Below are 56,986 nucleotides of genomic sequence, written 5' to 3'. Positions count from 1 at the left end.
GACGAATTTCTTATTTGGATCATCTATGAAAAAATATTACTCTTTATGCTAAGAATATTACTTTTTAGAGTAGGTCTCATGTGAGACCGTCTCACGGATCTTAATCCGTGAGACGGGTCAACCTTACCCATATTCACAATAAAAAGTAATACTCTTAGCATAAAAAGTAATACTTATTCATGGATGACCCAAATAAGAGATCCGTCTCACAAATATGACCCGTGAGACCGTCACACACAAGTTATTACCTACTTTTTATTGTGAATATCGACATAAATATTACTTTTTATGTTAAGAGTATTATTCTTTATTTTGAATATCAGTAAGATTGACACGTCTCACAGATAAAGATTCGTGACACTGTCTTTTAAAAAATCGATCTCAAAATCAATTTCTCCGAACCTTTTTGTATAATTTTTTAAATATATATTCATATCAAAACACCAGGCATTTGCTTTGGTTTATCGTTAAATCGGTTTGAAATTTCAAAGTTGGAAGGTTGATATTTCAAATTCTGTCACGTTTTTCTTGTAATTAAATGCTCATTAAATGTCCAAGACCTTTTCTTTTTCCAACCTATTTCCTCTAATAAAATAGAATATCATATAGATATATATTTTAATCCTTGCAATTAATTCAACATATTCAATCTCTTGGCTCTTGATATATTCCATGCTCAATCAGTGTTATAAAAGACTTCACTCAGAGTACTCAATATTGTTCGTATTTTTAGTAAATATGAATATGTGTATATATAATATTAATATTTTTAAACACATATCAAAGATAAACCATGTCCACAACTTTTAGATATAACCTACTCTTTGGAAGGATTTGAATGATAAATTTTAAGTGACATGCATATTGGATGTATTATGAAATCAACTATAATTATTATCGACGGTAGAATTTGATATGAATTTGATTTGAAACTACTTCAATTTTGTTTATCCAAACAAATCAAGAAGTTCGAAAAATCAGGAGAACAAAATTAAAGATTCAATAATTTACATATAAGACTCTTTTTGCTCCAGGTTAGGTAGAGTGATTATGGATGATTGTATACGAACAAAAGTTTAGAGAGAAAACTATAACAATTGTGTTGTAATAATGACTGATATGATCCGGATAGATTGGGTGAGTAGGGTCGGGACAATCCATCGGATCTGATAAGAATGATGATTACAATGGTTTATATACACAAGATCTAAGTTAGGAATATAAAATCTAGATAATCTAGTTACTCTAATTTAAATCCCACAAAATCGGGAAATACATTGACTAAGTTATACACACGATCTTCTTTCATTGGGACCAGGCAATGAATGTGGTTCATTCCAAGCTTGCTTACTAGTCTTTGGAAAACAATCCCAATCAATCCTCTGGAGAGTATGTCTGTAAGTTGCTCTTTAGTGGAAATGAAAGGAATGCAAATCCGTCCACTATCCAGCTTTTCTTTTATAAAAGTGTTTGTCCACTTCAAAGTGCTTTGTATGGTCGTGTTGTACCAGATTATGAGCCATATTAATAGCTGATTTTTTGTGACAGTAAAGTTTCATTGGGCCTTTCCATTGAACTTAAGTCTTCTAAAACAATTTCCAGCCACAATAATTCATATACCAAGAGTCATAGCTCTATATTCGGCTTCCGCACTGGCTCTTGCACAACTTCCTGCTTCTTACTTATCCATGTCACGAGATTACCTCCTAGAAAGATACAGTAACATGAGGTAGATCTCATATCGACTATAGATCTTGCATAGTCTGAATCTGTATTTGCTTCAAGAGTCAACTCCCCTTTCCTGAACAAAATTCACTTTCTCGGTGTGCCTTTTCAAGTATCGAAGGATCCAATCATCACCTATCAGTATAATGTCATAGACATAGACTAATAATATGGTCACTCCCCCTGAACTCGAATGTTTTACAAATAGGGTGTGATCACCTTGGCTCTGTTTGTACACTACATCGAGCATCGCCTCAATAAATCTCTCAAACCTAAGCTCTTGGGGATTGTTTCAATCTATATAGAGACTTCCTTGATTTGCATACTTGTACTGTACTTGAGGCAAACCCCAGTCGAAATCCTTTGCATACCAAAGGTCCCTCTCCGGCAAACTCGAAACTGACGTTGGCATTCAAATGATATTCCTGTCGTCTAAAACACTGACAACATAGAAATTACAGAAGTAAACACAATGAAATGTATTCTAAACAACTTTTTCTATGAATGTATCAACCAATATGTAATCAAACTTTGTACTTAAAATAGATCTCCAAATAACCAAATATCGAAACACAAGACTAAGTTTTTGGAAAAAAAGATAATAATCAACAAATTTGCAGGCGATGAAGAAAGAAGACTGTAAGTAAAAATATTGATCTGATTGGCTTCCACTAATGCGGCCTCGAGTCGACTGGCCTCTATCTGGCTACAATACATTCTCTCCTTCATGCATTCTCTCCATCTCATACTTCAATTTCTTTCCAATTCTCTTTTTTTCTCATTATTCTGTTATGGGTTTTCTGAATTGAAATCCATCCCAAAGAAAATAATAATAATGATAATAATAATAATAATAATAGTAGTTTGAAAAAATATAGGATAATGATATTGGGATAAACAATCTAATATGATAATGATAATAATAATATAGTATTTAATTTTATTGATAAATAATAGTTTGTTTGATTTGATTGATTAAATTTGAAATAATATGATAAACTACTGTCTTGTCATTGTAAATATTAAAAAATATTTTTATTAAAGGTAATATTAAAATTTTAATTTAATGGTGTGACTGACATAAGATAAAAAAAATTAATGATTTGATATATGTAAGATAAATAATTAGTATATAGATAAAGAAAAAATATAACAAATTAAACATGAGATATGATAGATAAATTATCAATTGATTAATAATATGTCACTCTAAACGGTTAGAGTATAAAGAACAAAAAAATCGTAAAACGATAAATATAAAAAATTGATAAGGCTACTTCAAAAAAAAAAAAAAAAAAAATTTGATAAGGCAATTTCACCGTACATCCACGATAGCAATCGAAGAAACAGTAACAAATATAGTTTCGAACCATACATGTGTGTGTTTTCCTTTACAAGTTTAAATTACTAATGAATGTGGCTATGTAAAATATGATTTTCGATTAAAATAGGGTCGATTTTGAGGTGTATATGTAATAATATATCATGTTCATTAATTGATCGTCGGGTATGTACTACATATTTTTATTTAGAGTTCAGACATGAGATTAAAGTCATATCCAAAAAATAATCCTCAAACACTGTAACAATTAGTGTAGTATTAAAATAATTTCATGTTAATATTTAAGTTGACCCGCACATTGATGACGATCGAGTCTGGTCTAAAAAGCATATATATTTCTTTAATTTAAGAGGCGTGGAACTACATATTCTCTACGATTTCGTTACAAAGGAATGTCAACCGGATCTTAATTTGGAGTTTCATTGATTAATTTGCTTATAATAATTTTTTATATTCGTTTAGTTTGTTAATTTTTCTAACCTTGTTAGGATTTTGAATATGCCTAACATTTGGTCTTATGTTCTTGTCTGTATCCTTACATATCCTATGCATAAGAAAGTCAATCTGAATCCATCTAATTGTTTTTTCTTCCTTTTTTGCTTGCATAAGATGATAAAAATTGTCGGGCGACTTTCTTTTTTTTTTTTTTTTTTTTTATAGTTATCAATTTTTTATTATGTAAAAGGGTAGACTTTGAATTTTTTATTTATTGATTATAAATTTCTGGGAAACGATGGGTGGTTGTTATTTTATTTTTATTTTATTTTTATTTTTGAGTTATTTTCAATTTGAACAACCGGCGGTCGGGTATAAAAGCACTCAGGTGAAAAATAATATTTGTGGTTTATTTATAAGTATTGTGTTATTGTCCATGTCACATATAATTGAAAGCTAGACGATGTGAGGAGAAACATTATTCAAAAGATGCAATTTTCTTGATATCTCCTGACAATGCAATTTCATACAAAGGTTCTGAATAATAATAATTCCATGCAGATATTTTGGTCGAGAAATTATTATTCATATAATAATTTTCTTTGTGAAAAATGATTAATTATAAATTAGGGGAAAATTAAGGAGCGTCAATTTTTTCTAGACATATTATATATGAGGATCTTAATTTGGCATTCATACAAAATTTTGGCAGCAGAAGCTAATTTTTTTTTGTTCCATTAACTTGTGTACTTTATAGAATTTTAATTTTACAGCACTAGCTTTTAATTTTAGGATATTTTGTATGACAATTGAACCATCAGTCGCTATAATTCAACGTGCACCGAGCAAACATTTAGGCTAATTAACACAACAGCCTGCAAAATATGTTAGCTAGGTAAACCACATTAGAAATTTCCTTGTGCACTCATCTAAGAAGGTGGTGTTAGGAGAAATCAAACACGTGAAAATTGATCAAATGCTCACATACTATACTAATTCGGACATTCCGATAGTGCAATTTTCAGCACCACTTCAACATTTTTTGTGTCGCGTCAGGACTCCAGCGATATAAGATTAGAAGTAGAAAAAAAAAGACCGAGCTCGCAGTCCAAGTAATCAACGATAGAATAGATTTGGATACAAGAGAGAAAAGCATAGTTGGGTTAAAATTTATATTGCATGTGTTTGTATCGTTTTATTTTATTTATTTATTATTCTTATTTGTAGACTTATTATAAAAATGAAAGAATTGTTATTGAGGAGTAATTTAATTTTTTAAATAAATTACATTTCTTTAAGTATTTCAGTGGATAAACCTAAAGATAGGAAACGAGTATATAAATATTAAAAAAAAAACATTTATAAATTTTTTTGGGAGTGGGTGGCTGGCTGGTGCGGGGCTGAGCCGAGGGCTCGGTCTCTGTCCTTGTTTTTAGACTAGGGTTCGAATCTCCTTCCCTTCTTGTACTAAAAAATTCAGAAAAAAAATCACACCAAAACTTGGATATATTATCTCGGGAAATGTCACCGTATGGAAGGTAGTTTTCCACTTAATACCCTGAAAGTTAAGGATCAAATGCATCGAGGGGCCTTTCCTCCATTGAGAACACTCCCTTTCACTTTACTTCAATATTCCAAGTGAATTGAATGTGCTCCAAAATTCCCTGGTGGCGAAGCATTTGAGAGCCTAGCTACGGCCGGCGGCTTATTTTATCAAATACAAATTTAATTTGTTTTCTAAGTATATATATTCCCACGGAATGGATCGAAAACTATTATATATCCAACACGAGCTAATTAAATCAAAAAAATTTCAAAAGTACGACTCTTGACTCAGCCCTACAAACGTGTGCATACATGCATCTATAAATGCAATCATTCCAGTTTAGTTAATATTCACACTTGCAACGGGTTTTGGACTTGTATCTCTCTCCATTTCTCAAAATTCTTTGTTGGAAAAATGGACCGATTCGGCACTCGCTTGCTTCTGGTTTTTCTTGTTTCGACTTGCTTGTTTCATCATTGCTTGGGAGTTAGGAAGCTTTTGAGCAAGGAAGAGGTCTCCAGGGTTATAACATCTGTTGGGGAAAGCTCGGCGCAACCAAAGGATTCCACGAACGATACAATCAATTTTTCCGGTGAAACAGTCTCAATGAATCAAGAAAAGGGTGTTGATATACCTTTAGATCGTCGTAGTTTGGAGTCTGTTCCAAGTCCTGGAGTTGGTCATTGAATAAACTTAGCTAGGATTAGACTACGTACCCTTTTTCCCGACGTTTTAATTTCTCGATGGTTTTGTTTATTTATTTATGATGAATGTATAATACGAGATATATTATAAGAATATGTCTGTTGAATTTGTTTCTTGATCATGAAAGATGAGGAAAAACTTGGATTTTTGGGTTGGTCTTTTATTGATTAATATAATGTTGGAGTTTTTTTGTTCTATATATATTTTTGGATATTTTTTAGGTGGAAAACTATAATTATATTTAATTTATTTGATCACGAATCGCCGAGGGAATCTCAGTTCCTAGATTCCTTATGCACGACTTACGCGACCTTTTCTTTCTCTCTTTTAATTTTTTGCACCAAGCTAGCTTTCCAAAAATAATATTAGAAAAAATTATTATGCTACGTGATCCACGATTACCAATAAATATTATGGAGATTAATTTCTAAAAGCATGAATCTTGTAAAATATTCACGTGTTTGTATATATAACATGCAAAAGATAATGGATAAATGAAAATATAAACGTGTTATTGAAAAAAAATAAACTAACTTTTGGCTTTATATAATTAAGTGAAGGCAAAAACTTGTGTTAGACGGTCTCACGGGTCGTATTTTGTGATACAGATCTTTTATTTGGGTTATCCATGAAAAAATATTATTTTTTATGCTAAGAGTATTACTTTTTATTGTGAATATCGGTAGGGTTGGCCCGTCTCACAAATAAAGATTCGTGAGACCGTCTCACAAAAGACCTACTTTTAAGCGAAAGTATGAAACCAATTGATCAGGTAATTTGATAATTAGAAATCCAGACAATATCGGAATTAAAATCATTTTGTCTTAAAAATCATTCATGCATTGTATGGTTTTGATAGATATATTTGGAAAAGTCGTAAGCTTTATCTCTTTCTAATTTATCATATTGTCTATTTCGAATCAGTTTACCTATTTAATATATCATAAGAATCCATTGTTCAATCAATAAAGTAAAATTTATAAAGAAAACGGACATTAAATATTATATGTATTTGGATGGAAGAATTTGAAGCTGCATTTCAAATGGATAATAATTTAGAAGAACTCACTTGCATACAATGTGATTCACATGTACAAACTCGTGGGAATCTGCTTGGAGTTTCGTTTGATTTCGGTCTAGACACGATTTTTATCCAGTTTAATTTGCAGATTGAAATTTCTGAACACAAATAAACCTGAATTGTTATGTTTTGGTTAATAGTCAAGTTTATTTTCGATTTTGTTTCAGTATATATGGATTTGCGCTCAATATATAATAGGCAACTAACTAACCACATCGGCCATATTCCCTTGCTTCGAGTCTAAAACTAAGGTAGTATTTGGATTCATGAATTTCAAATGTATTTTTGTCATTTTAGACATTTTATACAGTATTTCATGCTAATTAAGATGGACCAAATTCATCCAATAATAATGTCATTTGAAATTCATTTTAATTTGTATAACTTGTATGTAAATAAATAATATATGAAATATTTATGTTCATATAATGAGTTTTTTGTCATATAATCTCCGACTTTATCAACTTTTCCATGTATAATGATTAATATTTTTCAAGAGTCTTCATATATAATACATGGCAAACGCAGGTTAAGTAGATCTATATCATGTGTCGAGTAGATTAATCATGGTTATTAATCAAACGATGATTCATCCACTGAACACATGTGTGAGTGGATTGAGGACACTATGGGTGAAATAAACCTATATATGATACAAGATTCAACAAAACTTTCTGAGTAATGAAACAAGCGGAATCATACTAAAGAAAGAAATATAACATAATCTAACATGTGCTTAATCCGAAAAACAAGAAGAAAAAAAAAGAGTACAAGAATGTACAGTTTCCATTTCCAACACTTGCCAAATATATTAACACTACTTGCGAGAACTCCCCACGTCCCCTGATCTTAAAAGTCACAAAAGGTTCTGACGCGCAGCAAGCCATGTCAATCCCTCTCGAGGAATCATTCGGTACAAATAAAGAATAACGATAGTAACAAACACAAAATCTCCCATGCAATCTTTGGTGGTATGACTTATGAGCATGTGATCGAATCTTACGGCATCGCACCAGGCGTCATTCCATTCATCATAATCAGCAGAGATACACATGGCATTGAAGGATAGTATTTCCGATCTTGAATCCTGGAAACACATTGAAACCCACACGCGGATCAGTTTCAGGAGTGCCATCGGACGAGAAGAAAGCCTCCTCATTTACGCTCTCCATTAGAACTTCCGAAAAACGACACCCCTTTTTCACTTGATAGACAGAAACCTCGGGATCAAAAGATAAGGCCAAGCAATGAAGGAGCCAAACACGTTTCGCCATTTCACTGAACGCAGAGAAGAATGGCGTCTCTGGGATTTCACCCGAACTCACCAGATTCCTCATGTTCAAATGACCAAAAAGAGAAGCTTCCATTTTGGGATGCACGAGTTTCAGGTATTTTGCACGGCAAAAAGATGCAAACACTGATTTAGGCTTCCAAGCTAAATAATCTGCTGTTCTCACAAATTTCATCTCCAAAAACATGTCGAAATTTATGTTGGATCGTTTCTTATGCTCGGAAAAGGACTCGGGAAGGGTAGAGAAGTTGGGGTAATTGAAGCCATCGAACATTTCTCTACATACAAAAGATTCAAATGCAAAGCATTTATGATTCTTTTCCCAAAACGAAACCCCCGGTTCAATAGAGCTAGCTGCAGCATCCAAATCCCAGTTTGCGGATTCCATTTCACTTGCTAGCAACCGCACAAAGGCCCTTATCGATTTTATCGTTTGCCGAGTATAAGCGATGAAATGGCTTGGCCTTAAGCTTGACAACTGATTATTTTCAAGTTCAACGAACTGCCTGCTTGAATTTATTCTCTTCTCTATTGACTTGTTATCCCCATTCGCTTCCACCAATTTCTCTTTCAAAAAGGTGATTTCAGAGTCTTTAAGTTTAATTTGAGAGTCCAATTTCTTACTCGTAATCTCGTACGTTTTCAGAAGACTGTTCTGCTCCTGGATTTCAGACAAAAGTAGACTAGTCTCTAGAGAAGTTTCCTGCAACTGTTTTTTCAAGTATAATTGCTTCAATTCGGACAAATTCTTTAGCTCCAATACGATTATCTGATCAGCAGATTGAATCCCTTCGACATCGTATGGAAACTGAGAAAATTGCAACTGAGCATATGCAGCTTTAAAGGAAGATAAACTGGCAAAAAGCTTCGCAAGAAACGCTTCCTTAACTGCCCTCTTCTGTTGTTCCTCGTCATCATCATCACTATGTAAAGGAACAGACGTATCCTTCTTTGGATTTTTCTTTATCTTTTCATGGGATTTCGGCTTTTGAAATCCATCATCTGATGATACCCCTGCCACAGCTCGAATGTGTAAAATTTTGGCGAAAATGCGTGCCAAACGACCCTTACTCGGGGTGACTGCTGAATGTTTGACCAAATCCATCTGAATCAAGAAAATGAAGACAATGGCAAAATTTGAATTAAGCACGCAATAGCTTTTTAAATAACTCACAGGTGCCATGATGACAAAAAGAAAAAGAAATGTGTGATATAATGATGACCACGTAACCATGCATAATGAGTATTTTCAAATAAAAGGTGAAAGCCACAAACTTTAACTCCTCAACCAAGAACATTGAAGGAAAATGGAATTTCTTTTACCCTCAGGAAATCCCTTGATCACAGGGAAGAGGAAGAAAAAGATGGATAGAAGAATGATGACAAATAAAGAGGTGAAACATGGTCAAACCTTTGAAACGCGATCTCGCAGTATGTTTAAAATTACGGTTGTACATGAGAAGCCGAAAATCAATAAACAAATCCGAAACCAAAAAGTTCAGTTTGATTTGCGATTTGTAGATGCCAATCTGTGCTTTGTGTCAAAAAAGAACCATATACAACTTTTTTCAGTTTAAGCCAAAAGACTGAGCTAAACCTGGACCAAAACTGATTTAAAACAGAATCAAAATTTATATACCATACACATGCAGTAATCTAATTTTTTGAAGAGAGGAAGTCCAATTTGTTTGATAAGGTTTTGTTTTGGACTTCAAATGAATAAAACAATTATTTAAACCAAAAATCAAAGATTTCAGTTTAAAATTATATTTAATTAAAAATAGAATTCGATTAACTGAAACCAAATTGCAGTATTTGGTTTTTCATGCAATATTCTAGTTTGGTTTCCTTGCGGAAAATTACTCGATCCGAAACTGATGTTTTTTTTATATTTACGAAACTGAAAGCACTGAAATCAAACCGATTTACACCCTAGCTTTAAATTTTGAAAAAGATAGATATGTCTCAGCAAGAGAGTTCTGTGAGACGGATGTGAAATAAAAAAGAAGTAGCAATCATTTAATTATTATGTTACACCAGACAAAGTTTGAAGCAACACATACCCATGCTACCAAAATTCATTCGTTATACACACATGATAACAAAAGAACAGTGGGTTTCCTTAAATTTGGTAGAAAAGTTTATTTCGATCTATTCAGGACTACTAGACTCTAGAGCTAACTGTATACAGTATATTCATTTATCGTATTTCATCGATTGCACATACTATATTCTGGGAGGTAACGGAGGTTATCCAATATTCATTGTATTGCAAAACAAGAGAAGTGAAGTACATTCAGGCACAACTGAGACAAAACTAATCTCCACTAAACACCAATAGGTCCCTTGCAAGCTTCCATCTAGGTGATGAACAAATCAAATACCTTGTATATTAGCTAAATGAACTAAAAACAGCGTAACACTGTAATTGAATTGTTCCTACGTTACTTTCACGTAATAAATTATGTCAGAGGTGTGACAAATGCAGACCCTAACTCACCCCGAGCCCATACGTCCATGCAACAAAACTACACACAACTGGATTCACCAAGAATAGCTTTGCATTCGTTCTAATCTTTTAAAAATAATGAATCCATGGCCAAAATAATCCTACATATGATCTTATAAAATTATCAAGACAAGTTCAACAATTCACTGTGGGACGGGATATCACAAAATCAAAACTGAACACACATAAACAAAAAAAGATGAACACGTAAAAAGACAAGTATCTTAGCCTTTTTCGAATGAGTCAGTGGGTAAAGTAGAACTGCCGAATGGCGCTGGTTCAAAACACCCAAGGGCCAAGGTATATCGAAAAACAAATGGCCGAACCACGAGAAAAGTGCGATTAATTCACATCATATAGCGACTCGAAGTTAATTCACGTCATATAACTAACTCAAAAAAGTTGCAATTGCCCTTAGCACAACCACGAACTAATAACGGGTATAGCACACGTGTCAAACAGAGCTAGGTCATGAAAGTCGCGGGAAAATCCGTTAAATGAGTAATCCAGTTAATTCAGAACAAACCACAATTTAGAAACGTGGTTTTGGCCCCTGGCGCCAATCATATCGATAACAAGGAAAGCACAATCGTCTAACAGAGGAAGTTCAAAAGAGGAAACAGGGCATTATTAGGCAAAAAAGGTTCGAGTACTCAATAATGGACAGTGCACAATCAAGACTTCACATAATTCATTGGATTCCCATGGCCCAATACACGACACCATAAAGCATTCCTACAATTACAGGGCAAGTGAAAACACACTAGATGGCCACTCTAAAAAGAAAAAAAATCATAAGCGAATACAATCCCCCAGAGGACCCACAAAAATTTTCTCGGCATTTTTCTTATGTCAGCTATCCAACTGCAAGAAAACAGGTGCCATTGATTACCTATACAAAGATTTTAACCAAGATTCTTGACCTGCAATTCACATCAACGGTCCAAATACATGAAAAGACGCACAGTGCAACTTGTGCCAACCAGATAAAGTCATCCAACGGACAAAAACACATCTCCAGAATATCTTTCAACAATGGCAACTTATGGCCCCACATCATATTCACTCATATTGGTGGTCGTTCTCACTCACGTGAAAAATGAAATGGGTACACGTTAGCAATTGCAGGGGTGGTCTCCGCGGGTTGTACAAACTCACTGTACTCCCCCCACCAAATGGGCAATACACCATCATTACTATAAGAAACGAACGTCTAAAAATAACCAGTTACTGCTACACGATAAACAGTATTCATTTTTTAGCCATTGGACCAAAATTACCGTTACCCCATTCGGGGGGAAAATGTGAAATACTGTACCTCCGGAAACACGCAGAGAAACAGCAGATTTAGGCTTCTATTCACAGCAATGTGAATCCCAAGAACCAGTAAAACACCAACATCATTCCATAATTGATATTAGATCTATGGAAGACTGGAACCCCTGAAACCAGCAAGCAGAAATCCGTTAGCAAGATTTTATAAACTTTACAGCTCTGCAGATTACAGATACACACGCGTATGGGTTTTTTGAAATTTGTCCAAACAGGACGGAGAAAGCTAAAGCCTTTACGCGGAATAGAAAAGTTAAATTAGCCCAAAGGAGAAGACTCGATTGAAAAATCAGAAAGAAAAACCAGAACCCAGAACGTCGAGAGTTTGACTACCAAAAAAATCCAATCTTTCACTGGTTCTATAAACAAATAAATAAAAATCGAATGCAGATGATTCAGTAAAAGGTTATAAATAAATAAAAAAAACAAGCAATACATGGTATGAAACAGGGAATAAACAAATAAGAGAGGAAGCTTCTGAACAACGACCATTCCAAATTTTCTACACACAAAATCCCTTAGAAAAACACGCCTCGCGTGTGATCAATAGAAACCCAGAACTCGAGCATAACAGAGAAAAAGCACGCGAACCATGGCTGTGGCATAGATTTCTCAGAAATCAAGAACCTTCAAATATAAGTTTCCAGAGAGAAAAAAGACGGAACTTTTAACAAAAGGGTTGGGATTTCCTGAAACTGCTAGCTCGTAAACTGGTTCCAACTTCCAACAAAGTGAGATGAGAAACATCAGAGTTTCAAAGAATAGTACTTTTGTTTTTGGAGAGCGGAGAGACGAATGTGACGGGAAAATGCGGGACAGAGGAATTAAAAAAAATACAGGGAATAATTCTTTTTTAATCGTTGTTATCATTTGGACATTTTTGTCAAAATTTGGGTTCGTCAGGCCGGTTTATGATATATGGAGATTTATTTCTTGTGTGATTGTATAAGATGATCGGTTCATCGGGTAAAATAAAAAGAAATTGATAGATCTCATATTTTTGTTTTCAAATAATATAAACGATCAATCATCTTATATAAAACAATAATAATCGATGCAGAGATGGTCATATCGTAAGTTCCCGTGGCTTTGTCTGAAAGACAGTGGGTGTACTGTTAATTGTCTCACATCGGTTGATTACTAACCTGAGAGTTGTATATATGGTATTGGACAATCCTCCTCCCTTGAGTTAGCTTTTGGGGTTGAGTTAGGTCCAAGTTTCAATCTTAACATGGTATCAGAGCCCGGATTCACCGTTACGTGTTGGACCGCCTATAATTAGGCATGTTCATTTATGGACGTGAGATATATGTGTTAATTGTCCCACATCGGTTGATTACTAACCTGGGAGTTGTATATATGGCATTGGACAATCCTCCTCCCTTGAACTAGTTTTTGGGTTGAGTTAGGTTCAAGTTCTAATCTCAACATGTACAATATAGCAAATGAACGAAATGGACTGTGGATATTGTCCAGCGAGTTAAGTTTCTTAGTACGGCCTGATTGTGAACCGTTGAAGCAATTGATTGGAAAATGTAGCCAAAAGTTTGTGCACGTAAGTGAAGCACATGGAAACGCGAGGTACAAAAATTAATGATAGATCTAGATAATAGATATATGAGGCGGTGATTATTTTTATTTGTTTTTGAAATGGAAAAGAAATGTGGTAGAAGGGGAGATTATGTTTTTTTTAATGTTCTTTTACCTTGTAAAACAAATACGAGGATATTTATTGTATTTTATCAAAGGTTCTGGTTTTATCCTTATACCTAAAGTCAGAGTCATCTATCGTAATATCTTTATTCAATTATGTAAAAAAAAATTACTAAGTTTTACCAATTAAATACATGAATATTAATTAAATGTCAGGTAATGAACATCTAGAGTATTTTATAAACGACTCGATTATAACCAAAACGTAGCCCAATTGTTGGATATAATAATTGTCTCAGCTTAGTAGAGTGATCGAACCGTGATGCTTGAGTTGATGTGCGGATTTGAGTTGCACAATTACCACTAGCTATAGCTTTTGGTAAAGTGGTAAGCACTCGATCCTACGATTGGTATCAGAGCCAAGATCACGGGTTCGATTCTCATTGATTGAAAGGAGTGCAATTATTGGGAGAGAGATTGTTGGGTGTAATAATTGTCTCAGCTTGGTAGAGTGATCGAACCGTGGTGCTTGAGTTGATGTACGATTTAAAATATTTGAGTTGCACCATTACCACTAGCTATAGCTTTTGGTAAAACGGTAAGCACTCGATCCTACACCAACTATGGCTTGTCCAACACATAATGGGAGAAATTGAGCTCTAAAAATATGCTAAGATTGTGACTTAAACCTAAAAAACCTCAATAGCTAGCTCGAGTGGTTGATTGTCTGAGTCAATATATGCAACTCTCGTAAATTTATCCAACGACGTAGGACAACTAACAATTATAAACTTGGTTAGTTCAATTTCGAATCACAAAACTTCTATTATATTATATCACTTGTCGATTTTGTAAGAATAATATTTTATTTGAATCGAGCCATGAAAAAAATTATATGCTAAAAATATTGATTTTTACTCAAAAAAGGAATAAATTCGACTCATCTTGCAGATATAGATCAACGAGACGGTCTTATATGAGAATTACTCATTTCGAAATCACTCTCCAAATTATTGGTGGCATGATCTTTCTAGGTTAAAAAGGTCTATGAAATCATTAAATTTCAGATAAATTTATTTCTTTTATTCTCGAGTTGGCCTTTTATATTATCAAATTTTAGTCTTAATCTATTATATTTCTTACGATTTTAATCTTTTTTTCATGGCAAAAACTTGTGTGAGACGGTCTCACGGGTCGTATTCGTGAGACGGATTTTTATTTGGGTTATCCATGAAAAAATATTAGTTTTTATGCTAAGAGTATCACTTTTTATTATGAATATGGGTAGGATTGACCCGTCTCACATATTAAAATCCGTGAGACAGTCTCACATGATACCAACTCTTTTTTCATTATGGTTCAGACTTGTGTGTGAGACTTCAATATTTTGATAAAAAATAACTAAAATTTAAAAAAAAATGAAAATATAAAACAAAGACTTAAATTCGATAAATATATTGCCAAAATTTTAAAGTGGGAAAAATACAAAATCAGAATATCATTTTCCCTGATTTTTTAAACTAACTCATCGCTTTAACTTTATTCTAGATTTCCTTCAAATTTTCAAAATGTCGGTCAATTTTTTATTTTATTTTTTTCGTTGATGGGAAGACATTAAGATTTTTAACTTTTTTGTTCGATTTTCATTAAAACTTCGAGGGCATTTTGAAATTCCATAATAACATAAACTTAAATAATAAAAATTCGAATAATCTCAAAATATCATTATTTTGTTTACAAATAAAAAATTTAAGATTATTAAGTCAAGCTCGCATTTAGCTTTTATCTCTTAATTCCATTTACCAATATATTTATTTTTAAGTTATATTTCTTCATATAAAATATATACAGTTTTAAAGGAAAAAATACATCAAATTTATTAATATTTCCAACAAATCTAACACAATCCATCAATACATTCTATATTTCTTTCTCACTTTATATATACTAGTAAAAGATGCACATACATTGCATGTGCTATTATTTTTTTTAATTTAATTAAATAATAATAAATAATTAACATGAATTTATTTTTAATTTAGAAAAATTGTTCGATTTAAAAGGGAAATTTTGTTTTGATTTTTTTATATTTAAAATATGGAGTGATTTGCAAAATGATTTTTAGAGTAAGAAGGATAATTATGGAATTAGATATTTTGGTGTCCTCAAAGGTAGTTATTCTAAGGCCCTCACAATTAATATAATAGTATAGATTATTATTCGTGACCTGCTCTTAAATATTTTTCTTTATTCAATTAAATTACCACCTATTAAATTTTATATCTTATAATAAAAATCAAAATTTAAAATATAATAAAATATAGTGTACTCTTGTGAGACGGTCTCACGAATCTTTATCTGTGAGATGAGTTAACCCTACCGATATTCACAATAAAAGGTAATATTCTTAGCATAAAAAACAATATTTTTTCATGGATGACCCAAATAAGAGACCGTCTCGCAAAATACAACCCGTGAAACCGTCTCATACAAATTTTGATCTAAAATATATTTGCAGAATAGTGAGTCTCATGTGAGACCATCTCATGGATCATAATCTGTGAGACGGATCAATCCTACCCATATTCACAATAAAAAGTAATACTCTTAGCATAAAAAGTAATAATTTTTATGGGTAACCCAAATAAGATATCCGTCTCATAAATACGACCTATGAAACTGTCTCACACAAGTTTTTGCTTTGCCAGAATGCGTGTATAAAATAGCTGCAAAAAATATATAAGTTATAGCCTTCTCATCCGAATGTACTCAAAGAGAGAAATCTCTAGATTTTGAGAGTGTGTGTAAATGGGGTATGGGATAATTGACTGACGATCTTCTCATTGATTTCTTATATTTATCAAAAAGGGAAAACATGTTGAGCTAATTATTCATCCATTTAAAAAATTAATTTTTTTATAAAAATCAAATGATGGTTTAATTATTTTCCAAAGAAAATTAAGAAATTTGACTTAAATCGTGGAGTTCAATCTTTAATTACTATGGATGGTTCGATTATTTACTCAAATTGGCTAGACTTGTCGAGTCGAGCTGTATCGCCATGTAAAATAGATGATTTTGGTCGATAATATATCGCCCCGTCGTGCCAAAATAGACATTAATTAATTTTATCCCAAACTTTATTATAATTGATAAATCAAAATTTAATGTGCCGCGATGTTATAAATATTTTGTATACCTCCACTAAAGATTGTGACAGAGTACAAATTAGAATATTAAAGTCTTATTTTTAATATTCTTATAAATAACAATGTTTTAAATAGAAATATCTTAATTGTTGACATGCAAGTATTTAATTAAGACAAATCCAAACTTTGTAATAGAAGGAAATTAAGGTAGCCCTGTCCATAAAATCAAACAATAAATAAGGATATAATAAATATCTATTAATAAATTTCTATATTCAAAATAATTAGATTTAAATATATAACTTGATGGTCCATGTTTTCCTTTCGGTTCAAAAAAAAAGTTAGTCATAGCCATCATTGTTAAATGAGCAGGTTTTTTGTGAAACAGTCTTACAAATATTTATTTTTGACACATGTCAACTATACTCATATTTATAACAAAAAGTAATATTTTTTCACGAGTGACTCAATTAGAATATTTATATCACGAAATCGATCCGTGAAAATGTCTCACGTGATTTTTATGTTATTAAATTAATTCCGTCTTCCAAAAAATTATTATTATGCTTTACTAGTCGATATCTACCAAGAATTTTGTTATTTAAAGACAATAAATATGTATGGCCCTCGCGCAAATAATGGTTGATGTAACGTGGAAAAAAGTTCTTATAATTATAATATTGTTGAATAAATCGTATCACTTCATGTCAATATTTTCATGTACATATTAAATATACGAAGATCAACCAAATGTCATATATATATATATATATATATATATATATATATATATATATATATATAACCGTTCATTTTGTTTCGAATTAGAATCATTTGGCTCTCCCGTAAGGTCGAAATCGAAATCGAACCATCTCCAAAAATTAAAACCATAGCTCTGAAATGGGAACCACGATAAATAACTTGCAGTTTAATGTCGATTTTTCAGATTGAATGAATGAATGCAAATGATTTTGTATCCCCAACTGTATATCAATATTAGGTTTAAAGATACCGAAATATACATAGATAATTTAAGGAAAAACTACGTTTTTTTTAAGGAAAAACTACGTTTTTTTTAAGGAAAAACTAAGTTTTTGGTACGGTGGATTTGAATTTTGAGCCCGACAAATTGTGTGTGTTTTTTTATATTTTTAGTCTTATTAAAGGTGAATTTGTAATTTTAGCAGTGCAATTTACACGTTTTTTTTTTAATATTTTGACCTAAATCAGCCTTGTATGGCGAAATTATTTTATATGTCATGATTTTTTTAAAATATTATTTGAAAGAAAATATAACAAACTTCGACAAAAAATGACCAAAATTCAAGTTAAAAGAAAAAAAAATAGAATTTTTCACTAACGAGATGAAAAAAAAATTATTCAAGTTACGAGACTAAAAAACAAATACAAATTCATTATGAACAAGAATAAAAGCGAAAAATGTGTAAATTATTTATTTTTGAATGGAAATATTAAATTATTGGAATGAGAAAGTTGATATGTTTTTTTTTTTAATTTTGAAATCATAGACTGCCTAGCTTTGAATATTATAATAAAATGTTGACATCAATTTAATGGAACTGTCGAGGAGCAGTTCGTGTCACATAAATAGTAAAACAGTTCAATTTTATGTGAAGACGTTCACTTCTAGCCAATTGATTATATCCAGGAACTCAATAATTGTGTGATCAATATCTATAATTTATATAACCAAATTGTAGATGATTCGGATTAAAATACTTAATATCAATTAATATTATTGTATTGAAATTTAAATATCATGCTTAAATCCCAACTTAAAACTAGAAAAATATTTTTCGACCTTAGAGTTAAGCTTAAGTTTTAATCGAGTTCGTTACTCCATTGTAAACTAACATCTTCATAACCAAAAAAATTCTCTACTTTGTAATTAAAAATACATTTTGTTAATGTTTAAAGTTATTATAATGAGACATTATATAAGTGCTTTAAAAGACGTCGCTTAAGGCCCGTCCACACGATCGTCTGCTGCTCTGTTTTTTAGAAATGATGCACCTGGTTGTAAAAAAATAGTCCGTCTAAATTAATATAGAATTTTTTATTTTTAATTTTTTTGTTAAAAAGATTGTTCAACATATTTACCAATAATTTGTATCAGATAAAGATGAATAATATGTTTTTGATTTTGAGTTTTGAATCGAAAAAAGAAAAATTATTGTAAAAAATGAAGATAAACAAAAATAATTACATTTTTATTTAAAAAAATTACGTGGTGAGGAGTCGTCTACCTACCACTTACCCATTTTTCAAACATTGTGTTAGACATGTGAATACTCAACAGAATAACAACGATAATAATAAACCAAAGCCCAATTTAATTTAACTGGGCTTTATTTGGGCTCATTGATGAGATAATTCGGAGAACAAGGTTTGGGCCGACTTTGTTTTCTGGGCATACCCGAAAGTTCTTGTTTGTTAATATCATCCGGAAATGTGGCACAGTACGAACCGACAGTAGATTTTGTACTGTTCCCCGAAAGATTCACTTACTTTCTGTACTGTATTTTTCGAAAAGAGAGAGAAAAAGCAGTGTAAAAAAGATAAATGCAGGTGTTAGAATTTCCAAAGTAACACCCAAATCATGACGGGTTCAAGCTAAATGCAGGATTAATCCGTTGTCTTTAATCTCCGTAATTTACTTGCGCAGAGAAAATCTAAGCGGTCGCCTTTTCGGGGTCTCTTAACTTTTGTTGGAAGCTTTAACCAGGGTGAAAAAGTTATGGGGTCTGCCCTTCTTTTTTGCTTTTCTTTAGCTTCCATTGTTGCCTTCATGATTCACTTCCAAGCTCATGCTGCTCCTGCGGGTACTGATTTGACCCACGTTTCTTTTTTTGTTTAGCTCTGATTTTGGTTTGCGCTTCTAAGTGGAAAGTCGTTTTCTCACTAAATTTCCGAGAAGGAAGTTTGATTTTAGTGATTTTTGGTGGGATCTTAACGTGTTTATGATGGTGGTGTGGTGTATTGTATAGGTTGATTGTTATTTTGTTTGGTTTGTATCAAATATTTCAGGGCCATTGATAAAGCACTTGTCCTCTATTATGAAATGGACCAAGTCCTCATCCAAAACACAACACCAATCGGGTAAAACTATCGGTGCCGTTGTTTTTTCATATATAATTCTTATTTATTGTATGGTTGGAACGGGATTTCTTCTCTTGTTTGATATCATAAATGCTAGTTAAAAGGCAAATATATGCTTGTATGTGTACATTATCAGTTTATTTTGGTCTTTTTGCAGATGTCAGTGTGCTTCAATTTGAAGATGGATATCTGGTTGAGACAGTTGTTGAAGGGAGCGAGCTTGGCGTTGTGCCATACTCCATCCGAGTCTCACAAGATGGAGAGCTCTTTGCTGTGGATGCGGTTAATAACAACATCATGCGGATTACAGCACCACTATCTCAATGTGAGTGAACCTCTTGTTTTCCCCCTATTGCAAACTTAAAAAGCTCTCCCTATCCTAGATAAGGAAACAAGACAGCTTCTCTGTATTATAAATTTATAATGTTTCATCTCTGAGAAGCTGACGGTTCATTGTCTTTTGCGGTTGTTGCGGATGTATATATTAGGAGACGGGTAGTTTATTCTTTTGTATGGTTGCCTTCTCCTTCCAAGGTTGACTGCATCAACACCCCATCAAGTAGACATTACGGAAGTATATTCATGTTGGTTATAAAAATTCTTTGTTTATTTTTATTTGCTATTCTCATTCTCTTTCATTGCATATAGAATTGTTCTTGGTTAGGATTATGCCTGAAACAAGGGCTGTGTGTTGCATCTATGTGAATAATAGATTTTATTCAACACTGATAAATGAGAATAGTACTTGAACTGAATCTTTACCTAACCTTGAAAATATATTGAACTGTGTTTTTAATTGATTCTTGTTATCTTAGTTTCACGGATCTATTTTTCAATTGATGCAGATAGCAGAGCAAGATTGGTTGCGGGATCATTTCAGGGTCTCACTGGCCATGTGGATGGAAAACCAAGTGATGCTCGTTTCCATCATCCAAAAGGAGTTACTATCGACGATAAAGGGAATGTTTATGTTGCTGATACATCAAATCTTGCCATTAGAAAGATAGGAGAAGCAGGTTTATGCAATGTCAAGTTATTACCTGAGTTTGTTAGAGTTTTTTCTAAAAGACAAAAACTCGGGTAAAAGGAGGACCCGTTTGGGATCGGAAGATTACCTGAGTTTGTTAGAATTGAATGTTTACCAACTATTGTGGTTGAAGTTTTATGTTATAAGATTGCTTCTGAAAGAAAATTGATAGACCTTAAGAAAAGCTAAGTGGGATTGTTACTACAGGTGTGACAACTATTGCTGGAGGAAAGTCAAATGTCGCGGGATACAGGGATGGACCAAGTGAAGATGCAAAATTCTCAAATGACTTTGATGTCATATATGTCAGGCCTAGTTGTTCTTTGTTAGTTATTGACAGAGGTAATGCTGCTCTTCGCCAAATCTCTCTGAATAAGGAAGACTGTGATTACGAGAACAGCTCTGTTTCAACTACAGGTTTGTGGGTTGCTTCCAAATATTTGTGAGCCCAAGTGTTCTTGCTTCTTTTTTTTTAGGTCAATTGTTATATTGTCTCTATATTAAGTTTTATTGATCTCTGTTGTGTTCTCTCTTTCAAAGTAAAATGAAGGAAGAATTACTGCACTGGCAGAGTTAATGGGGTGGGCAGGGGAAGTAACCCCCAACCTCATAATATTTTCAATAGATTCATTTTTAAATATTATATGTATGAAAATATCATTTCATCAGTTAATGTTATTCAAAATAATGAATCACTGTCATATTACTAGTAGTGGACAAATTCATTCTGTGGACAGCCTTATTACTTATCAAGGCCGCCAGAGTATGGAGAAGGATACAGGAAGGTTAAATATAGTCTCATAATATATATTTTTTGTCAAGATGCTTGCAAATAACTAGGTTTTTGTACCATGATACCAGCATACGAGATACAAATAGCTTGTGTATAAAAGGAAAATTTTATGTTGCAAGGAAGTCTTAAATGTAGTTAGGAAAAGAATATATTTCTTCAAGTTGTGCTTATCATCATCAAGTTGGTTGTTTCTAGTTATGTTTTTTTGTAAATTTTGCACATTAGATTCTGACCACATAGTATTTCGTGCAGATATTTTGATGGTTGTTGGTGCTATCGTAGTTGGGTACACTTCATATATGCTTCAACGAGGATTCGGCTCCTCAATATTTTCCAGGATGGTACATTCTTTAATTCTGTCTTTGCTTTCCACTTGGTAATTAGAATGGGTAAAGAAACATTTTTTCGTATATTCTTGTTAATCTTCTCTAAGTTGGGATGGGTTTTTGCCCCACCTACTCCTCTGCTTAATGAAGGATTCATCTTTCTTAGGATATATCAATAACTCCATGGAGTATTGGTTCCATTTTTATGAATTATGGTTTGTGGAAGGTTTAATTAATGTCCATCACTGTATATTTCAAGAAAATTGATTTTGAAGCCCATCTGACAGCTGTCTAACTAGATCGAGTTTTACATTTCTGGGGACATGAATTTATAAGACGTGTTTTCTCTCCATGTGGAGGTATATCAGTTGGTATTGTTTTGCATCTGAATCTATTATTAAATCTAACTGCAGCAGGGGACTAGCGGAACCACACTTGAAGAGCAATCGGCAAGCCAGGAGTTGTCAACTCCTGTTGCCGTGCCCGTGAAGGATGAACAAGAAGCCGGATGGCCGTCTTTTGGACAGTTATTATGGGACCTATCCAAACTTGCCCTGGAAGCACTAGGTGGCTTTTTTGTTCAATTCAATCCATTTGGCTCGAAACGAAATAGTTCCAAAAGAAACCTTACGCCATTGAAAGACACTCTCATCATGCCTGAAGATGAGGCCGATCCATCTTTAGCTCGAAAACAGAGAACTCCAATTCCCCTTTCCGAAACTAGGCAGATTCATGCTCCGATGCCTAATGAAAGAATTTCAGAAGCAAAGCCTCCTAAAACTCGCTCCACAAGCTTTAAAGATCCAAATTCATCAAGCAAGCACAGATCTTCAAGGAGACAAGAATATGCTGAGTTTTACGGGTCAAGTGAGGTTCCACAGTATGGACAAGTCAGGCCTAAGAGCCAGAAAGAAAAGACAAAGCATCGTGTGAGAGAGAAAGCCGTAGAGACGAATTTCGGAGCATCCGTGTTGGAGTCTAAGCCTGCTGAAATCAGTGCAACCACCTATGAACGTACAAAGTATGATCCTTTTCACCTCAGGAGCAAATATGGGGATCCGTATCGTTATTAATATAGATCGTCGGTGTATATGCCTACCTACTTGCCAACCATCTAATACCAGGAAGAGCTACATCTTCTGGACGTTGCATTGGGAAAAACAAATGTTATAAGCGCACTCAGATGTTTGTTCAAGATTTTCTCTGTTCTGCCTGTGCTGGCTATGTACCTTATTCTTGATACCTGTTTTTAAATGAATGGTTACGAGAGTTCCATTTTGACAGGTTCAGTTTCTTGTAAACCCTGTGTCCTGGTCATGACGATCCCTTGTGAAAGATCAACCTAACAAATTGCGGGAAATTTTTTCCAAGAAAACAATTTAGCATCGGTCGGCCTTGTCGTTTAAAATGTGGCGGTCCGCTGTTCCTTGACTCCTATCATAAGTTTTTGTTTTTGATTACTTGTACTCTCACAAGTTAGTACCTCAAGAAGTGGAATTTTTTTCAAGAACCGGAGCTTTAAGAAATGGAAAATTCCAATTTTTATTTTTTCCAAAGAGAAAGTACAAGGAACCTAGTATGTGGCAGATCTAGTGAAGATGACTGTATTAGACCACTTCCAACAAATACTTTTTTTTTAATGCTAATTTAGCATCTAAAAATACATTAGGTTCTCTGTCAAAATTCGTAAACCCGACTTTCTTGAGCTGAAATTTTTATCAAATAGAAGTGGCACATTACATAATATTATTTAATACAAATACATCATTTTGTCGACAACATGATTCGTTTGCTTCACAAGCTTCCCAAATTCAACCGAGACGGATAGATAACATTAACAATTGTTATCACGAGAGTGAAACATGACAGCCAACCAACTATTCCACAACAAGAAGCAAATTCAATCAATGTCTTCACATTTGGCCTTATCAACTTAAATTCACACGCACTTTCCAAGAACACTTGTTGCAGCTTTCTACGAACTCCATAGATACAGCATCCATTACTATTAATTTCATTGAGATTCATTTGTAATTCAAATTTGATCCTATAGCATGGGGTGTGCTGGATCCAAGCAAAATAAAGGTAACGATGCTGAGATTCCTTCAATTTAAGCACATTTCTCCTTAATTTTCAGTTGCTCACTTGTTGTCACAACAATAACTTTAGATTAGATATAATTTATTAAAGGAAAAGTCTACATATCTAAAAATATAACAAATATAAGAATTGGTATTGATACATTTTTTTGTGATTTTACAACAGGAAGAGTTAGAAAGCCGAAACCTTGGAAGCATCCACAAAAACTTACAAAGACTCAGCTTATACAGCTTCAAGAAGAGTTTTGGCATACTGCTCCTCATAATGGTGGCACCAAAGGTAAAGTTAGCCATGAATTAACAAATTGTAGAACTCTAACCCCATTTTAAAAATCTTATTATTTGTGTTTGATAGAAATTTGGGATGCGCTCAGAGAAGCTGCAGAAGCTGATCCAACTGTTGCCCAGGCAATCTTAGACAATGCAGGGATCATAGCTCATAATCCTAATATGACAGTTTGCTTTGATGGAGAGGGCACGAGATACGAGCTGCCAAAGTATGTTTTGAGTGACCCAACAAACTTGATACGAGATAGATGAAATAGTTAAGCAGACTTGTATTCAAGATGTAGAGAAATTTGTGCAAATTATCAGTGTACGATCTACTTTCATCTAACTACGCAAGCTTTACTGATCACTTCATGTTCCCGCACAATATGCACCGTTTTTCTGACATGTGTAACATATAATGAGTTTATATTTGACAACGCAATCTAGATTCTGGAAGATATTTATATTTCAACAAATATAACTTTACAAGGACCAAATAAATAAAAGAACCAAAATTAATTTAGAAAGGGCTCAAAAGACTGCAGTTTGTTCGATTCTATAATCAAGATTGCAATTAGCAATATTGTGTTTTTTTGGATTCACAACTCGAGAAAGGGAAAAACATAGTTGATCGCATGAAACCACATGATTACAATGATTTGTTGAGCTGTGCTGCAGATTTCACAACTCTTTATGTGGTCTCAAATTAGATGGTTCAAAGAAGCACGTGGCCAGTTCAGTAGAACTGAAAGGAGCAGTTTTCAAAAGATTTAAATACAACAAAAGGCTACTTCTCTAAATAACTAAAGAACTTGTATGCATGAATATGAGAGTTTTGCAAATCAACCTGCGATTTGAGATGGATGTAATTGTTTCCTCAAATCTTCTTGAAAAATGAGAGCATATTTCCTTGTTTAGGATCCTTATTTGCTGCTTTTTTGTTTCCACCTTTCCCTGCTTTGTTTGCTGGAGCATTGCCTACCACAGAAGGTGACTTCCTGGCCACATGTGGCCTAGAACACCACAGTTGACATGGGAAATCAATCAGCCTCACAAGGAAGAGATTGTATTAGCAAAATATCACCAATCAAATGGCAACAAGGTAGAACTTGAAGGACTTCAAAGAGGCTAGAATATAGTACAGGAATTTGAAATTATAGAACATTACACATTTTCACCGTAGATTGTCGAAGTATAGTTTCCGTCAAGACCTTAAATCATACACATTGAGGTGATTTTCCTTATAGGGGAGACGAGGTAAAGATTCCATGAAAGAAAGTTCGACCTTTAAACATAGTTCGTTGATCAATTTCAAAAGGTAAAATGAAATCCATGCATGAGGGCAATCGACATAAGTAAATAATTAAATCATACATCATCTCCATGACCAGAATTCACCATATAAAGTAAATAATTACTGAACAAGATGGGGACATCTAATGGATGTTACCATAGCAATGCACACAAAATTAATCTATAATCACAGAACATGATTAAAGCAACTGTAAGACACGGAAAGAAAACGCCGAAAACGTGGGTACTCAACCTGTCAGTAGAATGATTTGCTGCAACATTTCCCTCTTTCTCGACAGATTTATCATCAGATTTTGATTCTGGCTCATCGCCTTCCCAAACAACTTCGCTAACTGGAGCCATAAGTGTTACAGGTCAGATTTATTAGTATAACATGGATACAATAGCAAGGAAATAAGCTTAATAGTTTATACAGTATCCCTAAAAAACAAATAGAATTACCTTCTCTTCCACGTTCATCAATCCGTGTCTTCAACACTTTTCTTCTCTTAGATGCAGCATCAGCCACTTTATTCCTCATACTTACATCATCCCCACGAACATGGCTTAGGGTCTTCTTCGATATGGGAGATTCATCCTTCTCAACTTTGACTATAGTTTTATCATCCACTGGCTGTTTAGGTTTTACATCAGCTTCTCTCACTTCCTTGATTTTGGGTTTATTTTCCTTCTCATCAAAACTTAAGTTGCACTCCATGCCTGAAACGCTTGACCCCTGCTTTGAACCTAGAGTAGAATTTTTTGGAGGATCAGGAGCTGCCAGGCTAATTGTATCTTGATACTCATCTTCTTCATCTGACATATCAAACACAACTCTCCTCTTTCTATTTCCTTCACCATTAGAAGTTCTCTTTACATTAAAATCTTGGCAATCGTCATCACTGCTCGCATGTTCTTCTGCTTCACATGCACAAATTTGAGCCTCGGCACTAGCTGATTGCATTAAAATAACAAAATCGAGGACATTAGAAATAGTCAGATAGCACCAATCAAGGCTGTTAAAAGAACAATCAGTAGTTTAAGTGTTCTTACAAAGTAAGAATCAAGTTTTACTATTCAAATGGATAAAAATAAACGGGGTTTACCAGCAGATTTTTGCTTGGAGCTGTCAGCTCGTGCCGAGGTAACATCTGGATTTGACTTTGCAGATGCACGCCCCCACATGCTAGCCAGAGAACCTCCTGTTCCAGAAGAATTTTTATCATTTGGATCCTTTTTCTTTTTAGGAAGCAGCAGAGGAACTTTTTCTTCACTTGCAACAAACTGCGGATCCTGTACCGGATCTAGCTTTACATCACTCTCACTTTTAACATTTTTTACAATGCTAGGAGATGTCATCCCAACATTAGGACTCGAGTGCTGGACCTTTTTCTGCTGAGGGCGTGGAATTTCCGCAGTACCATGAGAAGAAAAACTCACAGACAACCCTGAAATTTTTGCTGCCTTTGACTGCATGGAAGCAGAGGCCAAAGGTGTTTTCCCAGCATTTCGCTTAACAAAGGAATTTGAAACACCGGAAAACCTATTAACCAAAGTTCAGTTAATTTAGAAACACCAGAAAACCTATTAACCAAAGTTCGGTTAATTTATAAATATACAGGAACCAATCAGGTGCTGCACATCTCATCATTGTGAAAAAGTAGAGCTGCAACTAGCATGTATAATATTTATGAATGAGACCATGAGGCGATGAAGTATGAACACCATTGCAATTTATAATTCATCACAATGATCGCAATTGCAGTTTATATTTCATCATGGCAAAATTGTTAAGGCATTTAAACTTTCAATGTTTCAAATAATGAATGTCAGAACAGGTGCTGCACCTATTATCTCGTAGACAATTATCATCTTCCAATGGCTGCTTAAAAAAATCCTCAGCTTGGACAAACTCATGGTTCCAAAGGGTAGCTGGATCCTTAGGAAGGCAGGCTTGTACACTGTAGACATGAACAGAGCAATGTCCATCGAACTCTTGTTTTGCATCTGAAAAGTTGGCAAAAGTGTCACGAAATGAAAAACAAATGCTTGAAACCAAACATGATGAACCGGGTTAACCCAAAAATGGGGGGTACTTCCAGAAATAACTAATAATCAAGGGTAAAAACTATTGGTAAATAGTTAAAATTGTTTCCTTGTTTCAACTTTTTTCACAAATAAAATAAAGCATCCTTAATGATAACAGGAATTCACAAAATAAAAAGAAAACATAAGTATTAACTAGTACAATAAACACAAATGTTAAGATCATTGATGTTTATAGGTCCCGTTTTTTGAAGGTAGATATCAGACCATAACGCTTCCATACACAAATGCAAATTGGAACATTATCAGTGGAAAAAGTTCTGTTGGAACAAGAAAGAGTAGCCATAATGGAGAAAGTTGTGATAAACTGTCAACCAGCTCCCTAATTAATAACAAAAAAATACAAATATGACTTTGGTTAAAATTTGATAAAAATGAAATAAGAGCACTCCAACAATCACTCACATATGCAGATAAAGTAACATATCCAACAACCCCGTCCACAGGAGTACGAGTACGATCAACTTTCTTGCACGTAGGTAATAAAACAATCATTTGCCACATGATATAAAGTTTTTAATCTCACTGTGTACATGGAGGTGCATGTTATCAGCATAGGATGTCTGAAACACCATACAAATTAAAACGGAAACACCCGGTTAGCCATAACCATAAATATAAATATAAATAAATAGTAAATAAGCCACTGCAGATTAACAGAGAACTCGCAGTTGATTGACTTCTGCGTTTCATCTTGTTGCAAACTTTACTTATGTGCTCTAGTAGGTGAAAGTTAGAAAGTCGGCAATCAGTTGAACAAATTGGTGAATTACAATTTCAGTCAACAAAAATCTAGCAACGTGTTTCACAATAGGAACCTGTAAGCTTATTCTTGGAAACGAGCTTTATGTGGTAAATAGAGGGTTTATCCTTCAACCAGCCCGATAAAGAATATACCACTTCTAATTCGCTTGCATATTTCTCAACGAAGTTTTGTAGCAACCTACACCCAGAAATTCACAACCAAGTTAGAGAATGGGCAACATAAAATAACACTAAGAGAATAACGATGGTCACTACACAGTTTGATCATGATTACCTCTTTGCAGCATTAGAAGACACCAAAAAATTTCGACTAAGCCATTTGTAGGAAACCTACGAGAGAAAGGAACTTAAAGGCAGCATCGACAAAAGTGTTTTTAAGTAATTTAAGCTAATTTCGGCAGTCGATCTCTTCTTTTGCCCTTGAAAAATGAGTATTATCATATAAATACAGCCCAATCATGTCAGCAATTACCCTAAATATTAAATCTCCGGCTGATGTAATAATTTGGATTTATATATAGAAGAGAGAGAATGATTTACCACTTGAAGCTTGTCGGAGACGATGGATCGAACCTCGTCGAGGATACCTAGGGTTTCGATTTCGGCCATTTTTGTGTTAGAAAAAAATGAATCCGTATTTTTCTTCCATCTTATTTTCCCTCCCAGAAAGGCTTCCCGCCACCAATTTGGGGACTTTGGTACGGTGGACAAATATATATTTTTTATATGCGGTTCGATCCTGTGTAGGGTTTATTTCACCCTAGTTTGCGAGGCACTACCTCATGAGGTGATCAAAGGCTCAGATTTAAACACACATACACCTCATGAAGTGATCAAAGACCCAGATTTAATCATCATGTAAAATCAATGGCTGAGATCCTGTGAGGACACTGCCCCCACAGATAGCATCTACTCTACCTCTGTGTAGAATCGAATTTTTTGCCTCGTGTAACCAGAGACCACGATTCTTAAATGGAGTGGATTGCTTCGGGTATAGGTTCGAATTTGAAGATGGTCTTCGCATCAAATCGGGGGGAGAGTGTGTGATTTTATCATCGGCATCGAAGTCCTCTGAATAATAATAAATAACTTTTTCTACCCTTTAATGAATAAAAAAAATCAAGATTTTAAGACAAAAACTTGTGTGAGACGGTCTCACGAGTCGTATATTGTGAGACGGATCTCTTATTTGGGTCATCCATGAAAAAATATTACTTTTTATACTAAGAGTATTACTTTTTATTGTGAATATAAGTAGGATTGACTCGTCTCGCATATAAAGATTCGTGAAACCGTCTCACAGAAGACCTCCTCAATTTCTAACCATCAAAAATTGCACACCATCCAATAAGTCACTCATTTTCTTTCCGATTGCCCGGGTTCAAAATGCGTAGACCTTGACCCAACATAGCCTAGGTTCGATGGAGACGTGAATGAGTATTTAATCTGATAAGGTCGAGAACGAGGATTTTCAAAGTATAGAACCGAGAATGAGAACTAGTCTCCATGATTATAAAAATGAGGATTCAGATAGAGATGAGGACATATTTTGGATTTGACGATGGGTGTGGGGAAGGTATTCTTTGTAAAAAAAAAAGGTCTATATCAAAAGAAGAATAAATATGTAAAAAAATGTTGACGACCATAAGCTTGCATTTTTTGACAAATGATGCGTACAGCGCCTCAACTTTAAAAAATTGAGACACGCATACGCCTGTTTTTTTTACTCTCGAGCTCCCGATAAACTCATTGATGCTACCAGAAATGTTTATGAACATAGGTGATTTAGATTCCTAAGCACACACACCATAAGAACAAAAATACACCATCTACAGAGAGTTTAATGCTTAAAAGGTTTCAATATGATGAAAACAAAATATTTAGTAAATATTCGATGACCGGAAGTAACACTCGATCTGTTTTCGCATATTGTTTATCATGTTCATAAATTTGTAGAAATATGATTTTTTTGAGAAAAAAACTTTAACATTCTTGCTCTCGCTCGCGCTCCGTCCCATTGTCATCTTTATGTGTAACAGATGATATGTTTAACATAATTTTATACCTAAGAAAACATAAGTTTACTATTATGATTTTTTTTAATAATTATATCAGAATGAATTATAAAAATTCAAAATAAATCAAATAATAATTTATATTTTCTTAATTACTCAATGCCTCGTTTTTCCTCTTGTTTTCATATATAGGTGCTTCGTAACATTGAAGAAATATAAGTTTAAACATTCATTGCATATTGAAATGATTCAACTCATATAGTGCTAAATAGAAGAGGCATTGCATAATTCAATTTCAGAGTACAAAAATTTATTAAGACAAATTGAGTTAAATTAGTTTCCAATATGATATGCAACATTATTTGAATATGTTGGGTTGCATTATTTACAATTTAAAATTCAAATAAGACAGTCCAAGAGACAAACATTATATAAAATGTGCTTTTTAAATAATTATATAATGCATTAATACTTTTGAATTATGAAAATCTTGAATATTGCATGCATCGAGTGTCAAACATTTCTGATTATTGAAGATAATTTAATTTTTATTTGAACACTATTGAATCTCTCTCTTTTAAATCTTTTAAGCTATCTTATTTGAATTTTAAGAAGACGGTTCAAGAGATACAATATACGACTGATTTTGGACTAAAACTATTATGAATTAACCATTTCAAATTAAGATAATCTCGAAATAACTTGTATTTGAGGTCAAACATTCATGATTACTGAATGATACATTTAATATCCACTCTAAACCTATGTTTGAGTGATAATTTTTAATATTCAACAATTATTTTTTTAAGAAAAATCAAATATAAAGATTGTATTTCTTTTTTAGTTAATAATTTGTACCGAAATTTTTTTATTATATAAAAAACTTTGCATCATAAACATATGATAAGCGAATCATTAAAAATCGATATTTTTTTTATCATGTACATTAAACAATGCCTATAAATTATAATAATCAAATGGAAAAAAAAATATAATTTCTCCGCTCAATTTTAATCTATAAAACAAAACACATTATTATTCAATGTTCCTCGTCTCATCACACCATTTCGACAATCATGATACTTCATCCGTAAATGATATCATTGTACAAGAAAACCTAATATAACATACAAGTGCAGTATATCCATGCATGCAAATTATTATTGTCAATTATATCAAATATAAATGAAATTAATGAAATGTAATTTAAATTAATCAACTATAATTTAACCTCGTGGTAATTAATTTGACCAGTTCTAATTAGATGGCAAAAAATTGGTCCACAGATGGTTCCATCTGAAACCCAAATAACACAAGCCCCTCACGAGCCCCACCACATATCTACCTAATTAATTATTTTTTTTTATTTCATCATCATGTTTTTTAAAGTATATATTAATCTTCCAAGTTCCAAATATAGATGTCACCCAACAAAATTAAGAATAGATTTTGGTGAGACGGTCTTACAAATCTTTATCTATTAGACGGTTCAACCATATCGATATTCACAATAAAAAGTAATACACTCAGGCTCCGTTTGGTACTTGTAATGAGATAAATAAATGATTAGTAATTAGAGTGATTGAAAAATGAGAGATATGAATTAATAGTATGGTGGGATAAATAACATTGTGTTTGGTATGATTTTAAAATGATGAATTAATTTTGTAAATTTTATTATAATGACCAAAATATCCTAAGTGTTAATTAAATTTATATTCTTAAAATAATTAGATAGATAATTAAATATTTATAATTATAATTTATATTTTTAAAAATTAATTTAAATATGTTCATTAGAAATATATTTTTAAAATAAATTAGAATTTAATAAATATTTATTTTTCATAAAAGAATTAATTAACAAGATTAAAATTTTATAAAAATTTAACTTAATATAGATTTGTATTATAATTTATTTTCTTTAAAATGATTGAAAATAATAAAAATATATAAAATTAATTTATAATAAAAATTTAAATATTAAATTTTTGTATTATATTGAAGAAGATAATTCAAGAGTATTATGATCAATATAAAATCTTATTATGATTAATATTCAAGAATTATACATTATCACACCTTTTTAGAGATATTTAATCACACAAATAACATGAATGACGAGGGCTTTCAAGCTTAATCAAGGGCATGTAGATTAAATAAAAAATGAACCAAACATAAGATTTTAATAATCATTTCGTTATCATGACTACCAAACATAGCCTTAGTATAAAAAGTCATACTTTTTTATGTATTACCCAAATAAAATATGAATCTCACAAAATACGACCCGTGAGACTGTCTCACACAAGTTTTTGCCCAGAATTAAACGGAACCAAATCAATCTTATATGATTTCCGGTTGGATTAAAATATAATTGTAATCAATATTTTATTCTTTTCCAACAACTATTTATATAAACAAGTTATTAATGACCGGGTTAAAATGAGTCGGTTCGTCCATGTTTGTTTTCAATAAACCAAATCCAATTCGACATTACTGCAGAATTAAGTTCAATCTTGAACCACATTAAATTGGATCGGATTTATTTGTATCGGGCGGGCCACGGGGGACCCGACTTCATAATTTTATCTTGATTAATGGCCCAAAGGACTTAATGACCATCGGGCTCGACATCTCACGCGCATTTAACCACGCAAAGTGCGATTGAAATGGCTCACTCTCTGTCTCTACCGCATTTCTTATCAAATTTTCTTATCTTCGTTCGCACGCTTTTCGGTAATAATAGCTCTCTCTCAAACCCTTGATCGACGGATTCGATTTTATGTTTCTTTTTACTTGTTTTGTGTTGTGTTTCAGTTAATCGGATGAAGTAGATATTAAATCCCACAAGTTTGGTTCCGTTCTGGTGACGGATAGATTAGTCAAACTCAGGATCTGGCGTAATTGCTTAAATTTTCTGGGGAAAGCTTTGCGTGTGTCTATTTGTAGCAGTGGTGAATCGATCTGTACAATTTGGCTGTTCTGTTTAGGTGTATTTTTCAGCGTGAATACTTTGAGTGACTTTTCGTGGTTCTGCTCTTGATATAGTTCCCGTTTTGGGATTACACGTGAGTGATTGACATAGTTTTGAAACTATAATTTAGTCCTGATGTTGTCCGTGGAGAGACCATTTGAGGTTTGGGAGGAGGTGCAGAAGCAAGGGCAGGATTTAGCTGACAGGCTAGCTCAGGGTTTTACGGGTCTGATTCATACTCATATCACTCCACCCTCGTTTTCATGGCCAAATCCTCCCACGCCGAATCTATTCGAAGTTGATTTCCAGCCGTTGAATTTCATGAAACCGGAGTTTCCACTTGCAGTAGATAATTCTGCCATCAACGGCGTGACTGCGATTTTTGATATTGGGAACAGAATAGGACAGGTGGGGGTTGATGTCGGTGCATGTGTGAATGGTGTGGTTCAACAGTTTTTTAGGCGTTTGCCTGTGCCTTTTTGGCATGATGAAAATACCGGGATGTCAGTCAGTATGGAGGGTAATAGTCCGAGGACAAATATGGGTATTGCTCTGCAGGAGGATTTGGGATCGTTGGCGGAAAGGTTCAAGGATTATGGACTCCAAAAAAACGATGCAATGGCGGTAGATGAGTCAAAAGAAGATGAGAATTTTGGCGTGACTACCAAATCATTGAAACATTTGGGTCGATCGCAGGTGAAATTTGGATATCACGAATCTTTCGTTTTTGTTTATGCACCTTAACCCAACCTAATGCATAAGGAGCAAAACTTGAACATAAAAAATCTAAAAATAAATTGTTTGATATTTTTTTAAGACGAGAAAGGCCTTTGATTCGTCACCCTCATCATTCTCCATATATTTGTCTTTTGAATTTCACTGTTCTGCACATGCAGGGTACTGTCAATGTGTCGTCAACCTATGACAGTAGAACAAAAAAAGTTGAAAGTTCCTTGGTTGCTCGAGGAGAGTTATGGAGAGTCGAAGCATCGCAAGGAAGTTCCATATCAGGAAATGAACGTTCATCTCTGTTCCTTGTCCAGCTTGGGCCTGTATTATTTGTTCGCGATTCCACATTGCTTTTGCCTGTTCATCTGTCAAAACAACACCTATTGTGGTATGGTTATGATAGGAAGGTATGACAGACCTATCGAGCCTATGTACTATGTGAATACGATTCAGAAATATGTATCACTTGCGTGTTTGAACATTGGTTGATTGAGTAAATGAAATTCCTTGTTATAAATGAAAATTTAAAACTCTTAGAAAAACAATGTTCATAACATTCCCATAGAACATTAAATGGCCCAAGAAAGGCTGAATAACAAAACAATCTTCTGAACATCAGTAGCTACTTATACATATCCTGCTTTCTGTAATGCAAAATTGATCAGACTCTTTTTTATTTTATACAGAATGGAGTGCATTCCCTTTGTCCAGCAGTGTGGTCGAAAAATAGACGGTGGCTGTTGATGTCTATGATATGCCTTAATCCTTTGGCTTGTGTAAGTTTGAACCCGTTATTTATTATATAAACAGCGTCACTGTTATCAGAAGCTGTGGCTGTAGGCATGTTGTTGAGTCCCCAAGTCATTCTACGTGGAGAGTAAAGCGAACTGGTGTAAATTTGGGAAGAAAATAACAGTTTACATTGAGAAAATTTTCAATTTGTTGGTTATGTGCCTGAAAATGCATCGTTGGGGAACCTTAGAATCTTATAAGCTTTCTCCTAGTTTTAATTCGATTTAATCTTAGTACGGTTTCCTCATGTTTCTGATTGCATTAATCTCAGCTTGTTAAATGAATTGGAATTGCCTAAAAGAGAGATTTTTAAAATTTCCTTATGCTTTTATCGGTAATCATGATTCTTTTATTTATAATTTCAATGAAATTCTTCTATAAACAACTTGCCTCAGATTATCTTGTTTTTTCTAAATTTTCCACTCTCTTGTGCTGGACCGATTCTTAATGTCGTCATTTCTTATGTATGCAGTCATTCATGGACATGCAGTTTCCAAATGGCCAGGTCACATATGTATCTGGTGAGGGTTTATCCACCAGTGCTTTCCTGCCTCTGTGCGGGGGTCTGCTTCAAGCCCAGGGTCAATATCCAGGAGAAATGAAGTTCAGTTTCTCTTGCAAGGTGAAACTGCAGTTATCTATTGAGAGATTGATTATGTTGCCAAAATTTTATGTTCCTTGTATGCTCTTATATGTAACCGTATTTTAATAAAGCCATTGCATCATCATGAAATGAGTCTTCGCAAATATCGCTGAATATATGGACACTCGATTCATGTGCCCAATGATTAAACAGTAAAAGACTTTACCCGATTTATTGAGCTTCACTGCTGATAAAGTCGTTAATTTATGAAGAATAAATGGGGAACACGCATAACACCAATGTTGCAGTGGCCTGACAAATCATTTGCCTTAGGCCTGGAGCAGGCCTTAGCTTGGAAGCGATCTGGCCTTCTGGTGAGGCCAACAGTACAAGTCAGGTGATATTGATTACTTATCTTGTTACTCCTGTGTTTTCCTCTCACTGTTTTCCCTTTCTGTTCTTTCTTGAAATGCTTCTATTCGTACTGGATATCAGTGGAGCAGCTGAACTTTGCTTTGTTAGGCTCAATATTATGGATCTTACTTTCCTTTGCCTACCATGTGCAATCTGGAAACATTGGGATTTACAGTCGACTTATTTTTGCTTGTTCCCTTCATGTTCAGCATATGTCCAACAGTCGGTGGTAGCTGTCCAGGTCTGCGGATGGAACTTACTCGTTCAGTTAAGGAGCAACTGAATCTTAACCTTGGTTGTTCCCTTGTCGCCAATCCCTACGCGTTTGCATCTGTATCTGTAAGTTACTTGTTCTTTATCTCTCAGGTGTCATAAATATGATGTTTTATACCGTACTTGTGCCAGTTTCCTATTTTCTGTTTGAAAATTCCAAGTAGTTTCTTACGCCCTCTCTCAAATTCCAAATTAAGGTCGGAAGGTCCAAATGGAATGGAAATGTGGGGAACGCAGGTGTAGTCCTTAAAGTTGAAACTCCTATTGGCAATATCGGCAGGCCTTCTTACTCCGTTCAGTTCAACAGTGGTATCGAGTTTTAGCCGTTTGTTCTTTGTGATCCTATTTTGTTGACACGCTGTGTTACTAGATTGTATATAGCCTTCAGCTAAATTTGTGATCATTGTACTGACTTTCCTATGCGGCTTCAGCACGTTCCGCTCTAATTGCTGTTGTTTCGGGAAGTCATGTAAATGGAACTATATATAGCTTGCAAAACTCTTCGATGTGGAAATTTATAATCCTTAAAAAAAATGGCCGCGCCGATGAGGCGTACCTCCGCTACAGGTGGCAGCCCAATGCCTGCCAGCCTACTCAGGTATATATGGTGAATCAGTTAATTTAGAGCTTCGTTCGATAATTTCGTCTTTTTTTTTTGGAGTTCGGCATTAGCCCTTTGTTCAGACGCATGTGGGTTAAATGAAAATCTTTGGGTTTTTTGGAGTTTTGACTGTCGTTTATATATTGGCGAATCATTCTCTAGTTGTGTGGTGCAATTTGTTTTTTTACCATTATAATATATGTATTCTCGACATCCAATATTATATTTTGAGCTAATTTTTAAGTAATTATAATTTCATTTAGAATATATAATTTGTCCTACTTCACAACTAGAGTAAAGATTAAAAAACTCGTAACAGCCAAATATAATTTTCCAACAAAATTATACACAAAATTTTAAAGTTTTCTTCAAACACAACTTCTTCTATTGCCGTTTTATCATATCTAGTATTTTATACACGATTTTAGTGATATATTTGTTTTACCAATATTTTCTCAAGTGAAATTGTTGTCTATAACACAAAATTGACTTATGTGATTGTTTCGTAGGATTTCTTATCTTTTATCAAATTTATAATTTATTTCTCACAACATGTAAAATTATTCAAAAACATATAATAAGTTATAAGTAATAATGGGCTTGGCAAAATATTTGAAAAGAAAGAAAGAGTGGTATGAACTTTTAAAAAATAAATTAATTAACTCTTTAATTTCGTAAAAAAATATGATGCAACAAAATAAAATTAAGTTCACCACCAAACATCAATCATTATGAACACTCTCTGAGTATGCTACTATGCTTGGTGAGAAGGAAAACTGTCTTTCCCTCCAAGATAGATTAATAATATAATCCCATTATACACCAACTTGACCGACAATATAATGGTACTCATACTCTAAAAATTTGTAATATTATATAAAAACTGCCAAAATTTTCTTATCTTTTTCCTGACATTTGCCTAGGCAAGAAATGGCATATGGATTCCTAAGCTCTTTCCTCTGTTTTACTTGCATTTTCTTGCTGACTGCGAGGGAAATGGAAGGCAGGATAAGCTCTACCTTAAGTACAGATGGACGCCCTCTGGTTCTTGTGAACTGCCCAATTATGTGAATTATAGAGTAAAAGTATATATATAGCTTCATGCTCGAGCTCCGTCTTGAACGATCAATCGATTTCGAGTACATGAAATTAAGTTTGAACTTAGGAGTAGACAGAAAAATGTTTTCCTTAATTCGAAAAAACGGGGGGTTTCAATCATGCATATATTAATGGTTGGACTAACTCGAGCTCAAGTATTTTGATTTATTTAATTTGCAGATTCAGTGGGCAAGATTTCTTGATGAGGTTTACAGACAAGAAAATAATGTTAGTTGTTCACTTAGCCTCAACCAATAGCAACAAGTATTTTGATTTATTTAATTTGCAGATTCAGTGGGCAAGATTTCTTGATGAGGTTTAAAGACAAGAAAATAACCAATGGCAACAAGAATTTTGATTTATTTAATTTGCAGATTCAGTGGGCAAGATTTCTTGATGAGGTTTAAAGACAAGAAAATAATGTTAGTTGTTCACTTAGCCTCAACCAATGGCAACAAGTATTTTGATTTATTTAATTTGCAGATTCAGTGGGCAAGATTTCTTGATGAGGTTTAAAGACAAGAAAATAACCAATGGCAACAAGTATTTTGATTTATTCAATTTGCAGATTCAGTGGGCAAGATTTCTTGATGTGGGCAAGATTTCTTGATGAGGTTTAAAGACAAGAAAATAACCAATGGCAACAAGTATTTTGATTTATTTAATTTGCAGATTCAGTAGACAAGATTTCTTGACGAGGTTTAAAGACAAAAAAATAATGTTAGTTGTTCACTTAGCCTCAACCAATGGCAATCTCTTACATGCATGTTGCACGTAGCTGTGCTGCAATCAAGTTACTTTTTGCAGAAGACTGGAAATCTCTCCACCTTTTATTTACCTGTAACTGATAAAAATCTCTCCTGTAGATATAACACGTAGAATTTGTTTATGATTAATAATTTCTTACATGTAAATATCTCCGAGTTTGGGTGCATATTTTCACTTGCTAATTCATACGCAAATGTTCTTGCAGTAGTATAACATATCGTTAAACGCGTTTCTGGTAGATTTGGTGAAAGAGACGAAGGGCAGGATTCTGAAGTTGGATTCGATCCAAAATGGGAACTCATGGAAAGGAGTGGATATGCTTGTATTCAATACATGGCATTGGTGGCTTCACAAGGGAAGCAGCCAACCGTAAGCAGATTGTTCAAACTCCTTGCTCAGATGAATGTATCAGTTAAAAAAAAGCGAAAAAATTCGAATTCGATAACTTCTTTGTGGTCTGGATGATATAATTCAGATGGGATTACATCCAGCAAAGTGAGAAACTATATAAAGACATGGTGAGGGACTAAAAAATTGGTCCAAGTGGGTTGATTCTAACATATATCGTACCCATATTACAAGCAAGCTTTTTGTCCATTTTTTTTCCTGAAAATTATATTTGATCACATGCACATTTTTTTTTTTATTTTGAGTTCTATTATCGATCAATTTCAGTCTATGTTACTTGCATAGAAAGTTAAGGATAAAAATTAAACTTTTTCTCATGATTACTAAGCTACATCATTTTTCAAAATAAAAAGTTGTCTGAATACAAACTATCATGCACAACTTTATCGTGAGTAGTCCGTTATTTTGAAAATTCCAAATATCTTTACAAAATATCTAGGCAAAAATTGTGTAAGATGATCTTATAGGTCGTATTTTGTGAGACGAATCTCTTATTTGGATCATTCATGAAAAAATATTAAATGCTAAAAATATTTCTTTTATTGTGAATATCTGTAGGGTTGACCCGTAGATATAGATTCGTGAGACCGTCTCACAATAAACCTACTCAAATATCTAATATTAAAACTACAATAAATATGAAAAAATATCAGTTAAAGCTACAAAGACGTTTAAATGAACACCACCACACGTTGATTCTAAATTTATGTCTAATTATGTAGCGGTGCAGGGTGGAATGCAACAAATGTCGGAAACTGCAACGGAGAAACCAAACCAATCACCGGTCCGGTGTACCCTCCTGGAGGAGCACCGCCTGCTGTGGCGGTGATGAAGGCGGTGTTGAGCAACATGACCACGTACGGCGGTGGGTTTGCTCGACGTGACAACGCTTTCGCAGTTACGAAAAGACGGGCACCCTTCAATCTACGGCATCGGAGCGCAGAAGGGGAACGACTGCAGCCACTGGTGCCTCGCGGGAGTGCCAGACGCCTGGAATCAATTGCTTTATGGAGTTCTTATCGCCTGAATAATCAAACACACATAATTATATACACGTTCACTTGAAAAATCTATAAACATATAGGAGACATTTAATGAATCTCACGTGATATAAGAATAAATATATTCTAGTTTGTGTATATTTTTAATATTTTAGTGATTAAATAAACAAATTATTAATTAAAAATGTAAATAAATAATGATAGATTGATAAAAGAGTATGAAAAATAATATTTATATAGATATTAAATTATATATTTAAGACAAACGAAGAAAGACATTCAGCAATTAGACATAAACTTGGGATAGATTGAACTCTTTCGGGTTTTTGTGCAAATCTATGTGAAATTGAAAGGGTATGATGCTTTGAATGCATTGACATTATCATTATTAAATGTATTTTTTCTTGTAAAGTATATAAGTTGGGAATGGTTGAAATTTTGTTGTTGGGTACGACTCCCCATAAAATTTTCGATCACGTATACATAAACAATCTAAAAGTCAAACAGTAATAAGCTTGAGTTTGATTCAAGTTTTTATCAACAAACACGAGCTCGAATTGTCTTCAAATTATTAAGCTCACGAAAAGCTCGAGCTCGACCCGTTAAAAGCTCGTTTATTTTGTCAATCAAGCCGAGTTCGAGCTTTGATTCAATAATAGTTCATTTATCTTGTTTAACAAACCTGGCTTGAGTTCGGCTCATTTGATATTAACAAACCTGACTTGACTTGATATGATTAACAAACGAACTCAAACGAGCTTTTTATCGAGCCGAGCTCCGAATAGCTCGAGAACGATTTGGTACATTTACATCTCTACGTATGCACCAAATTAAACCGAAGTTTTGAAATAAGATTAACTCGAATGTTTCTCGTTGAAATAAAATCACAATTCAAATGAACCGGTATTTCCAAAATCTGGAATTGGTATTTACTAGGCAGAATTCTGTCGTCACAATCTAACATTAATCGAGATCCAAGCATTAATGGACAATAAAAATGCAGGTCTTAAATGCAACGAATAGAATTAAAAGATTTGTTAGCCCACAACGAGTGAAGTTTAATGGATTTATCGAATAGTTTTTGTGATTATGGGCAAATCTTTACCATATTACAATTACAAATGGTAAAAAAAGAAGAAGAGAGAGAGGGGATGAAATTGCAACATCATCCTGTTAGTCATGGGCATATGCAATTTAGCCCTTTATATAATTATATTAATTCCCACTTCAATTTCATTTTTAATTGTATAGATATAGATAGATATGAATTTTGACAAGGGAAACATTTTGTTAATTTTTCGAGAATTGGTTAATTTTTTTTTTTCACATTTTGACCAAAAATAAAATGTTAAGTTATATAAAAATTAATTTGAAGGACTAAAATTACAACTCCTGATAACTAGCAGATCCAAATTGTACTTTTACAAGTTACGAAAGGTGAATTACTTTATAAATACCAGCATAACTTGGATACTCTCCCATACAGAATGGGTTTCAAGCCTTTGTCGTCCCTCTGTCACTTGTTTGCCATTGTTATCTCTTTTCTACCGACAAAATATGTAGCTTTCGAGGAAGAAAAGCCACTGAAAAGCTGTGATTTATTCAAGGGAAGCTGGGTTTTTGACGATTCTTATCCACTCTACGATGCATCGACTCAGTGCCCTTTCAACGACATCGGACTCGATTGTCTGAAAAACGGGAGGCCTGATAAAATGTACCTTAAATATAGATGGAAGCCGATTGATTGTAACATTTCCAGGTACATTGTTGTATCTGAATTTCTACTAAATCGAAGGAGCCCGTGTTGAAAAAAGGAAAAAAGAAGCATGTTTTTTAATTGGATTATATATAATTTAACAGATTGTGTACATAAATTTGGGATGACAGGTTTGATGGTAAGGTGTTTCTGGAAAAAATGAGAGGCAAAAAGATAATGTTTGTAGGGGATTCACTGAGTGCAAACCAGTGGCAATCACTGGGGTGTATGCTTCACTCAGCACTCCCAAATTCTAATTTCACCTTGGACTCGCGAGGATTGATCACTACTCTATCCTTTCCGGTAATATCCAATTTCTTCCCTTAAGATGATCATGCATGTGGGATTTATTCATATTTGGATCGCCACGAATCTTTATGTTTCTTGGTTGCTAAAACTTTAATTGTTAGTGTAGTAACAAAAGATCCTAGGACTGGAGATCGAGATTAGCACTTACTGAACCTTTTATCTTTCAACGAATTAAAGGAATATGGAGTTTCTGTCATGTTCATGAAAAATGGATTCCTGGTAAGCCTAGTGAACCGCACACTCAAGCTTGATACACTCAGAGGCAGCGACCTGTGGATCGGAGTCGACATCTTAATCTTCAACAGCTACCACTGGTGGACACACACCGGCCGCCTTCAGACGTAGGGATCGAAAATATATTCAAATTAATTTTTATTTTATTTTAAAATGAAGTAACTAGACTTAATATTGGATGGATGCAGATGGGACAATTATCAAATTGGTGACAAAATAATCCCGGACATGGATCGAATGGTGGCATACGAAATAGCTCTGACAACTTGGGCTAACTGGGTTGATTCCAACATCGATCCCACCAAGATTGCTGTTTTTTATCAAGGAATCTCTGCAGTTCATTACAAGTTAAGATCATGAAAAGCAATCCATTATCATATACAACGCTATTTGCTCATGAATTCTTGGCACGACTTAATACAATATAATCGTGATGATCAGTGGCAGCGAATGGAAGGAACAATCAAAGAACTGCATCGGGCAAACGACTCCGGTTGAAGTGGGGGTCTACGTCGGGGAAAGACCTCCGGGTGATGCGGTGGTGAGGAGCGTGCTGAGTAACATGAAAAAGCCCGTATCTTTTCTGGACATACTATTGCAGACTCAATTGAGGAAAGATGGGCACCCGTCGGTGTACGTGGGCGGAGGGGTGGATTGCAGTCACTGGTGCATTGCTGGTGTACCAGATACATGGAATCAACTTCTCTACACTATTCTTTTACAGACTTGAATATTATAAGCAGAAGAGCACAACTGGCTAGTTTAACTATGGAGGTGTTTGCTGATCAATTTCGGCTCAGTTATTGCAGACATATGGTTTTAATTAAAGATAATTTTCTAAACTTTTTTTGGATAATTTGGAGTAGTTTAACCTCGAATTCACAATTAACGTGATAATCTTTAATAGTATGAACAAAAAGTGATAATTGTAGGGTATATAAAAAAACTATGGGGATGAACTTGTAGTTTTAAAGTTAATCGGGTAGTAAATGTAAGTTCGAGACAAACCTAATGGGAGGTCTTTGTAATTTTTAAAGTTAGTTAAGTTTTTTTTAATACTTATGATAAACAAAAGAAAATGAAAATTAATACGTAGGATCAATTATTGAAATGTTTGTGGATATATTGTCTTTAATGCGTTTCGGTCTAGAGTTTTGAAAGTAATCTTTTGGTTATTGGCAAAAACTTGTATGAGACAGTCTCGCGGATCGTATTTTGTGAGACATATATCTTATTTGGGTCATTCATGAAAAATATTACTTTTTATGATAAGAATATTACTTTTTATTGTGAATATCGGTAGGGTTGACCATCTCACAGATAAATATTCGTGAGATCATTTCATAAGAGACCTACTCCTAATATTGAGTGGGTCTCATGTGAGACCGTCTCACGGCTCATAATGATCTGTGAGACAGGTCAACCCTACCCATATTCACAATAAAAAGTAATACTCTTAGCATAAAAAGTAATACTTTTTAATGGGTGACCCAAATAAGAGATCCGTCTCACAAATACGACCTGTGAGACCGTCTCACACAAGTTTTTGCCCATAATATTAGAGATGGAGTGATTTAAAATTTTTTGTTAATTCATTTGGTGAATTGTTTTAATCTAATATTAGGTTTTGTTTGGATTAAAGGGTTCGGATTTGAGGAAAATTTCAAATCAATCAAAGAATCTGAAACTCATGCATTTCAAATGATTAGATTAAAGAATGAATTTGAAATCGAAGAAAAAAAATTATAATTGGGTAATACGATGGATTTCAAAATCTTTTACTATAATTTTCAATCAAATAGATTCGGTGAATTTGATGCATGAATTAGAAATCAAATCCACTCAAACATTTCAATTCATATACAACTTAATGATTTTACACAATAGAATTCGATGTATAATTTGCAAATTGGGAAAATGAATCGTGAGAAATTAATTAGGAAAGTACAAAAACCAGTCACAGAGAAAAAAATTCAATGACATCGTCTAAGTTAATATAGGAAAAAAGATATTCTGGATGTAGCATAATCAAATCCAAGTATGTATTAAAAATTATATCATCAAACTAAATGAGAAGAATATATACGAGTGAATAAACTCGTGAGTGACTTTTCTCAAATAAAATAAAAAACAACTTAAATTTTCAAGCTTAAAAAAGTTTATGACTTTCCATTTGTTTTTAAATCAGAAAATATTTCCGATTGCAAGTCATAAACATTGCTTAAAACTTGTTTAAGTCTGTCAATTATTGTTAATTAATGCCTATAATGACGAGTAATTAACTCGTTGCCACTCCAATCTTTGTTCACTTGACCTATAAATGAATCTGATTCATAGGCTCGTCAAAAATAGTACAAGTTTGTTGCTTTTTTCAGATAATATGGACTCTGTTATTTTACCAGCATTCAAGCAGCAAGCGCTGATATTGATCCAGGCCTGCTGCAACGGGCCATTCAGTTACTACAGTCGACGCCGCCCACGTGGCAGAATGCCGTGTTGAACAACTTATTGATCTTTCTTCTGGGTTCCCCGATTCTTGTGTCGGGGTTGTCATTTACCGGTATCGCTGCGGCGTTCTTGCTTGGCACCCTTACTTGGCGTGCCTTTGGCTCTTCTGGGTTCCTTCTTGTGTCCTCATACTTTGTCATTGTGAGCTAAGGATTCAACTATTTCAATTTTCTCTCCTGTACGCATTTGCAACTTTGCATTCGTCTCCTGAAAAGTTAGGTGCCATCACGGGTTTCACGTGTGATTATTTTATTGGAATTTGGGATGTAATTAGGAGGTTGAGTTCGAGCCAGTCGAGCAAGTATTGATCAGCAGAAGTTAATGCACTTTGTTATTAGTTGATATGAATTGATCAACCTACAATTTACAGGGAACCTTGGCAACAAAAGTGAAAATGGCTCAAAAGGAGGCTCAAGGAGTTGCCGAGAAAAGAAAAGGAAGGAGGGGAGCCATCATGCGTGTGATCGCTGCCCAGATTGCTAATTTTGGTGAAGTATCATTGGCGCATGGGTTAGTTACATCATCATTATGCTGTGACCTCATTTCATGAAATATTGCTGATTTTCGTGTTTTCTCTCTCTTTTTTTCCCTTTGATTTTAAGCTAAACAAATGTAATCAACATATCGATGGGTAGCATTTTAGCAGTGTTCATGCAGCAATTGGTAATAAAAAATCTTGCATAGGAACAACGGACTCAAGATAAGTGGTTACTCCGCAACTCAAATGCATAATTGACGAATTAGCATCCAGAGGTTTAAGCTTATAATGCTTGCATAGATTAAAATATTTTTGACCCCAAGAAGAGGATAGAGAGTAGAGGATATCACCGTGCAACAATCTCATTTTCCTCGAGACATGTTTTTAAGTTAGAACTCTACAACTATGACGTGTTTACTTTTCGTGATCGGATATCTCATTTCGTTAGTGACATTACACGATTGAATTCAATAATATTTTGAACAAATGGCGGAATTCGCTCATCCAAGATGCAGAAAGTGAAGGTTATCATTAATATAGCTGTGGTGTGAGAAAGGAAATGCTGCTAAAAATGGACAAAACAGAACATCCAAGATTTTCAAAATGTTGAGATAATTAGCTCAAGTTGCATCTAACTAGCAAATTAGAGAGAACTAAAAAAATATTGGATATTTTATGCAGCTTTCCATGGTTTCCCATTTATACATGACACCAGCGTTTTCAGAACAAACCACTTTCATCCCATTGGTCATATTAAGTTGCAAATACCTACTATCCAACTTGATTCCACAACCTTCGACACTAGAACAATAAAAAGAACATCAAACTTACAGACCAAAGTAATCATCACACAACTAATTATCTGCAGCAACAGAATGAGGCAAGAGGCAATAATTCTATGCATCCCTATGAGCCGAATATCATGGTAGATGTGAATGTTTCTGCGTAAATGTCAAAACTGCCGCCTCCGTTTTGAGTTAGCACGATGATTGAAATTCTGCAAGGTTGAGGAGCATATGTCAGGAACAAAGGCAGCAGAGTCGGAAGGATCCTGGTAAGTTTTAGGGCATGAAATTCCAGATGCTGTTGGTGGAGAAGGAATCTGTGGCACTGTCCAAAATGTATCCGAGACATGTTCTATATATTCATCACCATCAAATTCTCCATCAGCAACTTGTACGGTAGGGGAGTAATCTGAATCTCCAAACTTCCCACTATCTGCCTGGAGAAGTTTGGTCACAGAAAAATAATGTTAGGCTCTAAATCACCCCGTTTCTATGTATTAGTTAAAGTCATATTGAAAATCATAAAGAAAGAGGGCAGAAGTAGCGTTTGATCCTTGCAAGATGATACTGAGTTAAAACCAAAGGCGAACCCCTTCAAACTAGAAATACTTATGAGCTATTAACATATATCAATTCCTATTACTGGGGATGGGAATTACCATAGCAAATATATTGGTGGGAAAGAAACATGCTCGAATACTATGTTAAGGGTGTTTGAGCCCCAATTCACATTTTTTTAAAACATGTCAATCCAGAGAAAATACTGTGGTGAAAAAAACATTAAACACATGAACCGTGGTCCGTGGAGACTGCTAGAGTTCAAGGTTTTTCATTTTTTGATGGCGTGATCTTTCATGTGGTCCGTGGAGACTGCTAGAGTTCCAGGTTTTTCATTTTTTGATGGCGTGATCTTGCAGTTGTGCGAAAAGCAACATCACAAAGAGTAAAAATGGTTTAATAATCGAAAATATATCACAAACGTGTGCCAATATAATCCTGAAGCCCAACATGAATGCAGTGGTATGGAAAATAAAAGCCCAATTTTCATTTACACTTAACAGATACAATCAGAAGAAACTACTTTTTTTATTTTTATTTTTTTGTTTTTTTTTTCCTTTGAAGATGAACGACGTCATCCAAGACTGTAACCAAGAATACTCGATTAAGGACACAACACGAAGGAAAATTGCTAAAACTAAGAGTTAATCTCCAAGCCAATTGATTATCTTATAAAAAACGCAAGCATCAAATATTACTAATAAGGATTCCCAAGAACCAACAAGCACTATTGCCAGAGCTGGAAGTCAACTAATGCACCCATCAATATAGGCCAACATAAGAATATGTGCGTGATCAACATAGACCGGCGGAAGTATGAATTGCATTGTATATATGTAAGGATATCTAAGGACATATGGAGATAGATTATGCAAAAAGCATACCTTAGATGAGCCATTGTCCATGAAATTGTAACTCTGATTGAAATCACCAAATCCAAGGAATTCATCCAGCTGCCAAGGTGAAATATTTCCAGTTGCAGAAACACCAGCATATGGAGGCTTTAACGATGAATCCCCACCGATGCTAACTGGGACAGGTAGATTTTTACTGGATTGACCAATTGATGAGACTTGGGTGGTCCTCTGCCTCTTTGGAAGAGAAGATTCCGGTTTAGAGTTTTTTTCATTGGATTGAGTCTTCCCCGAAGATGGAGATGGACCAGGTTCAGTAGCTTCAAGACCTACTTTCACTCCAGTGAGCAAAAACCTCTGGTGCAACGACACCGAGGAATTTGCAGTATGTATGGCAACATCACATTTTCTACAAAGCAGAGCTCGGTCCTCCAGACAAAAGAAATAGCCAATAGCTTCCTGCACAATAAATCAACATCAGAATAACATGGAATATCATAATATCCATTGATCAAAGTCAGTCTAAGGAAAAATATATTTCATCTGACACCTACAAATGAAAGAAAAAGAGTATCATGTCATCTTTTAATTACAACGGTTCGAAGCGAATGCACCATTTCCATTATTTTACACTTTCAAGATAGCATTTTGATCTCCAGGCATCGAAATAGACTGTCAATAATTAATAGATTAACCTCATCAAGAAATAGGTCTTGCATCCAAGCTACATGATTGAAGCAACAGGCCAATCGGACCTAGTGGACATATATATCTAACTTCATTTATAGGTTAACTGAGTGAAGAAGACATATATCATTTATCAAACATAGTGCATTTATCATCACGTGAAAACACGTAACTTTCACGTGATAAGAAAAGTAAAGAAGATACAGTTAGTCCATCCTACAGAGCCAGCTATACGAGAAGTCAGTTATAATCTGGCGACACAAGAAAAAGGACAGTAGACATCCATCCCGATCAATTCGAGTTTATTCCCCTTCCCGCTCTCAAATGGTACAATTCAATGATGCAAAAAGGACCAAAAGAAATTAATTCTAAATATTCTTCTCCTTTCATTCACTGCAGAGATGAAAGAGGACATAAGACTCAATTTCCACAGGGATTTAAACGGGGTCTGCACAAATCAAATTGTGTGTCCTAAAATGAAGTGTCAACGATCCTGAAGGCAAGTGTGACCTGCAAGCCAAAAAAAATATCTGTCCACCAACAGGTAACTGCTGAGTTGAAAGCATTGAACACCTAGACCATAGTCAAGACGGTAATGCTGGGACTTTAATCATCATTTTTTACTGTACATACAATTTTTTGTAAAAATAGAATGGTTCAAGATTTGAATAATGCCAAAATTATTGGAAGTAACTTTAACTAATGAGGTTAGTAATGACTAAAATTGTTGATATTTATTCAAATGAATTGTTATTCAAGCATTCCAACACCATAATTCGATAACACGAGATATCATGGAATCAGGAGCAGACCCATGGAGGTACTGAAACGAAAAGAAGGGGCTGCCCGATTAAATTTGGGAGTCAGCAGGTATGCCACTGTATGAAATGGAGTTCACCATATTACACAATGCGACTCAATTCCACATAAACATTTTATCTACAAATGGAAAAGGACAGATCATCCCATGTTTTTCCTGACCATGCTTATCTGTGGAACCACTTATTGTAATATCTTTTAGAATTAGACTGAAAGTCAATAACCACAGAAGAGAATAAATAAAGATCTGAACCGAAAAAAATATCTGAACAGCTCACCTCAACTAGCACCAAACAGCATTAAAAAAATCTCAAATACACCCATCTCTCAATGCCCACAGAAAAAATATCACACCTCAACAGCTGAGCACTGATTATTTCAATTATAACAATTCCAGGATAGTTATCAATTCGAATCAGACTTCAAACAAAAACCCAACATCCACACACCAAGAAATAATGGTAATTCAATTAATTGTCACCGCCTAAACACAATACTATGTACTGATTATTACAACTCCAAAAAAATTCAGAACCGGGAAACACGGGCCTCAAAAGTGTAACACACCACACTAATGATCGAACCTGGCAAATATCACACTTGGGCATCTGGGTATGCGAGCCAGTGAGCGGGACCCTCTGGTGCTTACTGACGAGCTTGTTGGCGCTGTGAACTTTCTGATCACAGTCCCAGCACAGCGCCGCCTCGTCCGCACAGCAAAGGACGTTCGCCTCCGCCGCCTCGCAAACGTTGCACTGTATCTTCATCCTACTTTACCTCAAAACTACTCTAAAAGCGAAACCCACACCCGAATTCAAAAAAAACATCAAAACGAAACGAAAAATCTAAGGTCGGTTTTGGTAGACGAAGCTCCTTCAACAGAGGGAAAGAGAGGGGAGGAGAGGGGAAGGCTTGTGTAGTTCACTTCAGAGATCCATTTTTGCCTTTATATATATATAGATAGATAGATAGATATATATATATATATATATATATATATATATATATATATATATTATTTTGAAGTGTACTTATAAGTATCTATTAATAAAACAAGATACTCAAATAATAAATATTTTCGGTGAATTTTTTTTATAATTTCAAAATTGTCTTTTTAGACATTTATTTAGTGTAATAAGTGTTTTTGAATTTTTATTTTTTATAATTATAAAAAATAATTATACTAAATTTCATGTTCTATTTAATTTAATTTGAAAAATATTATAATTAAACAAAAAAACTTTAAGAACAAATTGTGTGTAATATTTAATATTCACGTTTTAGATTATACACATCGTATACGCGCAATTGCTTATCTTGTAAAAACTTGATGTCTTAATAAAATTGTTTTGATACGTCGTATGACATCAAAAATTTCGTTCTCTTTTTATTCCAACGTCATTTACATGTTTCACTTTTATTACTTTTGATTTTGTTGTTTTCATGATAAATTTCAAAACTCCCACAACTTCTCTTCCTATTCTCACATTAAGATATGCTTTCAATTGTCGTATTTGATCGTACTTAATTATTTATAATATATTTTATTTAAATTGACATGATGTTTTTTTTATATTTCTTATTTATGAACATTACTTTTGTATATAATTTTAAAAATATATAAAATTGGAACCAAAACATTTGAAATATAAAATTGTTTGTGTATTATTTGTATGACTTATATCGTGATTCGTGTGTGGCCGTGTGGGTGTCAGTGAGTCGGTTAGCCAAATAAGCTCGTGTGGGTTACGTGTGCACGTCACCTCAAAATGTATAAATATTTATTATTAAAACTAGTGTACCGACGCACGCATTTCGTGCTTGTATAATATTTTTTATAATTCATTTAATTTATATTTAAATGAGGATCATAATATAACTATAAGAAATAGTGAGGGACTAAACTATAATTTTGATATATAAATTAAAAAATAAACGAAAAAATAAAAGAATAAAAAAATGATCTTAATAGGAATTTAACCTTTGACCTAAACTCTTAAGAACAAAGACTCTAACCGCTGAACTATATATAACTTACATTAAAGTTTTAACATTTTATTAATATATATAATTAATAAAACAGACCATGACACCAAAGTTAGTTACTATAAGTGCATCACCCTTAATAGGTACTAGTTACTATGCACACGCGTTGCGTGTGGTTACAATCTTTTTTATTATTATCGATGTACTAAAATGAAATTTGACAAATTATGGAGGGAATAAATTTATATTTAATGGTTGAAATGAAAAAAAAATAAAAATAAAAGTGTGTGTTGAAATTAAAAAAAAACAAAAAACAAAAGTGTAATATTAATATTATATAAGGGTAAAAGTGGGAAAAAAAGTTGGTGTCCTCTCTAGGTAGTTACTATGAGGCCTTCACACTTAGTATAATAGTATAGAAGTATAGATAGATAAATATCATTTATATTTTTTATGGTTTATAAAATTCACGTTGGTTTATTATTATTATTTTTTCATAGCAAAAAATCCATATTACTGAATTATTTAATACAATAAATTATAGAGTAGGTTATTTGTGAGACGGTGTCACGAATCTTTATACGAGAGACCTGTCAACCCTACTAATATTCACAATAAAAAATTATATTTTTTCATGAATAACCCAAATAAAAAATTCGTCTCACAAAATACGATCCGTGATATCTTCTCACACAAATTTTTGCTAGATTCTATATGCTGGGTGGTTGCATCTACATATTAAATGAGCGCAAAATTAATGTAGTACTTTCAATGTGCCAAATATTTATTATCTTTAAATAACTTTTAGTTGAAATATCTATTTTTTTAATAATTGTATGTAAGGTATGAAAATGAGAATATCTTCAGACAATATTTGATGGGAATGATAACTCGTCAAATGATTACTTATCTTTGTTGTATTTAATATTCGATCTAAATTTCATAAATGATTAGAGTCACAATTTATATGTTTTTCATGTATAATAATAATAATATAATTTAATCAAATATTATAATAAACATAAATATATTTTTATCGTTATGTAATATTAATAAAATTTGTACATCCCAATATTTTATGTATATTGTAGAATAAAAAGTTAACCAAATTTTATATATCCCTACAGAAATTTAAAATAAACTTTTTGTTATTTTATATTTTATTTGTAATAGTAGAAAATTATGTCAAAATTTTAAAATATCAAATTCGTAGTTGTTTTTTTTAAAAAGAAAATTTGTAGTCGTTATGTATTTATGAGAATTTTTTTTGGTCATGTATATTTATTTATTTACGATTTTAGTTATTTATGTTTTAAAATTTCGATTTTAGTACGTTATCTTTGTTTATTTTTCTAAAATTCTAGTTTTTTCCTATTACGTGGAATCATTACAATGATAACACTCGATTAAAAAAGATTAAAATTATTATTAAAAAAATAACTTACTAAAATTGAAATTTAACAACATAAAAAATCAAAATTACAAAACTAAAAATATAATTTTTTCTACATTTTATAATAATCAAAATGTTACGAAATAAGGAAAGCAAACATAAATGGTATTTACACTCCAAACCTTTGACCCAACCCGATTGATAAAATCGGGTTTACGTCAATGGCAAATTTCGACAAATAAAGCGGATCCAGTTTTTCGGGGTGTAATTACCAAAAGAGAAATTGGTTTCAATCAAATCCGAAGTCCATATCTAAACAAATATTCCAAACCCTAGCCCCTTTCAACCTGTTTCGGATCCTCTCCCATCGGACTCTGCCGCTTAATTCGCCATAAGCCGGAATATCACCAGCAGGTACGTACGATTACGGCTTACATGTTTGGCCCGACCCGATTTCACTTTATGTGGATCCGGATCTAATACTTTTCGTGTTCTTTTATTATTCTCAACGTTCGAATTGTTTTCCGTTTCTGCGGCTTACGTGGGAAGATTTGTTCATGATTTTTATTTGATATTTGATTCCGTGCTATAGTGCATGATTTATTTGGAGTTGTCTTGTTTTGGATCAAATTAATCAAGGAATGTGATTTTTATTTGGGAACAAAAAAAGGGAATGTAACTCCTGAATTGCATATGGCCGGAACTGGTTAAGTGAAAAATTATTAGTTTTACTACCTATGTGCTCGCCTTTGTGTGCATGCGCGCTTGTGGATTTATTATGTTAGAGACTCTTTATTGATTCGGCTTCAATGGCAATTGACGATCTTTATACCCTTTTTTTCCCACAAAAGTTTATGCGAAGGCTCCATAAAAAAAAAATATTTTTTTATTAAAAAAATACATCACGCAGTAAAACTACTGTTTTTTTATGCATTCGGTGTGAGGTGCTGAGTGGAAAGCTGCGCTATTTTATTCATTTCAGTTATTATTAAAGAGGAAGTAAAGTTCTTTAAAATTGCCGTCGTTTGTATCTAAAACGAGCTCGACAGTGACTGAAGCTCATCTCAAAATTGATGCCAGATGAAATAGATATTTCTTGTACAAAGCCCGTTTCATGGAAGTAACAAATGAGGTCCCTGCCAAGAAAACAAAAAGGTTGACTTCTGTGGTGTGGAATCACTTTGAAAGAGTGAGAAAGGCTGACGCTCAATATGCTGTTTGTCTCCACTGCAAAAAGAAATTGAGTGGATCCAGTAACAGTGGTACGACTCATTTAAGAAATCATTTGGTGCGATGCCTGAAGAGATCCAATTATGATGTTTCTCAAATACTTTCCGCCAAGAAGAAGAGAAAAGAAGTTACTCTTGGTCAAAGCAATCTTGGTATCGCAACTATCAACTATGAAGAAGGGAAAATAAAAGATGAAATTTTAAGTCCTATTCCTCTCAAGTATGAGCAGGAGCAAATGAAAGATGAAATTAATCAATCAATCAGTCTAAGAAGTATTAGGTTTGATCAAGAGCGTAGTTGGTTGGATCTTGCTCGAATGATTATGATACACGGTTATCCCTTGGCCATGGTGGATCATGTTGGATTCAAGATATTCGTCAAAAACCTACAACCCTTGTTTGAATTTAATAGCAATGCCATTGAACTTGACTGTATGACAATCTATGGGAAGGAGAAACAGAAGTTATACGAGTCCATTCATCAAATACATGGTAGAATAAACCTTTCAGTTGATATGTGGGGTTCACCTGAGAGTTCTGAGTGTATATGCTTGACAGCCAACTACGTTGATGAGGACTGGGTGCTGCAGAAGAGGATGCTTAACTTTGTTTCACTAGATCCATCTCACACTAATAATACACTTTCAGAAGTTATTATAAAGTGTTTGACAGACTGGGTTATTGACCATAAGCTGTTTTCAATGACATTTGATGATTGCTGGGCTTATGAAGATATGGTTTTCAGGATTAAAGATTGGTTATCTCAAAATAGACATCTTCTAAAGAATGGAGAGTTATTTGACATGCGATGCATTATACATCTTTTGAAATCCACTGCCCAAGAGGTCATGGAAGAATTCCGGGACGTGACAAGTAAAATTCGAGAGAGTATAAGGCACATTAAAAGTGAACAAGCAATCCTTGTAAAATTTAACGAAATTGCTCACCAAGTATGTATCAACAGTGACAAGCGATTAGTTCTTGACCGTCCAGGGCTGTGGAATTCAACATATATGATGCTTGATGCAGCAATAGAATACAAAGGTGCTCTTTGTATTATGCAAGAGCATGATCCTGCATACTCAATGGCTTTATCTGAGAAAGAGTGGGGATGGGCTAGTTCTATTGTAGGTTACTTGAAATTTCTCTTTGAGTTTACAAATGTTTTTATGGGGAACAGATGTCCTACTTCGAACATATTTTTCCCAGAGATATGTGATATGAACATTCAGTTGATTGAGTGGAGTAAGAACCCTGATGATTTTCTTAGTTCTGTGGCCCTGAAGATGAAGGAAAAATTTGACTGGTATTGGAGGAAATGCAGCTTCGCTTTAGCCATATCCGCAGTTTTGGATCCTCGTTTTAAGATGAAGTTGGTCGAGTACTATTATAGACAGATTTATGGAAGTAATGCTCCAGATCGCATCAAAGAAGTTTCTGACGGCCTTAGGGAAGTTTTCAATGAGTACTCAATGCGCTTAACTTTGTTCGAGGAAGATTCAGCCAGGCCTGGTGGCAGTATGCCCAGTACTAGCAATGGTACTAGAGACAAACTCAAGGGCTTTGACAAGTTCCTCTATGAAACTTCACAGAGTCAGAGCACGGCATCAGATCTCGACAAGTATTTAGATGAGCCTGTCTTTCCTCGTAATTATGATTTCTGCATACTGAATTGGTGGAAAGTTCACACTCCAAGGTATCCTATCTTATCGATGATGGCACGTGATGTTCTTGGTATTCCTGTGTCCACTCTTGGACCAGATGTAGCATTCAGCAACATTGGCAGAGTGCTTGACCAGTATCATGGTGCTGCAAGTCCTGATATTAGAGAAGCTTTAATGTGTGGGCAAGATTGGTTAAAGATGGAGCCTGAAGGTTTTGAAATTTCCATATTTATTATGTTACAATATCTTCTTTCTCTTCACTGTCCCGAGTAATAAATAAACCTTTTTCTTTGTCCTGCAGTCACTGTAACTTTGAGCAGTTCTCCATTACCACTTTCAGTGGAAACAAGTTGATGTACAATAAATGGTATGGTTCATTACTTCTATTTTTACTTTTATATTTCCGAATCCCATTACGGGCGAAATTCTGAATTTGTAGTAATCCGTTTATTCTTGATTTCTTGTGTAGATTGTTCCTTTTATTCTTGATTTCTTGTGTAGATTGTTTGACAGTGAAGAGAATCATGCCATCTCTTCCACTTTTAGCAGAGATATTGTCATAATGGACTGCATGAAGTTGCTTTTCTTCTCTAATGACTTGGTATTTTTCTGGTAAAACTTAAGGGCATTTGTTAGGGTAAATGCAAATCTTGATTTGAATTAGACTGACAGTTTATGTATCACTCATTTGTATTAACAATGCCATAAGTTTTCAGGAAAGGGGGAGATGTATATTATGCTTTATCTTGTTCGTATGCGCGTGCATGTATGGCTTTGTATGCAGTAAGTAGTTCGTCATTGGCCTGTGTTTGGACTTTGGACCTTAGTTTTGGATGAGAAAAGAACAATAATTGTGAATGTACTGAAACATATACCAACTAGAAATGGAATTTATCAAATTTTACTACCACGAATTGCAGGCTAGAAAGTAAATGTGGTATATAGACCATATGTAGAGGATGTATTCAACCTTATTGTCAGTATCATTTTTATTTCAAAAAAGAAAGAAAGAATGGAGACTTCATGTGGGTATATCTCGACCGGGAGTGCAGCTGAACAGTTGGGAGCAGCGTGAAGAATTTTTCAAATTTGGAGTACGCGAAAGTTGAATAAGAATGTAGTTGAAGACCTCGATAACCATTGATCAGAGCACACTAGGTGGAGTTGGTCAGATTTCATCACTGATTATTTAAATATTTATTTAATTGGTATTGTTTTCGAGGTTTATAAATATCTAATTTGAAAAACTCGGTATTTTTTTTAAAGCGTACAAAGTTTTTGGAAAGGAAAAAAATAAAAGTTACCGTAGTGCTCAGTAAAGGAAACTTTTATTTGATAATTGATTTTTAAATATGGTAGAGCAGAATTTAAGATCTTCAAATAATATTATGTTGCGTTTATAACGAATAAAAAATGATGAATTAGAATAAATTACTATACTTGGAGATTTTAAATAAGTTTTTAAAGAGAAAATAAAAATGAGATCAGGATAAGAACGAT

General features: G+C 33.8%; 8 protein-coding genes and 1 pseudogene across 17 annotated transcripts; 6 read left to right on the top strand and 3 right to left on the bottom strand.

The window, feature by feature from the left end:
- Positions 1–7,443: 7,443 nt before the first annotated feature.
- LOC140813631 (protein GRAVITROPIC IN THE LIGHT 1-like) lies at positions 7,444–12,801 on the bottom strand. 4 transcript variants are annotated; one of them, XM_073172230.1, is made up of 3 exons: positions 12,558–12,801; positions 11,953–12,076; positions 7,444–9,230 (listed from the first exon to the last, which is right to left on the bottom strand). In XM_073172230.1, the coding sequence occupies exon 3, from the start codon at positions 9,228–9,230 to the stop codon at positions 7,872–7,874; it is 1,359 nt and encodes a 452-aa protein (XP_073028331.1). In that variant the 5' UTR covers positions 11,953–12,076; positions 12,558–12,801; the 3' UTR covers positions 7,444–7,871. The 4 variants fall into 4 exon arrangements, with proteins under 4 accessions (XP_073028331.1, XP_073028332.1, XP_073028334.1 ...); XM_073172231.1 differs by having other exon boundaries at positions 12,632–12,788; XM_073172233.1 differs by lacking the exons at positions 11,953–12,076; positions 12,558–12,801 and adding an exon at positions 11,028–11,943.
- A 6,464-nt stretch (positions 12,802–19,265) lies between these two features.
- On the top strand, positions 19,266–23,430 carry LOC140814110 (uncharacterized). Of its 2 annotated transcripts, none has more exons than XM_073172984.1 (7): positions 19,266–19,611; positions 19,817–19,888; positions 20,046–20,213; positions 20,734–20,904; positions 21,123–21,332; positions 21,961–22,049; positions 22,451–23,430. In XM_073172984.1, the coding sequence occupies exons 1-7, from the start codon at positions 19,527–19,529 to the stop codon at positions 23,105–23,107; spliced, it is 1,452 nt and encodes a 483-aa protein (XP_073029085.1). In that variant the 5' UTR covers positions 19,266–19,526; the 3' UTR covers positions 23,108–23,430. The 2 variants fall into 2 exon arrangements, with proteins under 2 accessions (XP_073029085.1, XP_073029084.1); XM_073172983.1 differs by having other exon boundaries at positions 19,268–19,611; positions 22,448–23,430.
- A 339-nt stretch (positions 23,431–23,769) lies between these two features.
- LOC140814174 (uncharacterized) lies at positions 23,770–24,800 on the top strand. The gene is made up of 3 exons (XM_073173065.1): positions 23,770–24,119; positions 24,300–24,413; positions 24,489–24,800. Exons 1-3 carry the CDS (start codon positions 24,089–24,091, stop codon positions 24,671–24,673), a joined length of 330 nt encoding a protein of 109 aa, XP_073029166.1. The 5' UTR covers positions 23,770–24,088; the 3' UTR covers positions 24,674–24,800.
- Positions 24,401–29,274, bottom strand: LOC140814172 (uncharacterized). 3 transcript variants are annotated; one of them, XM_073173063.1, is made up of 9 exons: positions 29,108–29,274; positions 28,842–28,897; positions 28,621–28,745; positions 27,544–27,703; positions 26,803–27,239; positions 26,159–26,650; positions 25,950–26,049; positions 25,251–25,416; positions 24,401–24,622 (listed from the first exon to the last, which is right to left on the bottom strand). In XM_073173063.1, exons 1-8 carry the CDS (start codon positions 29,174–29,176, stop codon positions 25,281–25,283), a joined length of 1,575 nt encoding a protein of 524 aa, XP_073029164.1. In that variant the 5' UTR covers positions 29,177–29,274; the 3' UTR covers positions 24,401–24,622; positions 25,251–25,280. The 3 variants fall into 3 exon arrangements, with proteins under 3 accessions (XP_073029164.1, XP_073029165.1, XP_073029163.1); XM_073173064.1 differs by lacking the exon at positions 24,401–24,622 and adding an exon at positions 25,005–25,148; XM_073173062.1 differs by lacking the exon at positions 24,401–24,622 and having other exon boundaries at positions 25,010–25,416.
- A 3,919-nt stretch (positions 29,275–33,193) lies between these two features.
- LOC140813702 (uncharacterized) lies at positions 33,194–36,854 on the top strand. Its single transcript, XM_073172345.1, has 8 exons — positions 33,194–33,321; positions 33,403–34,255; positions 34,456–34,695; positions 34,975–35,064; positions 35,553–35,702; positions 35,936–36,060; positions 36,287–36,416; positions 36,548–36,854. The coding sequence occupies exons 2-8, from the start codon at positions 33,695–33,697 to the stop codon at positions 36,671–36,673; spliced, it is 1,422 nt and encodes a 473-aa protein (XP_073028446.1). The 5' UTR covers positions 33,194–33,321; positions 33,403–33,694; the 3' UTR covers positions 36,674–36,854.
- Position 36,855: 1 nt separating this feature from the next.
- On the top strand, positions 36,856–40,252 carry LOC140815680 (protein trichome birefringence-like 42; annotated as a pseudogene).
- Positions 40,253–41,713: 1,461 nt separating this feature from the next.
- LOC140815679 (protein trichome birefringence-like 42) lies at positions 41,714–43,332 on the top strand. Its single transcript, XM_073174748.1, has 5 exons — positions 41,714–41,985; positions 42,114–42,285; positions 42,469–42,632; positions 42,714–42,872; positions 42,967–43,332. The coding sequence occupies exons 1-5, from the start codon at positions 41,714–41,716 to the stop codon at positions 43,253–43,255; spliced, it is 1,056 nt and encodes a 351-aa protein (XP_073030849.1). The 3' UTR covers positions 43,256–43,332.
- A 2,896-nt stretch (positions 43,333–46,228) lies between these two features.
- LOC140814102 (B-box zinc finger protein 22-like) lies at positions 46,229–50,147 on the bottom strand. Its single transcript, XM_073172972.1, has 3 exons — positions 49,799–50,147; positions 47,739–48,167; positions 46,229–46,733 (listed from the first exon to the last, which is right to left on the bottom strand). Exons 1-3 carry the CDS (start codon positions 49,979–49,981, stop codon positions 46,464–46,466), a joined length of 882 nt encoding a protein of 293 aa, XP_073029073.1. The 5' UTR covers positions 49,982–50,147; the 3' UTR covers positions 46,229–46,463.
- A 2,639-nt stretch (positions 50,148–52,786) lies between these two features.
- LOC140814203 (zinc finger BED domain-containing protein RICESLEEPER 1-like) lies at positions 52,787–56,590 on the top strand. Of its 4 annotated transcripts, none has more exons than XM_073173112.1 (4): positions 52,787–53,007; positions 53,674–55,697; positions 55,788–55,853; positions 56,407–56,590. In XM_073173112.1, the coding sequence occupies exons 2-3, from the start codon at positions 53,708–53,710 to the stop codon at positions 55,838–55,840; spliced, it is 2,043 nt and encodes a 680-aa protein (XP_073029213.1). In that variant the 5' UTR covers positions 52,787–53,007; positions 53,674–53,707; the 3' UTR covers positions 55,841–55,853; positions 56,407–56,590. The 4 variants fall into 4 exon arrangements, with proteins under 4 accessions (XP_073029213.1, XP_073029210.1, XP_073029212.1 ...); XM_073173109.1 differs by lacking the exon at positions 56,407–56,590 and adding an exon at positions 55,988–56,229; XM_073173111.1 differs by lacking the exon at positions 56,407–56,590 and adding an exon at positions 55,988–56,229 and having other exon boundaries at positions 53,643–55,697.
- Positions 56,591–56,986: the final 396 nt, after the last annotated feature.

The sequence above is a fragment of the Primulina eburnea genome, chromosome 15 (genome assembly GCF_022965805.1).
Source record: "Primulina eburnea isolate SZY01 chromosome 15, ASM2296580v1, whole genome shotgun sequence".
NCBI lineage: Eukaryota > Viridiplantae > Streptophyta > Magnoliopsida > Lamiales > Gesneriaceae > Primulina > Primulina eburnea.
This window is presented reverse-complemented; position numbering and strand designations above follow the sequence as displayed.

What these genes read in the sequence shown, in the direction of transcription:
- LOC140813631 (XM_073172230.1), bottom strand. Translation starts at nt 9,230, where the DNA reads ATGGATTTGGTCAAACATTCAGCAGTCACCCCGAGTAAGGGTCGTTTG.
- LOC140814110 (XM_073172983.1), top strand. Translation starts at nt 19,527, where the DNA reads ATGGGGTCTGCCCTTCTTTTTTGCTTTTCTTTAGCTTCCATTGTTGCC. An exon ending in TAGAAAGATAGGAGAAGCAG is followed by an intron (nt 20,905 to 21,122) that starts GTTTATGCAATG and finishes TTGTTACTACAG; the next exon opens with GTGTGACAACTATTGCTGGA. An exon ending in CCTCAATATTTTCCAGGATG is followed by an intron (nt 22,050 to 22,447) that starts GTACATTCTTTA and finishes ATCTAACTGCAG; the next exon opens with CAGGGGACTAGCGGAACCAC.
- LOC140814174 (XM_073173065.1), top strand. Translation starts at nt 24,089, where the DNA reads ATGGGGTGTGCTGGATCCAAGCAAAATAAAG. An exon ending in TGGATCCAAGCAAAATAAAG is followed by an intron (nt 24,120 to 24,299) that starts GTAACGATGCTG and finishes ATTTTACAACAG; the next exon opens with GAAGAGTTAGAAAGCCGAAA. An exon ending in TCATAATGGTGGCACCAAAG is followed by an intron (nt 24,414 to 24,488) that starts GTAAAGTTAGCC and finishes TGTGTTTGATAG; the next exon opens with AAATTTGGGATGCGCTCAGA.
- LOC140814172 (XM_073173063.1), bottom strand. Translation starts at nt 29,176, where the DNA reads ATGGCCGAAATCGAAACCCTAGGTATCCTCGACGAGGTTCGATCCATC. An exon ending in TCTTCTAATGCTGCAAAGAG is followed by an intron (nt 28,746 to 28,841) that starts GTAATCATGATC and finishes TTCTGGGTGTAG; the next exon opens with GTTGCTACAAAACTTCGTTG. An exon ending in AATTGTCTACGAGATAATAG is followed by an intron (nt 27,240 to 27,543) that starts GTGCAGCACCTG and finishes TTTGGTTAATAG; the next exon opens with GTTTTCCGGTGTTTCAAATT.
- LOC140813702 (XM_073172345.1), top strand. Translation starts at nt 33,695, where the DNA reads ATGTTGTCCGTGGAGAGACCATTTGAGGTTTGGGAGGAGGTGCAGAAG. An exon ending in AGGCCAACAGTACAAGTCAG is followed by an intron (nt 36,061 to 36,286) that starts GTGATATTGATT and finishes CTTCATGTTCAG; the next exon opens with CATATGTCCAACAGTCGGTG. An exon ending in ACGCGTTTGCATCTGTATCT is followed by an intron (nt 36,417 to 36,547) that starts GTAAGTTACTTG and finishes TTCCAAATTAAG; the next exon opens with GTCGGAAGGTCCAAATGGAA.
- LOC140815679 (XM_073174748.1), top strand. Translation starts at nt 41,714, where the DNA reads ATGGGTTTCAAGCCTTTGTCGTCCCTCTGTCACTTGTTTGCCATTGTT. An exon ending in ATTGATTGTAACATTTCCAG is followed by an intron (nt 41,986 to 42,113) that starts GTACATTGTTGT and finishes TTGGGATGACAG; the next exon opens with GTTTGATGGTAAGGTGTTTC. An exon ending in CACACCGGCCGCCTTCAGAC is followed by an intron (nt 42,633 to 42,713) that starts GTAGGGATCGAA and finishes GGATGGATGCAG; the next exon opens with ATGGGACAATTATCAAATTG.
- LOC140814102 (XM_073172972.1), bottom strand. Translation starts at nt 49,981, where the DNA reads ATGAAGATACAGTGCAACGTTTGCGAGGCGGCGGAGGCGAACGTCCTT. An exon ending in CCAAGTGTGATATTTGCCAG is followed by an intron (nt 48,168 to 49,798) that starts GTTCGATCATTA and finishes TTTATTGTGCAG; the next exon opens with GAAGCTATTGGCTATTTCTT. An exon ending in TGGACAATGGCTCATCTAAG is followed by an intron (nt 46,734 to 47,738) that starts GTATGCTTTTTG and finishes AAACTTCTCCAG; the next exon opens with GCAGATAGTGGGAAGTTTGG.
- LOC140814203 (XM_073173112.1), top strand. Translation starts at nt 53,708, where the DNA reads ATGGAAGTAACAAATGAGGTCCCTGCCAAGAAAACAAAAAGGTTGACT. An exon ending in GTTAAAGATGGAGCCTGAAG is followed by an intron (nt 55,698 to 55,787) that starts GTTTTGAAATTT and finishes TTTGTCCTGCAG; the next exon opens with TCACTGTAACTTTGAGCAGT.